Source organism: Saccopteryx bilineata, chromosome 1, assembly GCF_036850765.1.
Source record: "Saccopteryx bilineata isolate mSacBil1 chromosome 1, mSacBil1_pri_phased_curated, whole genome shotgun sequence".
Lineage (NCBI taxonomy): Eukaryota > Metazoa > Chordata > Mammalia > Chiroptera > Emballonuridae > Saccopteryx > Saccopteryx bilineata.
Genome location: NC_089490.1, coordinates 91,413,185 through 91,482,714, shown reverse-complemented (window position 1 = coordinate 91,482,714; position 69,530 = coordinate 91,413,185). Strand labels below are relative to the sequence as shown.

The following is a 69,530-nucleotide window of genomic DNA, read 5'->3' as shown; positions in this document are numbered from 1 at the left end:
CACAGGCCACTCCTCACTCTCCTGTCCTTCTTCAGAAAACTCTTTCTCTCTTTCTTCTTTGGGAGTCCATTTCTTCATTCCTGGAGACCTACTCCACCCAAGCCTTTGGTTCAGCAGAGACTGACGGAGGGTTTGGGATGGTGGTCCCTAAAATTTAACATTGGCCACCTCTGTCCGCAAGCCCAGCAGCTTTCTGTCACCCACACCTGACCACGTTCTCACCCCAGACCCCAGCCTCCCAGCAGGGCTGCATTCTGACTGCCATAGGCCCAAACACCTTTGTTTTGGAAGGCCCTTTCCTCCATGAAAAAAAAAATTTTTTTTTAAATTACATTTGCGGACTGCAGTAGTATAGAGATAAATATACTCCAAACTGGCCTCATTCTTCTATATTTATTATTACTGTCTGCTTTTTTTCTTCTAATTTTTTTTATTTTTAAGTTTTATTATTTTTAATTGATTTTATTGGGGTGACACAGGCTAACAGAAGACAGGTTTCAGGTGCCCAATTCTATGACACATCTCTGTACACTGTATTGTGTGTTGTGTGTTCACCCCCCCGCCCCAAGTCAAGTCTTCGTCCATCATCTTCTGATTTTTTTTTTTTTTTTTTTTTTTACAGAGACAGAGAGTCAGAGAGAGGGATAGACAGGGACAGACAGACAGGAACGGAGAGAGATGAGAAGCATCAATCATTAGTTTTTTGTTGTGACACCTTAGTTGTTCACTGATTGCTTTCTCATATGTGCCTTGACCGTGGGCCTTCAGCAGACCGAGTAACCCCTTGCTGGAGCCAGCGGCCTTGGGTCCAAGCTGGTGAGCTTTTGCTCAAGCCAGATGAGCCCACGCTCAAGCTGGAGACCTCGGAGTCTCGAACCTGGGTCCTCTGCATCCCAGTCCAATGCTCTATCCACTGCACCACCCACTGCCTGGTCAGGCCATCATCTTCTGATTTTAAATGAAATTTAAATGAAACATTTCTGTGGGGCCCTGGGCACAAAGCCTTCTTTGCGTCACACTTAGAAGTGGGCTTCTCTGCTACCCAGAGCCTGCCCCCTCCTCTGCTTCCTCCTGTGCCTCACTTTCCCTTCCAGACCATAGTGGGGAGAGGAAGGCAAGCAACATATTTTCAATACTAAAACAAAGACAAAAAATAAAATAAGAGGACAGTTCTCTGATATGAATCATGCCCCTCCCCTAGTGCGTGAAAGCCACTGAGATGATTCTGTTTGTTTTAAATATGACTTACTAGAAAGCCCGGCGGTCATATGAAATGACCGCTGTTCTAGATATTATAAATTGTAATTAAAATGATTTGTGCAAAGGTGTCTGCTAATTCAAACTAAATTACCCAGGGTAGGCGGCAAGGACGCCCCTTTGCTTACTGCCCCACGGGGTTTCCCCTTTCTACTTGCTTAATTGCTTAAAGCAGAATGCAATGAAGGAAACCACTGGCGGTACATTTCTTAAGAGCCACTGCTAGCTCAATAAATAAAGGTGATATAAATAATAAAATGTTAATTCACATGTCAAAGATCTCTTTGTACACAACATTTCTTGTGTAGATCTTTCCATCGTTTTTTTTGTGTGTGTATTTTTCTGAAGCTGAAAACGGGGAGAAACAGTCAGACAGAATCCCGCATGCGCCCGACCGGGATCCACCTGGCACGCCCACCAGGGGGCGATGCTCCGCCCCTCCCGGGCGTGGCTCTGTTGCGACCAGAGCCACTCTAGCGCCTGGGGCAGAGGCCAAGGAGCCATCCCCAGCACCCGGGCCATCTTTGCTCCAATGGAGCCTCAGCTGCAGGAGGGGAAGAGAGAGACAGAGAGGAAGGAGAAGGGGAGGGGTGGAGAAGCAGATGGGCGCCTCTCCTGTGTGCCCTGGCCGGGAATCAAACCCGGGACTTCTACACGCCAGGCCGACACTCTACCACTGAGCCAACCAGCCAGGGCCTCCATCATTTTTAAGCTCGCCTTGCAGAGGACCATCAATTATTTTTAATTTTATGTCCGTTCTTTCACGAACTCTTGAACAGGCAACATAAAGTTGACTGTGTCCAAATGCAGGCTCAGGTAAAAAAATGCCAACACGCTTAAGTGTTTGGCTCTGAGACTTATTGATGGTCATAGCAAAGGCAAGTTTTACAGGAAATTGTCTACGTCTCAATTGAAACAGCAACCCTGTTTGAGATGAAGCTAAATCAATTCTTGGAATGACATGTATTTCACCTTTAGAGGAGCCAGTCAAAGACTTAGCTATTATGACATTATTTTTCAATTGGAGAACCTCTAGTCTTGTACCATTGCAAAGACCCCTTCTGGTGTTAAGATTTCTTAACAGCATAATAATTGCTCCAATCTTTAACCTCAATTTGTGAGGTGGCATGCCAGAAGGCGGGACTATTTGAATGCCATGGCAACTTCACCCCATTGGCTAGTACAGTTATGCAAGCAACCAATAAGCTATCGGCGACAGACACTTAAGCCGCATATAATAAAGATTTTTCTCTTTCAAGAGGAAAAAAATATAAAAATAGGAAGCAACAGAAAGGTTTTAACAGTAGGGGGTGGGCACTCAGGATACTCTATATTGAATGAATATGTCTTCTGTGTGGATTTTTGTGTGGCCTTTGAAATGGTGCTTACTTGCAAGGGACTGCAAAAATTTGGGAAAACGTTAATGTTAAGCAAAAGGGATTAAAAGGTACAAAATAGACATTATAATGGCAGCCACAGATTTTACATAGAAATAGACTAAAGAATGACCTATTTCTTAAGCGATGTTCTGTACAAATATTCATATTGTATATAGTATACTGTTTTGTGAATATGACAGTTTATCATTTTTTTTAATCCTAAGAAATGGTCTCCAGGTATGGGATTATTACATTTAAATGTTGTTAGGTAGCCACGCAGTATTTCATACCTGGTGGATAAAAATGGATTATTTAAAGCTTTTATTTAGAAGTCATGGATGATAATAGATCAAGAGATGTCATTAAGTGAAGGGAACTCAACTTTTAAAATAGGGAATCTGAGGACCCAGAGAGACACCAAGTGTGTCTTGAATTGGGCAGAAGGACAAGGTCCCATCATTCAATCCTGCCAACACCCTCCCAGGTCACTACAACAGTTCCCATGCTGCTGGTGAGTCGGTGAGTGGCAGTCACTTGCTCTGGGTCATTTGGTGAGGTCCCCATTGAGTGTCTGCCACTCCTGGGCTCACTTAAACCTCCCAACAGCCCTGCACGAAGGGCAGAGGAGTGAAGAGAGGCTGGGGGGGGGGGGATGTTTAGGGCGTAAAAAGAACGCAGTGTGCCCGTCTCAGGGACCGCTTGGGGCGCCCGATCCTGCTGAGTAATCCTTTCCCCAGTGAGCACGGGGCCTCGCCTTTCCTGCTGAATCACAGCCAGGCTTTTCGCTGAGTCACGGTCCCGAGGTTTGTTTTTGCTGAGTCACAGTACCAGCTGCAGGTTGGGACCGGAGTTAATCTCTGGTGGAGGCGGCGATTGCCTGGGGCCAGCATGTCCTGGATGACCGCTGTGTCCTGGCAAAGCCAAGCCTTCCCTCCTCCCACCTCCTGCAGCTTCTTTTTTTTTTCTCCTGCAGCTTCTTAGCCTGTCGTCCTCCCTGTCCCTGTTTTAGAAAACTAGTATTTCTCAGTAGCCTCCCACAGGCCATGGGGCTTCATTAAATGGCAGAGCCCTGTGAGGTGGGCGTTGTGGTCCCAGTTGGAGGTGGGGAGCCACTCAAATGCAAAGACAACGGCCAAAGAGACAAGGTCACGAAACACCGGCTGCAAAGAGCACAGAAGTAGGACCAGGAAACTCATGGCAGCATCTGGGTTGGAACCCAGTGGGCCATAGGTGAAATGTGAATATAGGGTTTATATAATTAATTTGTATGGAATTCCCTGATGATGTTTAGAATTAATTGTACTGCAGTTGCAAAAGACTCCCCTGCTAAAGAATTTGGGAAATGATATCTGCAATTTACCATCAAACGAGCCGGGGGGGGGGGATATATATATTTTATTGGATCTATGTGTATATAATGGAAAGAGAATGAGTGATAAAACAAATAAGACAATGTCAATGTAAGAAATGTCCAACCTTTAAGAATTTTTATGAGTTTATTTGACAATTGCCAGGAAGCAAAATCTCAACCGGACTGAGAAAATGCTACAGAGAATGGCAGTTTTACCACTTATTTACACAACTGAATCAAAGGGAAGATATTGAGTGGGGGTTACATGCAATCCACTGGTGATAGATTAGGGAAGTGGGAGAAAGCAAAGCAGGGAAATGTCTGGGACTTTTGCATTGGTGGGTCCAGGATGGTTAACAATGAACATTTACAGCACATGGAGATGGTATGTGGGAGGAGATAGCAATGAGAGGTAAGCTTGAAGGGCTCTGTGGTCTGATTGTGTCCTGAGAAGTCTGGGAAAAGGAATTGATTACGTTGACATTCCAAAGGCATGTGATCAGGTATGTTATCTGAGATGCAAGAGAGGACAGGCTCAGGTAAGGTAAAGACTGACCTTTGTTAGGGAAATAGACTGGTCTAGGACCTGACTACTCTCCATGAATTGCTTTTATAGAACATTTCCATTTCAGACCATCCTATGTGGAGACTTTAGGTCTGAGATTGTCAGGCTACCATGTGGGCCTCCCCTGAGCTTGTCAGATTTAGTATGTGGCCTCTTTTTCATCTACAACAAAATACTAACTGGTGACGCTAGGTGACATTATTCAGAAATCCTCTGTATTCTCATTCTTGCCACTTCCCTGGACATTTGAAATTATTTCAAAGAAGTTTACTTTTTGAGGGAAGAAAAAAAAGTAAATTAAAGGTGAGGTGTCTGAGATTCAAAACTCCTAAATAAGAACAAGGTGACCTTCACCCTACTCAGAACCATCCAGAAATTTCTAGATAGGAAAAAGCTCTGGCTGAATCATGAGGGGGGAACTGGAGGCCACCCTTGGACCAAACCTGACAGCTAATGCTTCCTGAGGCTCTTCCACCAGGTCCCGATGGAGCTTGTTACAGATAGTAAACTGATTTAATCCTTACCACACCCCATTGAGCTGATTTTGTCAGACGAGAAAATAAAAACTGAGAAGGGCCTGACTAGGCGGTGGTGCAGTGGATAGAGCGTCAGACTGGGATGTGGAAGGACCCAGGTTTGAGACCCCAAGGTCACCAGCTTGAGCTCAGGCTCATCTGGCTTGAGCAAAAAGCTCTCCAGTTTGGACCAAAGGTCGCTGGCTAAAGCAAGGGGTTACTCGGTCTGCTGAAGGCCCATGGTCAAGGCACATATGAGAAAGCAGTCAATGAACAACTAAGGTGTCGCAACGAGAAACTAATGATTGATGCTTCTCATCTCTCTCCGTTCCTGTCTGTATATCCCTCTCTATCTCTCTCTCTGACTCTCTCTCTGTCCCTGTAAAAAAAAAAAAAAAAAAAGCTGAGAAGGGTATAGGTGCACACACGTATGCTTTCTGCTCCTTTCCCCCTTCTCTCTCTTTCTAAAAATGAATATATAAAAATCTAAAAATAAAAAAAAAAAACAGTGAAGGGAAGAACTTCAGAAAAGCTGGGCTGAGTTTGCTTCACAGCTCATTAAGATATAATTGACATACGAAAACTTTACATATTTAAAGTATATAATTTGATGAGTTTTAATAAGGACACCTGTGAAACCATCATCTCCATGATCAAGATAAGGACCTTATTCACCACTCCCCAAAATTTCCTCACAGTCCTTTGTAACCCTCCTCACCCCCACCACCTTCCAGTTAGGTAACCATTGGTCTGATTAGAGCTTCTAGAATTTTATATAATCCTATATACATTTTTATATACAATTTTATATTAATATAATCAGTAAGAAGTTTTTTTGTTTGTTTGTTTAAGTCTGGCTGTTTTTACTGAGCATAATTATTTAGGGATTTATTCATGTGTGGAGCGATGATTTATTCCTTTTTATTGCTGAGTATCCAGTGTATGTTATACCACAACATGCTAATCCAGGGGTCCCCAAACTTTTTACACAGGGGGCCAGTTCACTGTTCCTCAGACCGTTGGAGGGCCGGACTATAAAAAAAACTATGAACAAATCCCTATGCACACTGCACATATCTTATTTTAAAGTAAAAAAAAATGAAACAGGAAAAATACAATATTTAAAATAAAGAACAAGTAAATTTAAATCAACAAACTGACCAGTATTTCAATGGGAACTATGCTCCTCTCATTGACCACCAATGAAAGAGGTGTCCCTTCTGGAAGTGCGGCGGGGGCCGGATAAATGGCCTCAGGGGGCCGCATGTGGCCCACAGGGCCGTAGTTTAGGGACCCCTGTGCTTATCCATTCACCTGAAACAGATATATGGGCTGTTTCCAGTATGGGGACTATGACAAATCAAGCTGTTGTGACCATTCATGGACAGGTCTTTGTGTGGACACGTGCTTTCATTCCTTGTACATAAATAAACACTCAGGAGTGGAACAGCAGGTGTATGTTTTGCTTCTTAAGAAATTACCAAACTATTTTCCAAAGTGGTTGTACTGTAGGGGAGGAAAAAACAACTGTGTCCTCTACCATCCTAGGTTCGCCAGCTGGGGTCCTAGAAATCAAACTGACCAAAGACAAATTAACAAGGGAGAAACAGTTTATGAACACAGGCAGCGCACATACACATGGTGGAGACTACGTAGTCACTAACTAAAAGGCTGGTCAGAACTGGGGCTTATGTAGCACCCTCACAAAGAAAAGGGAGAAGGCTGTGGCAGGGTAAACGTATGGGGGAAATGAAAGGAAAATAAGGATTAGTTTGGGAAGGTTTATTGTGTGGATTCCTCTCTTCTCTGGGCTGATAAGAATCTAGAGTTGTCTCAGGTGATTAAGAACCTAAGCTTGCTTCTAAGCAAATGAGAGGCAAGGCAGAGAGCCATTTTGGTATTTGCAGTTTCTCAATTGTCTGCAGTTCAAAGTAACCCTTATGCCAAAGTGGCGTATTTTGGGGTGGCATCTTCTGACGCCCTATAGCAGCGGTTCTCAACCTGTGGGTTGCGACCCCGGCGGGGGTCGAACGACCAAAACACAGAGGTCGCCTAAAGCCATTGGAAAATTTTCCTATAGTATCATTTTATGTTCTCACCAGCAGTGAGACTCAAGTTGTTCTACATTCTCAACAGTAGGAATAGACAGTCTTTTTGATGTTAGCCATTTGATTAGGTGTGTAATGTTATCTCATTGTGGTTCTAATTTGTATTTCCCTGATGACCTATGAACTTGAACATCTTTCCATGTGCTTAGTTAGCATCCATGTCTTCTCTGGTGAATTGTCTGTTCAAATGTTTTACCTGTTTGTTTGTTTATTTTTAATTCCCTTATCTGCCACCTTATTATTGAATTACTGTATACAAATTCTTTACATATTGTTAATTATTTATTTATTTATTTATTTTTACAGAGGCAGAGATAGACAGGGACAGACAGACAGGAACGGAGAGAGATGAGAAGCATCAATCATCAGTTTCTCGTTGTGCGTTGCGACTTCTTAGTTGTTCATTGATTGCTTTCTCACATGTGCCTTGACCGCGGGCCTTCAGCAGACCGAGTAACCCCCTGCTGGAGCCAGCGACCTTGGGTCCAAGCTGGTGAGCTCTTTGCTCAAGCCATATGAGCCCGCGCTCAAGCTGGCCACCTCGGGGTCTCGAACCTGGGTCCTTCCGCATCCCAGTCCGACGCTCTATCCACTGCGCCACCACCTGGTCAGGCATGTATCTCCAGATACATTTCTTTTTTTTTTTTTTTTTTAAATACTATTTTTAATTATTTATTTATTTATTCATTTTAGAGAGGAGAGGGAGAGACAGAGAGAGAGAGAGAGAGAGAGAGAGAGAGAGAGAGAGAGAGGAGAGGGGAGGAGCTGGAAGCATCAACTCCCATATGTGCCTTGACCAGGCAAGCCCAGGGTTTTGAACCAGCGACCTCAGCATTTCCAGGTCGATGCTTTATCCACTGCGCCACCATAGGTCTACATATTGTTAGAGATAAGTCCTTTGTTGGAAATATGTTTACAAATATTTTCTCCTAGTCTCTGGCTTGCCCCCCTTTTTTTCATAACAGTATCTTTTGAAGAGCAAATGTTTTTATTTTGATAAAGTCCCATTGGTTGATTTTTCCTCCTTAACATTTGTGCTTTCGGTGTCGTACTTGAGAAATCTTTGCCAAATCTAAGGTCACTAAGATTTTCCTTTATGATTTAATCTATAGAATACATTTTATAGGTTTAGCTCTTTCATTGAGGTCTAAAATCCCTTTCTGAGCTGAGTGTTGAAAGATGACTATCCTGGCAAAGGGGAAGAGAGGACATTCTAGGCAAGAGGTACCACCTGAGCAAAGGCCCAGAGGGATGGGCGTCTTAATACATAGTTGGAGTGGGGAGTATTTCTGAGACTGGCACATATGGTTTAAGGGAGGGAGTGGGGTGAGATCCCCTTGCTGGTAAGGTAGCCAGGCCCAGGGCAGCAGGCAAGGTGTGCCAGGCTAACAAGCTTGTACTTTATCCCAAAGGCAATGGGGAGCTACCGAAGGCTGTTGACCAGGGGAGTGGTGCGGCCACCTGTTGCCTTAGCTGCAAAACTGGGAGCAAGAAGAGGAGCAAAGGAGAAAAGAACAGAAAGGGGTTCAGTCATTCAGCTGGCCTTCTCTTTTTTTGGCTCCCTGCCCTCCCAGGAGGCTTATGCTAAGCACCCACTATTTTTTTAAATTAATTTTAATGGGGTGACATTGATAAATCAGGGTACATATGTTCAGAGAAAACATCTCCAGGTTATTTTGACATTTGATTATGCTGCATTCCCATCACCCAAAGTCCAATTGTCTTCCATCACCTTCTAACTGGTTTTCTTTGTGCCCCTCCCCTCCCCCAACCCCCTCCCTCTCCTCCACCTCACCCCGTAACCCCCATACTCTTGTCCATGTCTCTGAGTCTCATTTTTATGTCCCACCTATGTATGGGATCATATAGTTCTCAGTTTTTTCTGATTTACTTATTTCGCTCAGTGTAATGTCATCAAGGTCCATCCATGTTGTTGTAAAGGATCCGATGTCATCATTTCTTATGGCTGAGTGGCATTCCATAGTATATATGTACCAAAGCTTTTTAATACACTCATCCACTGACGGACACTTGGGCTGTTTTCAGATCTTCACTATTGTAAGCACCCACTATTAAATGTTAACCCTTCCCCATAACTGTCTTACTGCTTTCGGGAGCGCTTTTATTAGGAATGTTCATCTCCTGTCCGTCACACGTGCGGCAAACATTTTCTCCCAGTCTGTCATGGGGTCTTAACCTTGTTTACATCCCAGAGAGCTTCAGTGTCCAGTCTGGGGATGCCTTTTCTGACTTGGGTTTGTCTGCCTTACTGAGGAAGGCTGTGCTCCATTCAGGCTGCCCATCACCACTGGGGGCCCTGCCCTGCTGGGTCCAAAGCATGTCCTCTCCGGTAGGTGTGGGGCATGAGTGGAGTCAGGGCACCCTGTGTAATCTTGTTTATCAGGGGTGCCTCTGCTTGAGGATACTCAGGAGGGGTTTCTCTATCCTCTCAAAACCCCGTCCAGCTCCTATTGGGGAGGCAGAGGCTCCCTAATGTGTTCCCAGTCTTAGCTGGCGCCTTGCCTCCGCCTTTCACAATTAGAACCTTGGGAGCCACAGCTTGGCCAAGCCAGCAGCCCAAACCACTTCTGTTTTCCAGGCAGGCGGCAGGCTGGGCGGTGCCTGCGGAATGCTGAGTTGAGATTTCCTCATCCCCCTCGTGCAGCTGCATTTCTGCTGTGTCACAGTTGGGAGGGGGGGTACTCGTGGAGACAAATGGGCAGGAAGATTTTGCTGAGTCACTCTGCAGCTTCCTAGGGCTCCCTCTGGATGGTGGGTGAAAGGACAGCGTTCAAGGCAGGCTAGAGGAAGTGAAACTTCTAGAAAAGGACAAAAGGCTCCTATTTATCACATTGTTTGCAAAGTCCTGTCCCATACATCTCAAAATCGATTTGTCCAAGACTGAGCTGCTGTGCCTCCCCCCCACCCCCAACCCCCGCCCCATCATAGTAAACTGGCAATTCTGTCTTCCCAGTTAGATGAACCAAAACCTTTGGAATCATCCTTGACTGCAATTCTCTCCCACAACCCAACCCACTCTTTATTCTGAAAGTCTTGATGCCTCTGCCTTTAACACATGGCTAACCTGGGCCACTTCTCATCCTGTCCTGTCCAAGCCACAGCCATCTTTCCCCTGGATTACTGCAGTAGGTAGCCTCCTGCCCTTGGCCTTCCTCAGCCCAATCTCACCACTGAGCCCAGCAAAACTGAAGCCATATCCCATCTCTGCTCCGTTCCAAACCCTGCGGTCTCCCCTCCTCACAGAGGGTCCTTGCCACAGCCGGTAGGCTCTGCGGGCTCGGTCCCCCTCTCTCCCTGCTCTCGTCTCCTGTCTGCCTCTCCCTCTCTGGGCTCCAGCCACACTGATCTCCACGTGGCTGCTTGTCCACGCCACGTTTGTCCCACCAGGGGGCCTTGACTTGTCCTGGATTTGGGGGCCCTTGCCCTGCTGCCTAAAACAGTGCTCCCCCTGATTTAACACTGTAATCACCGAGTCTCCCGCATGCTCCCCATCTCCAACTTCTCCTGCCATGTCCCGTCTTCCTCTGCCAGGGAAAGTTCTGTACTTTGAAGGATTTATGGGATTAGCCTGGGCCCATGCAGAAGATCCAGGATCATCTCCCTATTTTAAAGTTTGTAATCTTTTTTTAAAAAGATTTTATTTATTCATTTAGAGAGAGAGAGAGAGTAATGGGGAGAAGCAGGAAGTATCAAGTTCCATATGTGCCTTGACTGGGCAAACCCAGTGTTTTGAACCAGCGACCTTAGTAGTGTTCTCGGTTGATGCTTTATACACTGCGCCACCATAGGTCAGGCTATATTTACCTACACACACACACACATCCATAAAACTCACTTTTTTATAAATAGTATGTTAATCCCAAATCTGAGATTCTCACTCTTTTCTCTTCTTTTGAAATAATAACTTCTAAGCCTGACTGGGCGGTGGCGCAGTGGATGGAGTGTCGGACTGGGATGCGGAAGACCCAGGTTCGAGACCCTGAGGTCACCAGCTTGAGCGCGGGCTCATCTGGTTTGAGCAAAAGCCCACCAGCGTGAACCCAAGGTCGCTGGCTCCAGCAAGGGGTTACTCAGTCTGCTGAAGGCCCATGGTCAAGGCACATATGAGAAAGCAATCAATGAACAACTAAGGTGTTGCAACGCGCAATGAAAACTAATGATTGATGCTTCTCATCTCTCTCCGTTCCTGTCTGTCTGTCCCTGTCTGTCCCTCTCTCTGACTCACTCTCTGTCTCTGTAAAAAAAAAAAAAAAAAAATAACTTCTAAAAATAGATTTTGGTGTATGAAGGTGTATGTGGGCTTACCTTGGTACAATAAGAGTGTCTTTTTCTTTTCTTTTTTTTTTTAATTTTTATTTATTCATTTTTTAGAGAGGAGAGAGAGAGACAGAGAGGGAGAGAGAGGAGAGAGAGACGGGGGGAGGAGCTGGAAGCGTCAACTCCCATATGTGTCTTGACCAGGCAAGCCCAGGATTTCGAACCGGCGACCTCAGCATTTCCAGGTCGACGCTTTATCCACTGCGCCACCACAGGTCAGGCCAAGAGTGTCTTTTTCTTAAAAAAATTTTTTTAATTTAATGATTTCAGAGAGAGAGAGAGAGAGAGAGGAAGGAGGGGGGAGAGAGAGAGAGAGAGAGGCATCAATTTGTTGTTACATGTATCTGTACATTCATTGGCTGACTCTTTTGTACCCTGACCAAGGATTGAACCCAGAATCTTAGTATATTGGGCTAACACTCTAACCAACTGAGCTAACTGTCCAGGGACTAAAAGTATCTTTGAAAAATAAAATAAAACCTGTAACCTTGAATTCATCCACAAACTCTAATTAGTCTTTCCAATGGTAACATCTTCACAGGTTCCAGGTGTTAGTGCATGGACAGCTCTGGGGTCATGACCCTCCCACCGCAGGTGAACTCCCACCCCCTGGTTTGGTGAGGATGAGCCATGCTTGGGAGAAGGCTGGCTCAGAGCGGACCTTGGTGTTCCTTTCCAGTATTCCACCCACATTTGTCTCCTTGCCCCACCATTCCCCGCCAGCCTGCCCCGGTCTCCTTTCTGGGTCATTTTCCTTGTGTCCAGACACCCCCCCCCCCACTAGGATCCTGAGCACACATTCTTTGTCAAGGTGGGCTTCTAGTTTCTTCAATTTTGTGTCTCTAGTGCTCATAAAAAACAAAACAAAAACCCAGCCCATTCTAGTTGTTCAAGCCAAAGACTCTGAAAAGAAAGACCAGAGAAGGGGGTGGTGGGTTCTGGCAGATTAAAGCTTTACCAAGGGAATGCCAGGTGCCACGCTGGGAGAGGGGGAAAGGGAGCCACTGAGGGTAAATCTCCCAGGGTTCCACTATCCATCCCTTTCTCCTACCTTCCAAAGCTGATTCTCCGCGCCAGGTGTGAGGAAAACAGGCCTTGAGGGAGGCTGTATCGTTCCCTATGGCTGTTACGAGATACCATGCTAAAACACAGATTTATTCTCTGGGGGTCAGAAGTCCCAAAATTGGGGTGGCCGGGGTGTATTCTTTCTGCAGTTCTAAGGAGAATCCACTTCCTCATGTTTTCCAGCTTCTGAGGCGGCCTGCTTTCCTTGGCTCGTGGCCGCTAACTCCATTCCAAAGTCAGCAGCAGAGAGAGCATCTTCTAGTCTCTCTCCCTCTCTCTCCTCTGCCCCCCTTGTCGCATCCCTTTCCGTATCTGTAACCCTGCAGCCTCCACCTTGTAAGGACTTTTGTGATTACATTAGGCCCCAGGTGGTTAATCCAGGATAACCTTTCCATCTCAAGGTCTTTAATCTATTTACATCAGCAAAATCCCTTTTGCCCTGTAGGTAACAAATTCACAGGTTCTGGTGATTAGGATGTGGACTCCTTGGGGGCCTTATTGGATCATTGTTGTGGTTGAGATCGAGAAGGGGAAGTCGGGGAGCTGAATCAGCAGGGGAAGGGCTGCAAGATCACCAGTGGGACAGAGGACAGAGTAGGACCAGCCCTGACCTGTCCTCCTGGGCTCCGGGGTTGCCAGTGGGGGAGTGTGTGTGTGTTCTAACCAAGTCCTGGGCTTCCAGTTACAACTGGAAGAAGCAAGGCTGGACTGAGGGCTAGGAACCCCACTGAAGGTTCTCCTGTTGCCCGCCAGCTTCCATCTCTGAGAAGCACTTCCTCCCAGCTCTCTGGAAACCTCAGATTCCTGGGGTGCCCTAGACCCATCACTGGGTGCAGGTTTCTGGAGGGGGCCAAATCACACAGCTGCTTAGATTTCTAGGAGAGCTTTTTTTTCATGTCCTGTAAAAGGCTTTGTTTTCCAAGGCTCATGTGACCGCTTCCCCTCCACCCCCGCGGGCTAGGCTGCGGGCGGGGCGCAGGCCGGGGTGTTGCAATGTCTGGCCGGAAAGTTGGGATCAGCTGTTGGGCGGTGGCCACGTGACCCGAGCCCGGGAGGATAAATGGAAGGCGGGGACCCAGTTGGGCACAGTCACTCGCCTGCCTCATTTCTCCGGTCTCTAGACGTTGGAGCCAGCCCTCAGTCAGCACCGAGCCAGCCTAGCGACGGCCAAATGGAGCGCCCACAGCCCGACAGGCAAGCACTGGGTGGCGGGGTGGGGGACTCCGGGACCGGCCCTCCGGACTGGCCCAGACGGAGCCGGGAAGCAACACTGCTGAGCCGGGAGCAACACTTGGGATTGGGAGTAAGGACGGGCTGGGTTCCAGTCCTGCTTGTACACGTGTGTTAGAGGAATGAAAGCTTAGGTGCCTGGCTACCGGGAAGGGAGGTGGGTGACCTGCCCATGGGAGTGTTGCTATGGTATCCAACTTTGTTTTTGGTATGGGACTTTTGAGTGCATTTGGAAGTGCCATTTGCTTAATCTAGCATCCTTCCGGCTGCCTGAGCCTGGTGTGTGGTTCTCTTACGAGAGCCCACTCTTGGCCAGGTCCCCCCTCACTAGCTGTCAAGACATCGCTGTGAATGTGTCCCCATTTTACAGATGAGGGAGGCAGCAAGCCCAAGGTTGCTCAGCTAGCAGGTGGCAGAACTGGGCTTGGAAGCTTGGTTATCTGTCCACATCTGAGCCTGGCTCCTTCCTATATCCCAAGATTTTGATCTGCGTGTACAGAACAGGGGTTGATGTCTCTTGCAAGGGTTTTGGAAGAGAGAGGAGAAATGACAGTTCTGTGGGACGCGGATACTGAAATACGGCAGAAATTCCGGACTCCCAGAAAGTTTTTCTTTGAGTAAAGCATAGCATTTACTCAGGCATTTTAACCCAAATGATTTTATAATGTGTATATTATAGTGGATCATGAGATTTGTATGTGGAATCTCAGCACAAGAAATGAATTAAATCTTGAGTCTAAAAAACCCATCAAAGAAATTAGGAAGTTGAGTAAGAATGCTCACCCTGCCCACTGCTGCTTCTGCCTGGGTTGTGCTGCCTCCTCCTCCCCCTTCATTAGAATAACTGGTGCCAGGATTTTCCCCTTGGTTTAGGGGACCGTATTATAATTTATTTTAGTGGCTGAAGAGTGTTGATGGGCCTGTATCTTGAGGCATTTGGGAATGTGGCTTGTGTATTAGTTGAGAGGCTGGACTTGTTTCTTTGGAGAAGCCTAATACAGCCAAGATCTATTGAAGGCCCCCTATAGGTGAGAGGCCCCCTCAGAGGCACAGCCTCTGGAAGAACCCTGCTCACAGCTATGCCTTACTCACCCTCCCTTCCTTCCCTCTGCAGCATGCCCCAGGATTTGTCAGAGGCCCTGAAGGAGGCCACCAAGGAAGTGCACATCCAGGCAGAGAACGCCGAGTTCATGAAGAATTTTCAGAAGGGTCAGGTGACTCGAGAAGGCTTTAAGGTATGTTGGACCAGCCCTGGTGGAGGGTATGACAGGTGTGGGTGTGCCCAAGGCTCAGGCCAGAGATTCAGTAGGACTGAGATCAGAGAGGCTGAGGGACTAGGTGGGAATGTCTGAGAGAATCATTTTATAGATGATGACATTGAGGCTCATAGAGCGGTGGTGACTCACCCAAGGTCATACAGCAAATTCATAATCTGCTATATAGTATTGTGGAGGGGCTGGGGCAGTAGTGCCATCAGCTGAGCACCTGTTTCAAGTTGGGCATTTTATACACTTGATATCTAATTTTTGACTTAATCATGAAAAGATGGGGGAGGGAAGGCTCAAAGAGGTTAAGTAATTAACACAAAGTCACACAGCTAGTAAGTAAATGGGAAAGGCCAAAATCAAACCAACGCTAGCCTCATTTCAGAGGCCTGACTTAATTCTAATCTGCCTCTGAAGGCAAGGGGTAGTAAGTACCTCATACTGCTCCTTACTTCTAACGGTGAGACTGTAGACACCTCATCTTACCTCCCTAAGGCAAGGTTTCCTTCATCTGTGAAGTGGGGTTTTAGTTTTTATTATTATTATTTTTTATTGATTGATTGCTTTTAGACAGGAAGGGGGAGAGAGAGAGCGGCATTCACTTGTTGGTCCACTTAGTTGTGCCCTGACTGGGGATGGAACCTGCAACCTTGGTGTTTCTAGATGATGCTCTTACTAACTGAGCTACATGGCCAGGGCTTAAAATGGGATTTTAACTTCAGGGTTTTTAAAGCACTCACTTTTAAGCTAGATAATGACTTTGCTATTTCCCAGCATGGTTGTGAAATTCATGCAAATAGCAGGGAAGCTCTTGACAAAGAACCAGACACATGCCTCCTGCCTCTTATTAAAACATCAGCATGAGGCCTGACCAGGTGGTGGCGCAGTGGATAGAGCGTCGGACTGGGATGCGGAAGGACTCAGGTTCGAGACCCTGAGGTTGCCAGCTTGAGCGGGGCTCATCTGGCTTGAGCAAAAAGCTCACCTGCTTGGACCCAAGGTTGCTGGCTCGAGCAAGGGGGTTACTCGGTCTGCTGAAGGTCCTCAGTCAAGGCACATATGAGAAAGCAATCAATGAACAACTAAGGTGTCGCAACGAAAAACTGATGATTGATGCTTCTCATCTCTCTCCGTTCCTGTCTGTCTGTCCCTATCTATCCCTCTCTCTGACTCTCTCTCTGTCCTTGTAAAAGAAAATAAATAAATAAATAAATAAAACATCAGCATGAGGAAAGGCGTGTTCAGGTTGAACAGAGCAGGTGGGGGAGCTTTATCCCAGCACTCCTGACACCCCGCCCTTTTACAGTCTGGGTCTTCCCCACTTCCAACCTGAGAGGCGTTGCAGCGAGAGGAGATTTCACCAGCAGTTCTAGGGGGTTCAGGCCCTTGGCTCTGTCCTGTGGGTGCTGGGTCTAGCCCTTGCTCCCTCTTCCTCACCCTCCACCTTCCCCCTCTCAAAGATGACTTACACACGGTTGCTGTTTTGTGGCTGGGGCAGTGGGAGCAGGAGGTGGGTGACTATTGGAATGTCCTGTCCCCAGCCACTGTAGATTGGGATTTTACCTCGAGGCCACTAAGTTCAGAGTGGGTGCTGACTTGAGTTCTGGGTGCCAGGCTGCATCAACATGCCAGGCTGTGCCCAGTGCTTACCTGTGTCATACTGCTCGACTGTCACACCAACCCCATTTAGTATGTGGTCGGATTATTCCCTTTGCAGGGGATGGGGTTCAAGGCTGGACTTGCACAGAGTCACTCAGACCTCAGATCACCCAGAGAGGGAGAGTGGTTCACCCATGGTTACCCAGCTGCCAGCTGGCTGAGCCAAGGTTAGGACCAGGTTGCTCACACTTAGAAGCACAGGTTATTCTGTACCAGACTGCCTGGCTGTCTACCCCATTGAGAAATGGGGCGGCTGGGAAGGTTTATGGCTCAGAAATAACCTGAATACCTCAACTGGAATGTCTAAACTTTGTCCTCGTTCAAACTCAAACTAGAGTATTAATGTGTAACAAGAATCCCCCCAGCCTGACCTGTGGTGGCGCAGTGGATAAAGCGTCGACCTAGAAATGCTGAGGTCGCCGGTTTGAAACCCTGGGCTTGCCTGGTCAAGGCACATATGGGAGTTGATGCTTCCAGCTCCTCCCCCCTGTCTCTCTCTCCTCTCTCTCTGTTTCTCTCTCCCCCTCTCTCTCCTCTCTAAAATGAATAAATAAAATAAAATTTAAAAAAAAAAAGAATCCCCCCAGCCAAGCTGACTGGGCCTGTCACCCTAGACCCATATCCAGATGTGGGAGGGTTCAGAGTGGGCCTCTAGGAAGGAGACTGGGCCCTGCAGCTGGTCACCCAGAGGTCAAAGGCCAGAGGCACCTGTGTTTCTTAGAAGCACTTTTATTTAGTCATTCCCTTGCTCCAGAGCCATGATAGCTTCCTAGCAGCCCCTGAGCTTGACTCCAGTTTCATTTCTTACTAACTGCGCAACCTCAACGTCTCATGCCCTCTGAGACATAATTTGTTTTTCTGTAAAATGGGGCTAGCAACTCTGTTGGATTTTATGAGAATTAGGTTAGGCCGTTAACCCAGTGAGGTAAAAGGGCTTTAGGCTCAGAAAGTGAGCGATCAGCTTTTTCTCGTGTGACACTCCCTCTGACTGCTGTGTGGGGAGGTTTGGAGGGAGGGGCAGGAGGTGGGAGCCCAGCCTGGGGACGGGACGAGGGCCGCCGTGAAGGCAGCAGTGAAGGCTGGATGGGGGCTCTTGTATGATGCAGCAGCCTGACCTGCGCACTCTGGTTTCAGCTGGTGATGGCCTCCCTGTTCCACGTGTACAAGGCCCTGGAGGAGGAGATTGAGCGCAACAAGGAGAACCCCGTCTATGCCCCCCTCTACTTCCCGGAAGACCTGCACCGCACAGCTGCCCTAGAGCAGGACTTGGCCTTCTGGTACGGGCCCACCTGGCAGGAGGCCGTCCCCTACACACAGGCCACCAGGCGCTATGTGCAGCGACTCCAAGAGGTGGGGTGCAGGGAGCCCGAGCTGCTGGTGGCTCACGCCTACACCCGCTACCTGGGTGATCTGTCTGGGGGCCAGGTCCTCAAGAAGATTGCTCAGAAGGCCTTGGACCTGCCCAGCTCCGGCGAGGGCCTGGCCTTCTTCACCTTCCCCAACATCGCCAGTGCCACCAAGTTCAAGCAGCTGTACCGCTCCCGCATGAATTCCCTGGAGATGACCCCTGAGGTCAGGCACAGGGTCACCGAAGAGGCCAAGACCGCATTCCTGCTCAACATTCAGGTGAGAGTCTGGCAGCCCAGGATAGCCACCACGTCCCCTAGCTGATCCTCCAAGGGACTCTTATATCAGGGGAGGTGGGTGGGCAGAGGGTCATCGTTAAACGCTCTTATATCAGGGGAGGTGGGTGGGCAGGGCAGAGGGTCATCGTTAAGTGCTCTTATATCAGGGGAGGTGGGTGGGCAGAGGGTCATCGTTAAGTGCAGGGATGCAGGAGCCTGGGTTTCAGTTCTGCCTCTTCCTGGCTTGGTGGTTTTAGAAAAATCCCTTATTCTCTCTGTACTTGTTTCCCTGTCTGTAAAATGGGAATGTAAATATACCTGTCTCTTAGAGTTGTGAGGGTTAAGTGAATTTATACCGATAAAGTCCCCATAGTAGGGCTTGGAGAAAGGGTCAGCCCTCTAATGTTAGCTACTGTTCTTATGGGGCATGAGTGTCACAGTTGTAGCACTCTGTGACAACATTCAAGTTGTGTGTGCATTTGTGTGTAGCCAGGTTGGCACTGCAGAGGTTAGAGGTGGTGCAGATGCGGCCTCTGAGGCCTCTCAGGCCAGCCACGAAGGCAGGATACACATTACTTCAGGAACCTCAAGTCAAGGGGCAAGATGAGCTTTGAGGAAGGCCTGGAGGCAGGAGTTCCTGGGTAGAGCTGGAGGGTGGTAGGTGTTGGGGGGGGGGGGTCCTTCTAACCCAGATGTTGCTCTCCTCCCACCTGGAGGAGCTATGGGGACTGGACCTCCAAGCTCCTGGCTTCCTGTTCTCAGCTCTAGTAATAGAGCAATGCCCCCACCCCTTGCAGTTCCCTAAATAACAACAAACCAAACCTGGTTGGTTGAGTTTCCAAGAGAAGTGTTGTAGAAGGACAGGGATCTGGAGGAAGAGCCCTGCTGGAGGACTGGCCCTTGCCCCTGACCTCTGGGTTAGCCTCGGTCCAGGCACCAAACCCTTAGGAGCTGTTGCTTCCCCATTGAAAATCCCCGCTAATGAGTCCCATGAAACATGCTTTCCAAGGGGGACTATAGACTTGGGCCCATTCATGAAAATGCTCTGCAGAGGGACGTGAAGGTCATGAATGGTGACAGGGAACCCGAAGTCCAGGGTGGGTGTTATTGAGGAGCCCTGGGGAACAGCAGGCAGGCGAGGCAGATGCACTTGTCACATCTTATCCCTTAAGCTGGATGAAAAGTACATGAATGGTCAGTGTTTTTCTTACGGGTGTTGTTATGTCCTAAATAGTTCATAGCGAGACTTCACATCCCATAGCGCCATCCCTCACTTAGGTGGCACGTGTGTCTTCTGTCTTCCAGCTGTTTGAGGAGTTGCAGGAGCTGCTGACCCAGGAAGCTGAGGACCAGAGCCCCTCGCAGGCACCGGGGGTCCGCAGGCGCGCTGGCAGTGGGACGCAAGGTGAGGGCCTCTAGGGGGCAGTGTCTCCTGGGCTCCAGTGGAGGGGCATGTGACCCAGCTCTCTGGCTCCAGTATCTCTTGACTCTTCTGTCTTCTGAATGTTTTAAATGAGAAGTGGGTACAAGCAAAAGGGCATGAGGTCAGCCTTCAGTGTGTGACTCTAGGCAAGCCATGTGACCTCTCCTTACCTAAGTTTCCCCATCTCTAAAACCAGAGGCAGTTGAATTCTAGGTCATTGGTGCAAAAGTGCAGATTTGCACACAGAGAACCCTCAGAAGTCAGGGGCAAAGCCCCCCTCCCTTAATGTGGGTTCCTTTGGGGCCCTTTAACAATTCCTGAGTGGAGACCTGTGATGTGGGACAGGGAGTCTGGGACTATTTCTTGCTGTTGCCCCTCTACGGGATGCTAGGAAGACACCTAACTTCTGGGTCTTCTAGCATGTTAGTCCCTCTTTCCTGCCTCAAAGAGGTATCGAGGCTGTGGCTGTGCTGAGAGGGTATCTGGGAAACTTTTAAAAATACCCAAGTGCTCTACAGAATGGTTCCTTAGCAAGCCTGACCCCTGGGAGCGGGAGTGTGGCTGTGAGAGTCAGAAGAGTGGAGATGTGAAGCTCACTGCCTGCTTGGTGCTACCCTAACCTGCCTCCCTTGAGGCTTTCCCATGTGTCAGGACCATGTGGACCCATGCTGGGATTGTGCCTGGGAGTGTTGGCATATGCTCAGTACTGATGGGATTGGCTACCTGGTGTGGGATGAGGTGACATTGCCTTAATGCACCAGTTCTCAAAGGGTAGTCCCTGGAGTACCTCTGGAGGGCGTGGTCGCATAATGTAGGCTGGCTGAAAAGGGGAAAATAGATAGTTAGGAGAAGTAGTAATTTCCCTGTCTTTGGAGGTGTGCAAGCAGTGGCTAGAGGGCCAGCTGTTTGTATTGTAGCAGAATCCTGGCATTGAGCGGGACTATACTAGAGACTGCTGATGCCTGTGTGCTGTGTTTTTCTGTGAAGTTAGGCACCCTATCTCTGTCCACCTGTTGTTGACATTGACCCCCTTTCTCTTTCAGATTTGACCCCCACCGAGACTCCCAGAGGGAAGCCCCAGCTCAACATCCTCTCCCAGGCACCACTCGTCCGATGGGTTCTCACACTCAGCTTCCTGGTGGCAACGGTTGCCATGGGGCTTTATGCCATGTGATGCACGCCTGTTGGCTCTTGGGGCCATGGACTTTGTCCAGCGGAGGGACCTCTTTCTAGGGAGGGAAAATCTCTTCGCTGGATTCCCTTCCCTTGGGCATGGGAAGCTGTCAGCCCCCCAGCCCCATCCCTCGCTCTCTGACAAGGAAGGAGTCTGCGGCATCTTCCCAACGAGAAGCACATCCAGCCAATGACCTGAACTTCCAGAGTGGGACGTGGGGTTCTTTCCAGCCCTCAGAACCCCCAGCCCCATCCCCTGTTCCTGCACAGCAGAGCCCAGAAGACGTGACCAGAAGTAGCAACCGTCCTCAACCTCCAAAAGCCCTGGGTTTGCAGTGTCTTTGTTGACGTACCATGACCACATTCCTCATGGGCCATGGCAGTTTTCACATAAATGTTCCAAGAGGTTATGTCTTGTGTTTGTCTTGTTTTTTGTTGGAGCCACTCTTTGTTCCTGGCTCAGCCCGACTGTGTATTCTGTTGTGTTCTGTTCTGTTTTTATAGCAGGGGGTTGGGTGGGTTGGGGTGGGGGAAGGTTTGCTAAGGGAGATTTTAATAGCCCTGTGGCCTTGGTCTCTAACTTTTGTGTGAAATAATAAACTATTGCCTGATAGTAACTTGCAGTATTTTTCTTGGGCTCTGTGACCCTTGGGGAACTGACGTTTTCTTCACTTGGATTTTGAATGGTGGGAGAGGAGGTGAAGGTACAGGTCTGGTGCAGAAGCCAGTTGTATTCTGTTCTGAGAATGATTTTGCGGGGTGTGGGGAGCTTTAAGTAGTTGGTGGACAAATCTTCGTGGTTGAACCCTGCCTTATACGACTCACCTTGACTGAAGATGGGGTTGCCCTGTCAGCCTGAAATGAGCAGGTTCTGGGATAAAATTTGAGTCCTGTACTGTGACTCTTAGGGACTGGGGTGAGATCCCTGGGTTGAAGTCCCTGCTACTCTGCTTTGTAGCTCTGCCTTTAAGGTTAGTCATTAACCTCTCTGCAGGCTCAGTGCGGTTACCTTTGACATGAAGACAGTGAGACCTACCTCACCTGCCTGTCTGGAAAAGCAAATGAGATGCTTGTAGAATGCCAACATCGTACATTAGCTCCTCTTAGGAAACAAGCACGATTGGGTTTGTGTTCTTGCTCAGTGCTTCTTATACTTCAGGTCACCTCAGCTATGTCATCTCATTTAATTCTCAAAGCAAATGTGTGAGGAGTGTTACCACTCTGAGGGTTACTAAGGATTTAAACCAGGTCTGTCCAGCCCCATCTTCTGTGACTTAGGGGAAAGACAACCCAGGTCTTTCCCCTAAGTCACAGAAGCCACTGGAATATTAGAAGTCTCCCGATCGGGGAAAGGGAAAGCCATTTGCTGAAGGTGTATTTGGGAGCACAGGGGACAAAGTGTTTTCCTTAGACAACTAGGACCCAAGGATGGAGTCAGGAGGTCCTTTGTCCCTAGTCCTGGCTTTGTCGCCAAGTATGGAACCTTGGACAAGTCACTTCAAGTCTCCTTTTGTTCACTGGCAAAATGAGAACAATACACCTCTCACAGCTGGTGGGAGAGTCCAGTAGTGTCCAAACACTAGTCTGTGGATGGTGGCATCAGAATTCCCCGGGGAATCCTGGGCTCCACCCTGGGAGGTTCTGATTCTGGAAACCTGGGTCTGGAATCCTGTTTATGACAAGTTCACTGGGAGATTCCAAAGTGCAACCTGGTCCAGAAACCAGTTTATTAGATTGTGTATGCAAAGGGTAGGTATCCAAGTAACCCAGTTTCCAGCTTTCTGTGAAAGGGGCATGGGTATTCATTGTTTGTAGTGACAAAGACAGGAAGGGAGGGAAGGGGAGAGAGAAAAATCATCCTCAACTCTAATAGGGAAATGGCTGAATAATTGCATTCTATTCATACTATGGCAAGTTAAGTAGTTCTTAACTAGAATGAGTTAAATCTGTGTGTCCACTCAGAGGGACTTCCATGAAGAATCAGTGACAAAAGCCAGTTTCACATTCACTTGAAATAATTTTTATACACTGTAAAAATTCACATTTTAAAAATTGTTTATCGATTCCCGGCCAGGGCACACAGGAGAGGCGCCCATCTGCTTCTCCACCCCTCCCCCTCTCCTTCCTCTCTGTCTCTCTCTTCCCCTCCTGCAGCCAAGGCTCCATGGGAGCAAAGTTGGCCCGGGCGCTGAGGATGGCTCTATGGCCTCTGCCTCAGGCACTAGAATGGCTCTGGTTGCAACAGAGCGACACCCCAGATGGGCAGAGCATCCCCCCCCCCCCCGTGGGCATGCCAGGTGGATCCCAGTCGGGCGCATGCGGGAGTCTGTCTGACTGCCTCCCTGTTTCCAACTACAGAAAAATAAAAAAAAATTTTTAAAAATTGTTTATTGATTGATTTTATTTATTAAAAAAAAAAACCTTTCCACCTAAGCGGTGGTGGCACAGTAGATAGAGCATCCACCTGGGACTCAGAGGTCTCAGATTTGAAACCCCAAGATTGCTGGCTTGAACGCAGGCTCATCACCTTGAGTGTGGGGTTGCCATCTTGAGCCCCCTAGTCAAGGCATGTATGAGAAGTAATCAATGAACAACTACAGTGTCACAGCTATGAGTTGATGCTTCTCATCTCTCTCCTTTTCTTTCTCCTTCAAAAAAATGTTTTCCCATTTATTTGAAGGAAGAGAGAGAGAGAAGCATCAAATCCTTTCACTTAGTTGTTCCATTTAGTTGTGTACTCATTGATTCCTTCTCTTACCTGCCCTGACCCAGTAGCACCCCCCTCCCTGCCCCCCGCTCCCGGCCAGGGCCTATTTATTGATTTTAGACAGGGAGAGAGAGAGACAGAAACATCCATCTGTTCCTGTGTATGCCCTAAGCAGGGATCAAACCTGCAACCTTTGCATCTTGGGACCATGCTCCAACCAAAGGTGCTAACTGGCCAAGGGTAAAATACACATTTTAAACACTCCACCTAGGCCCTGGCCGGTTGGCTCAGTGGTAGAGCATCGGCCTGGTGTGCAGGAGTCCCAGGTTCGATTCCCGGCCAGGGCACACAGGAGAAGCACCCACCTGCTTCTCCACCCCTCCCCCTCCCCTTCCTCTCTGTCTCTCTCTTCACCTTTCGCAGCCAAGGCTCCATTGAAGCAAAGTTGGCCCAGGAGCTGAGGATGGCTCCATGGCCTCTGCCTCAGGCGCTAGAATGGCTCTGGTCCCAACAGAGCGACACCCCAGATGGGCAGAGCATTGCCCCCTGGTGGGCATGCCGGGTGGATCCTGGTCGGGCGCATGCGGGAGTCTGTCTGACTGCCTCCCCGTTTCCAACTTCAGAAAAAAAAACAAAAACAAAACCAAAAAACAAAAAAAACCACTCCACCTAAATACATGTTAGTGCAAATGTGGCAAAGACAATAAAAGGTTCTTTCCAGTTAGAGTTGGGGAGATGGGAATGAAAAAGGGAATTTTTTTTTTTTTTTGTATTTTTCCAAAGCTAGAAACGGGGAGAGAGACAGCCAGACAGACTCCCGCATGCGCCGCCGGACCGGGATCCACCCGGCACGCCCACCAGGGGGCGACGCTCTGCCCACCAGGGGGCGATGCTCTGCCCCTGGGGGGGGTCGCTCTGCCGCGACCTGAGCCACTCTAGCGCCTGGGGCAGAGGCCAAGGAGCCATCCCCAGTAACCGGGCCATCTTTGCTCCAATGGAGCCTCAGCTGCGGGAGGGGAAGAGAAAGACAGAGAGGAAGGAGAGGGGGAGGGGTGGAGAAGCAGATGGGCACTTCTCGTGTGTGCCCTGGCCGGGAATCGAACCCGGGACTTCTGCATGCCAGGCCGACGCTCTACCACTGAGCCAACCGGCCAGGGCGAAAAAGGGAATTTATGCAGCCCTTGTTGCTGGTTGAGCATACGTCGATTTTTGTCAACTCTCCCCATTTTTCAAGCTAGGTTGGGAATCTGATGGTGAATTTTCGCAAAATTTAAGCATTTGCAATAATTTAAAATCTTCAATTAAAAAAAAACAACAGGCCCTGGCCGGTTGGCTCAGTGGTAGAGCGTCGGCCTGGCGTGCGGAGGTCCTGGGTTCGATTCCCGGCCAGGGCACACAGGAGAGGCGCCCATCTGCTTCTCCACCCTCCCCCTCTCCTTACTCTCTGTCTCTCTCTTCCCCTCCCGCAGCCAAGGCTCCATTGGAGCAAAAGATGGCTCGAGCTCTGGGGATGGCTCCTTGGCCTCTGCCCCAGGCGCTAGAGTGGCTCTGGTCGGGACAGAGCGACAGAGCAACGCCCCGGATGGGCAGAGCATCACACCCTGGTGGGCGTGCCGGGTGGGTCCCGGTCAGGCGTATGCGGGAGTCTGTTTGACTGCCTCCCTGTTTCCAGCTTCAGAAAAACAAAACAAAAAACAACAAACCACCATTTTAGTCTATGAAAAGTTTGGGACGACTTTGGCTCCAGATGCTTTAAGATAAGGTGACCAACTGTTTTATAATGAAAAGGACAAAAATAAATTGAAGAAAACAATATTGTAAATAAAAGAAACATTTTATTAATTGCAATAACACACTATAATATGATAAGTGCATAATAAACATTTGTAGTATTTTATATTATAATTATGCTTACATGCCTATTTTTTTTAATTTTATTTCTTTATTTTTAGGAGTGAGAGAGAAAGAGAGAGAGAGAGAGAGAAGGGGAAGGAGCAGGAAGCACCAACTCCCATATGTGCCTTGACCAGGCTCCAGGCAAGCCCAAGGTTTCAAACCGGTAACCTCCGTGTTCCAGGTTGATGCTTTATCCCACTGCGCCACCACAGGTCAGCCTATTTTTTGTGTGTGTGTGTGTGAGAGAGACAGAGTCAGACAGACAGGAAGGGAGAGAGATGAGAAACATCAATTCTTCCTTGCGGTTCCTTAGTTGTTCATTGATTGATTTCTCAAATGTGCCTTGACCAGGAGGCTACAGCAGACCGAGTAACCCCTTGCTGGAGCCAGCGACCTTGGGCTGAAGCTGTGAGCTTTGCTCAAACCAGATGAGCTTGCGCACAAGCTGGCGACCTCGGGGGTCTTGAACCTGGGTCCTCCGCGTCCCAGTCCGAGGCTCTATCCACTGCACCACCGCCTGGTCAGGCTACATGCCTATTAATTTTTAATAATGATTGTAAAAAAAAGTACTCATTTAGATACGTCACATCACATGCAATGGATTGACTCTGCATCGATCAAATAAGGATATTTACACACTAACCTTCCAATATCAAAAAGAAGGACATGTAGGAGGACACTTTTCCAGGAAGGACGGAACTTACAAAAGGACTGTCCTCCCTAAAGGAGAATGATTGGTCACCTTATTTAAGAAGACCAGAAATGACTTACGTCAGATGAACCTCTAACTTGGGAAGAGTGTGTTAGGCTGAGAAGGAGGAGCAGGTGTGCAGGTGGCCCCCACCCCCACCCCCTAGCGGGCTGTGGGCTCGCACCAGACAAGCGTGCATTTTTCAGGGATCTGTACCTTCCCAACCGTTGGCTCTTTCACCTCGTGGCTCTGAAAAGGGCCATTTTCTCATGAGATTTTTAAAAAGGCTTGAGGAGAGTACACAACAGAACCCTAACTACATCTCCTCCCCCCCCTTCCGCACAAAGCACCCCCAACCCCGCCATATTTGCGCCCAGCCCCGCCCCTCGCCTTCCTGTCACAAATTTCGCGCCAAATTTCCTGACACACAAAATGGAGCCCGGAAAAAGGCCAGGAAACCTACGTCATCATCACTGAAGCCAATCCTCTTCGGATGCCGGTTCGGGAGGCGGAGCTCGAGGGCGCAGAGCGGTCCAATCGCTGGCCGCGGGGCCCAGGCGAACCAATGGGGACGCTGCGGACGCGGCGAACGAACTCGGCGTCTCGTTTTTCCCGCGAAACTCGCCGGTGGAACTTAGGGGTACTTGTATCTCCGGGTCTGAGGAGTGCAGGAAGCGAGAGGTGAGGCGGGTGAAACTGGGGCGAGGGGACCCGGGAGCCGGCACCAGGGCGGGTCGGCAGCGTCTGCCTTTGGGGGCGCAGTAAGGGTGGACAGGAGTTTCTTCTGGGAGGTCTCGGTCCAGATCCGGCTGGGTAGCCAGGGTCCCCCCCCCACACTCTTGAGTGGGAGCTGGGACACCCCGCCCTACAGACGTCGGGGTGAAGGAGAGGCCGCGCGCTGCCCCCAGTCTGTTCTAGCTTTGTCCCTGCGCCAGGTGCAGTCATGTCGGGCTTCGACGACCCCGGCATTTTCTACAGCGACAGCTTCGGGGGCGACACCGCGGCCGATGAGGGCAAGGCTCGCAAGTCGCAGCTGCAGAGGCGCTTCAAGGAGTTCCTGCGGCAGTACCGAGTGGGCACCGACCGCACCGGCTTCACCTTCAAGTACAGGTGCGGGCTGCAGCAGGGCGGGAGGCGAGATGCGCCTCCAGACCCTTCTGCTTGGGGAGCTGGGTCACGTCTCCACGCAGTCTTTTGGTGTCATTGGCAGGCAGGTGAGGGAGCCTGTCCCGTTCTAAGGACTTTGGCTCCAGCGGTGCTTCATCAGACCTGGTGGGGTATAGATTTTTTGTGTGTCTTACACCTGAAGTTAACTTTTGTATTTTTCTGAAGCTGGAAATGGGGAGGCAGTCAGACAGACTCCCGCATGCACCCGACCGGGATCCACTGGCATGCCCACCAGGGGGCGATGCTCTGCCGCAATCAGAGCCACGCTAGCGCCTGAGGCAGAGGCCACAGAGCCATCCCCAGCGCCCGGGCCAACTTTGCTCCAATGGAGCCTCGGCTGTGGGAGGGGAAGAGAGAGACAGAGAGGAAGGAGAGGGGGAGGTGTGGAGAAGCAGATGGGCGCTTCTCCTGTGTGCCCTGGCCGAGAATCAAACCCGGGACTCCTGCACGCCAGGCCGGTGCTTTACCACTGAGCCAACCGGCCAGGGCCTGAAGTTAACTTTTGAGTGAGTCACCTGTTGAGCAGGCCACCAACAGCTCAGCTAGAGCCACTTGGGCCCTTGGGTTCTTTTTCCAGATCTTGTTCCTTTGTCTTCCTGTTCTTCCACGTGATGTCAGATATCTTGGAAACTCTGGTTCTCTATGGGTGCCATGGGTGAAGATGAGAGTTAATGATGTACTTCACTCATTTATTTGCCCCAATCTTGTAGCTTCTATTGATTGAGTGCCTGCTGCATGCCAGGCAGTGTTCAAGTGCTGGGCAAGGTCATTGTACAACCTGTGATATTGTACCAAGTCATCTAGGCCCTTTAAAATGCTGAGAACATGAGTTTGCAGGTCCAGGCTCTGGTGGAATGACTTCCAAGCGACAGTCTCTCTGGCCCTCAGTTTCTTCATCAGTAAAAATGGGCATAGCCATTCTTGCCTCCATTCATGCACCAGCTGACATTGACTCCCTGTGTGCCTGGCACTGTGCTAGACATTGAGATACAAACATTAAGAGAGTCCTATTTACTTGTCCTCAAGAAGTCAGTGGGAGTGAGGCCTAGAGACCAATGAATAATTACTTACAAGGTGGTAATCACCTCAAAGGAGGAATGTGAAAGAGGAGCTAGGGGAGGCTTCCAGAGGAGCTGAAGTTTAAGTTCAAGGTGACCTTTAAGCTGACAGAAGAGTTGTGTGGGAAGCATTCCATGGAGCAGTTGCATAGGGAGAGGTGTGGGGCCTGTTAGAGCAAGGGGCTCTCTGGGCCAGGCTGGCTATTGTATATGGCTCTTGGGTATCAAATAGGTGGAGTGGGATGAGACCTCAGATGAGGCTGGTGAGTAGAGTCTATGTAAATTCGTGGTCCCCAAGTTGTATTTGGGACAGTAGTCCTGTGGGATGCTCTATGAAGAGTCTGGTGGTTGACAAGACAGACGTGATGTCTACTGCCTTCCCTCTCCCAAGTTCTGAGGTGTGTGCCTTGTTAATTTCCCAGGAGAAAGTTAAAGGCTCCAAGGAGTCCCTAAATGAAAGAACAGATTTGCAGTGAGAGTTGCCCAAACTGACTTGTGCACAGCCCTGTCTTTGTTGAAACACCGCTCCACAGAGCTTTCTTTGGAGGATGCCTCTGCCGGCAGTGGGGCGCCCTGCAGGGTTAAGTGACGGAACCACCTGGAAGTTCGATGTGTGTCTGGGAAGAGGAGCAGTGAGGCAGGATTGGCGACAGTGAGGGCACATTCAGGGTGCAGCGCACCTATGCCAGCGTTGGTTTCTTCTTTCCTGCACCCTTCCCTCCTTCCCCCTGCCACCTGCCCACTCCAGGGATGAACTCAAGCGGCATTACAACCTGGGGGAGTACTGGATCGAGGTGGAGATGGAAGACCTGGCCAGCTTTGACGAGGACCTGGCTGACTTCTTATACAAGCAGCCTACAGAGCACTTGCAGTTGGTGAGTAGGACCCTGTCCCTGCACCCCCCAGGGCTGGCCGTGCTCTAGTCACTAACGGTCTGCTCCCTTCCTCCTCTAGCTGGAGGAGGCTGCCAAGGAGGTGGCTGATGAGGTGACCCGGCCCCGGCCCGCTGGGGAGGAGGTGCTCCAGGACATCCAGGTCATGCTCAAGTCGGACGCCAGCCCGTCCAGCATTCGTAGCCTAAAGGTGGGTTTGCTGAGAGGTCGCTGGAGGGTGGCACGGGCTGCTGCATGGGGCAGAGGGGCTTCGGAGGCAGGCCGGCCTGGGTGCCCACTGTGTGATCCTGAGAAGTTAGCTCATTGGTCAGGTATTTACTGAGCTCCTCTTGTGGGCAAAGCGTTGAATTGGGTCCTGGAGAAACAACGGTGAACTAAAGGACAAGCTCCTGTTCCCATGGAGTTTATATGCACCTGGGGAGACTGAGTGAACTAGTAAACATCACCCATGATTATTTTAGATGATTGTAAGCGCAGTAGGAGACATTAAGGAGGTGAAGAGAAAGTGTGGGGCTTCTTAAAAAGATGGAGAGGGCTTCTTTGAGTAGTGACACCTGAGTGGGGATCTGAGGATGCGACCGAGCAGCACGCAAACAGCTGCGGGAAAACGTTGGGATGGGGGCGTGTGCGGCGAGGGCATGGGATATTCAAGGCCACGTTGAAAACCAGCCAGCATGGCTAGAGAGTGATGAGGAAGCAGGAAAGGCGGGCAGAGGCTGTCTCATCCAGTCATTTATCTGTTTTACTCGACAAGTACCTACCAAGCAGCTGCTACACTGTGGGTGCTGGTCTAGACCCTCACTGTAACAGACAGGACCGCTTTCCCATGGAGCTATGGAGAGACAGGAGCATTGAGATGATTTCAGGCATTGGGATATAAGTCATGAAGAAGAGAAATCGGGACCCTGGCCATTTGGCTCAGTCATAGAGCGTCGGCCTGGCGTGCAGAAGTCCCAGGTTCGATTGCCGGCCAGGGCACACAGGAGAAGCGCCCATCTGCTTCTTCACCCCTCCCCCTCTCCTTCCTCTCTGTCTCTCTCTTCCGCTCCCGCAGCCAAGGCTCCACTGGAGCAAAGATGGCCCGGGCGCTGGGGATGGCTCCTCGGCCTCTGCCCCAGGCGCTAGAGTGGCTCTGGTCGCAACAGAGCGACACCCCGGAGGGGCAGAGCATCGCCCCCTGGTGGGCAGAGCGTCGCCCCCTGGTGGGCGTGCCAGGTGGATCCCGGTCGGGCACATGCGGGAGTCTGTCTGACTGTCTCTCCCCATTTCCGGCTTCAGAAAAATACAGGAAAAAAAAAAAAAGAATAGAAATCGGGGATAGTGTGACAATGGTGGGGGAGGCTTTGGTGGCAGGAGCAGGCCTCTGTGAGGAGTGCTGCCTGAGTGAGTGAGTGATGTGACAGCCTGATGGGGGAACATTCTAGGCTCCAGGAGATGCAGGTGCGGAGACCTGACGTGGGGACATTGCGTGTTTCCTGGAACAGGAAACAGCCAGTGTAGCTGACCCCAGAGAGTGAGGTTGGGGGAAAGGAAGGGTGGAAAGGGGTAGGAAGTCAGATGGCAGGCTTTTCCAGTTGTAGAAAGGAGCTTGGACTTTGAGTCACACTAGGGAAAAATGGAGGGTTACATAGAAGAATAGGCTGATTGCATTTTTAAAAGGCCCCTCTGGCCTGACCAGGTGGTGGCACAGTGGATAGAGCGTCAGACTGGGACGCAGAGGACCCAGGTTCGACACCCCAATGTCACCAGCTTGAGAGCAGGCTTGTCTGGTTTGAGCAAGGCTCACCAGCTTGAGCCCAAGGTCACTGGCTTGAACAAGGAGTCACTTGGTCTGTTGTAGTCCCCCTCCCCCCTCAAGGCACATATGAGAAAGCAATCAATGAGAAACTAAGGTGCTGTAACGAAGAATTGATGCTTCTCGCCTGACCTGTGGTGGCGCAGTGGATAAAGCGTCGACCTGGAAATGCTGAGGTTGCCGGTTTGAAACCCTGGGCTTGCCTGGTCAAGGCACATATGGGAGTTGATGCTTCCAGCTCCTCCCCACCTTCTCTCTCTGTCTCATCTCTCTCTCTCCCTTTCTCTCTCCTCTCTAAAATGAATAAATAAAATTAAAAAAAAAAAGAAAAAAGAATTGATGCTTCTCATCTCTCTCTCCATTCCAGTCTGTCTGTGTCCCTCTCTCTCTCTGTCTGTCACACACACAAAATAAATACATTTTTTTTATTTTTTATTTTTATTTTTTAAATTCATTTTAGAAAAGAGAGAGAGAAAGAGAGAGAGAGAGAGAGAAGGGGGGAGGAGCAGGAAGCATCAACTCCCATATGTGCCTTGACCAGGCAAACCCAGGGTTTCGAACTGGCAACCTCAGCATTTCCAGGTCGATGCTTTATCCACTGCGCCACCACAGATCAGGCCCATTTTTTAAAAAATTCACTATAGAGAGGGGAGAGAGAGACAGAGAGAAGGGGGGAGGAGCAGGAAGCATCAACTCCCATATGTGGGCAAGCCCAGGGTTTTGAACTGGCAACATCTGAGTTTCCAGGTTGATGCTTTATCCACTGCGCCACCACAGGTCAGGCATAAATAAATAAATAAAAGGCCCCTCTGGCTGCCTTGTAAAAGGAGAATTTTTTTTTTTTTTGCAGAGACAGAGAGTCAGAGAGAGGGATAGATAAGGACAGATAGGAACTGAGAGAGATGAGAAGCATCAATTGTCAGTTTTTCGTTGTGACACCTTAGTTGTTCACTGATTGCTTTCTCATATGTGCCTTCACCATGGGGCTACAGCAGACCGAGTGACCCCTTGCTCGAGCCAGCGACCTTGGGTCCAAGCTGGCGAGCTTTGCTCAAACCAGATGAGCCCACGCTCAAGCTGGCAACCTCGGGGTCTTGAACCTGGGTCTTCCTCATCCCAGTCCAATGCTTTATTCACTGTGCCACCGCTTGGTCAGGCTGTAAAAGGAGAATTTATTAAGTAGGAAAAAGTGGAAGCCAGGAACAGTGAGGAGGAGATGGAAGTCATGGCGTTAGTTCTGTCATAAGGTGGTTGTGAGAATCAAATGAGATGAAGCATATGCCTATGCTTGGTGAACTCTACAGTGGTGTCCAAATGTCACCCATTCAGTTCATGTTACCTCCTCATTGTGCACTGTACCCATAAGGCTATGCTCTGGTCTTTGCTCCAACCCCTGCAGTGTACACGGGATCCATGTAGCCTGCCTTGGTTAGCGCGGCGCCAGGTCTGCTGCAGAAGCAAGGCTGTGTCTGGAGGTGGCAGAGCTTATTGGTGGCTTCATCTCTGTTCCCAGCAGGAGGGAGAGTCTCCAGGACTGTGTTTGGAACCAAACTGGGTTTCACATGTTTTGCTTGTCTGTGGGAATGGCATTAGAGTTGCTATGTAGGCAGCTGTTTCATCAGAGAAGCCAGCCTCCGCTCCATGCAGAGACTAGCTTCATGTTCTCATACTCATCAGGAAATGATGAATGGCCTGCTTTGGGTGATGGGTGTCCTATAATAAGAAGAGCCTGCTCTATTCTGACCAGGCGATAGTGCAGTGGATAGAGCGTCAGGCTGGGATGCAGAGGACCCAGGTTCGAAACCCCTGAGGTTGCTGATTTGAGCACTAGCTCATCTGGCTTGAGTGTGGAATCATAGACATGACCCTATGCTCTCTGGTTTGAGGCCCAAGGTTGCTGGCTTGAGCAAGGGGTCACTCGCTCTGCTGTAACCCCCCAGTCAAGGCACATATGAGAAAGCAATCATAGACATGACCCTATGGTCTCTAGCTTGAGGCCCAAGGTTGCTGGATTGAGCAAGGGGTCACTCGCTCTGCTGTAGCCCCCCAGTCAAGGCACATATGAGAAAGCAATCAGTGATCAATTAAGGAGCTGCAACGAAGAATTGATGCTTCTCATCTCTCCCCCTTCCTGTCTGTCTGTCTCTATCTGTTGTTGCCCCCCTCCCCCCCCTAGAAGGAGCCTGCTCTAGAATGGTCACTTGTTACATCTGAAATTCTGGAGTACCAGGATACCTGCAGCTTTGTAGATTGTTTTAAAAAAAAGCATGCCCTGTGGCTGGGTCAACAGTTATAGTATCCCCCTGGACCATGGCAGGCACATGTGGCCCTGGCCTCAGTTACCAAAGTGGGGCTGGCCTCCTTTCTGTGTTCCCGCCCTCCCTGTCTCTGGCTTTGGAGGGAAGGACATCAGCTTGAACCTAGCCTGCTTGTCTTTCCTGGGAAAAACTGGGAATGGGGAAAATAGATGATGAATATGATGAACTTTTCTTGTTTTTTGTTGTAAAATATTATGTGTAAAAAGGTAAAGAGCCTGACCAGGCGGTGGCACAGGATAGAGTGTCGGACTGGGATGCCGAGGACCGAGGTTCGAGACCCTGAGGTCGCCAGCTTGAGTGCGGGCTCATTTGGTTTGAGCAAAGTTCACCAGCTTGGACCCAAGGTCGCTAGCTTAAGCAAAAGGGTCACTCGGTCTGCTGAAGGCCCGCGGTCAAGGCACATATGAGAAAGCAATCAATGAACAACTAAGGTGTTGCAATGCACAACGAGAAACTAATGATTGATGCTTCTCATCTCTCTCCGTTCCTGTCTGTCTGTCCCTGTCTATCCCTCTCTCTGACTCTCTCTCTGTCTCTGTAAAAATAAATAAATAAATAAATAAATAAATAAATAAATAAAAAGGTAGAGAATAATGTAATGAATCCCATGTACCTTCACCTAGATTTAATGGTTCACATTTTGCCTTGTGCTCACTCTCTTTTTGCTGAAGTATTTTTAAAGCAAGTTATTTATGTGGCACTTTATCCCTAAATATTTCACTTGCATTAAAAAAAAAGATTTTCATACCTTATCAGGTGTAGCTGGCATCCTTTAACCAACCACCCTTCAATGGCTTTGTTGTAGTCGGACATGATGTCACACCTGGTGAAAATCCCGGGCATCATCATCTCAGCATCGGGGGTCCGCGCCAAGGCCACCCGCATCTCCATTCAGTGCCGCAGCTGCCGCAACACCCTCACCAACATTGCCATGCGCCCCGGCCTGGAGGGCTACGCCCTGCCCAGGAAGTGCAACACGTGAGTGGGCCTTGAGGAGGTGACCTGAGTGGAGATGTGAAGGTTGGAGCAGGGGGCCCAGAGAGAGAGACACAAAGTTGATGTCTGGGGCTTTAGGGCTCTGGACTGTGGTATCCCTCTGCATTGGTGAGTGTTGCCCCACCAGGGTGCCTGGATCCCCTGTGTGGGAACCCAAGATTGGGAGTGAGATTCTGTTCAGAGGAATGAGTCTATCTGTAGTCTTCTGAAGCACACTGTAGTTTGCTGGGCCATCCGGAGGCCTTGGGAGCACAGTCACTCATTCATTTATCCTGTGACCATGTGCACACTGCAGTGGTGGTGTGTGGCCTCTGGGCCCCCCAAACTGAAAATACTTAGTGTCTGGCCTTTTCCAGAAAGTGGTGGCGCAGGCTCTATCTTCTCTCTCTCTGGCTGCTCTTTCTTGGCCTTCTGTGCTGGTTGCCCTCAGCTTCCCAACCTGCGTGACAGTGCCCCAGGTAGGGCTCAGCCACACTTCTTTTTTTAAAATATTTTTTATTTATTCATTTTAGAGAGAGAGAGACAGACAGACAGACAGACAGAAAGGAGGAGCAGGAAGCATCAACTCCCATATGTGCCTTGACCAGGCAAGCCCAGGGTTTCGAACTGGCGACCTCAGTGTTTCCAGGTCGACACTTTATCCACTGCACCACCACAGGTCAGGCCAGCCACACTTCTTTCTGTGCTCACTCCCTAGGTGACCTTGGACTTTAAATATGGTCCATGTGTGGAGGGCACTTTTATGGACATTTCCACCGAACTTCAGACTCGGGTTTAGCTGCCTGCCAGAACAAGCCCCACCCCCCACAATGAGGGAGTCTATATTGCGTCCTAACAATCAGGAAGTCCTGGCTCTGCCTTTAAGTTTCTATGTAGAGAATCACACCATTCCTACCACCTTTGTCACGCGCTCCATGCTGTAGTCATCTTTTACCTGGAACGTTGCAACTGACCCCCCTGTGTCCGCCCTCGTCCCCCAGTCTCTTCTCCAGCCGACAGCCAGGTAACCCTTATACTGCAGGTAATTATCCAAAGTCACGGCCTGGTGTGTTCTGCGTGGCGCTCCATGGTCTGTTTCGGCTCCCTCCGGCCTCCATCCCGCTCCCTCTACGCCCAGCCTTGCTGCCTCCGTCTGCTCCTGGAGTACACTGAGCGTCCTGTCGCAGGGCCTCCAAGCTTGCTGTTTACTCTGCCCAGAACATTCATTCTTTGACCTCCACAGTCCATGGCCTCACTTGTCCTTAATCTGTCTCCTCAGATGTCATCTCACAGAGGTGCTGCCCTGACCTCCCATGTCACACTTGGTGCCCATGTACACGGTCATTCTTTCTTCTGCCTGCCTGCTAGAGCTAATGGGGTGCTGCCTGTCGCTGTTATGTTTCCATCCTCCCCTGACTAGAGCCTGAGCTCCATGATAGCCAGCCAGGATTTTTTGCTCGCTGCTCTGTCCCTGGCACTGAGAATAGTGTGTAGCACATAGAAGGTGTTTTGCTAAAATATTGGTTACAGTACTTAAATGATGGTTTCATTACATAGGGTATATAAAGGCCTAGACCAGGCGTTCCCAAACTACGGCCCACTGGCTGCATGCGGTGCCCTGAGGCCATTTATCCGGCCCCACTGCACTTCCAGAAGGGGCACCTCTTTCATTGGTGGTCAGTGAGAGGAGCACTGTATGTGGTGGCCCTCTAACGGTCTGAGGGACAGTGAACTGGCCCCCTGTGTAAAAAGTTTGGGGACCCCTGGCCTAGACCCTGAGAATGGTCTCCAGGTGCCTGGACCCTCAGGGATCCTGGGATTTGAGTGCCGAATTTAGCACAGTCATTGACAATCTGGCCCCTCTTTACCTACCTGTGGGGACACTGAGACCCTTTAAGGGGACTGGGAGTATGACTTGTCCGCCTCCCAGCAAGTTCATGGGCAAGCTTGGCCTGAAGCAGATCTCCTCACTCCTAGTCCAGTGTGCAGTCCCCCACAGAGCCGCCCTTTAGGGCCTTCCTCCAGCTTATTCTGGAGGCCTGTAATGTGCTGCTGGCCACGCCTTGTTGCTGACTCCGCGGATGGGCTCCCTGGGCTCTGTGCACTCAGGGTGGCTCTGGTGATTCTTTCCCTTGCACAGGGATCAGGCCGGGCGCCCCAGGTGCCCGCTGGACCCGTATTTCATCATGCCTGACAAGTGCAAGTGCGTGGACTTCCAGACCCTGAAGCTGCAGGAGCTGCCTGATGCAGTGCCCCACGGTGAGATGCCCAGACACATGCAGCTCTACTGCGACAGGTGAGCGGGCGGGGCGGGGCGGGCATCCACGAGGTCGGGTGTTCCTGAACTGGATGTGGATCATCTGGCGTGGTGCATGGGGGAAGAAAGGATGGCTAGTTAGGGAACACTTCTGTGCCTGCTGCTTCCCGAAGTTTCCTTGTCTTCCTGTCACCTGCAGGGGCATGTCAACCCTCATTTTGCAGCTTGAGGACATGTAACTGTCTCAGTGCGTGGAGGAGCTTTGAGCCTGTGGTTTTCCTGGGCGAATCTCTCCAGCCCTTTTGTAACTGGGAGTCTCCAGGTGGCACAGCTAGATAGGCAGCTGCCAGGAGGGCCTCATCCCAGCCTGATGCCCTGCCCCACCCGCCTTGCTGTTAAGATGCTTCCTTGGATTTTGTGGAGCAACTGGCATGAGGGAGAGAGTACCAAGGTGGGGCTACATTTCCTCATGGTAACGTGGGCAGAAGGCTTGGAGAGGGTGACACCTGGCCTTGTAATAACTAATATTATTTTATATTAGTTTCAGGTATATAGAATAGTTCTGTGTGTGTGTTTTTCTGGGGGGCAGACCTATAGGTTTCATTAGCTTCTCAGTGGCAGTAGAATGTGTAGAAGTCAGACTCATGAACAAGTTGCATTAACTTTCTGAGCCTCAGTTTCCTTATCAGTGATAGTGAGGATCAGTCATGACAGTCTTTAATCTCTCATGGGGTTGCTGTGAGATTAAACTGGAAGGTGATGTCAAATGTTGAGCAGTTTCTTATACAAGCTCCGTATTCATTTTATATTAGACTTTCTCCAAGCAGTCTATGATCCAGCAAGCTTATGTGGGATGTAGGAAGAGAACAGTCATAGAATTCTCTCGTGGAACGTTAACAACAGTCCTTTAAGGGACGTGACTGTTCCTGGTGTCTAATGCGTTTTTGTGTCTGTTACCTCACTTGATCCCACAGTAGTCATGACAGGTCAGATAAAGTGTTGTCACTCCCTCAGGTTCAGAGAGTTGCGCTGATTTCTTTGAAGTCATGCTGCTTCTGAGTATCAGTGTGCAGGTAGGCACTTGTCCCAGTGCCCCTCCAAGTCACACTGACTCTGGCTGGAGGGACTCAGAGACTTCCTTGTTTCAACATCTTAATTTTCAGAAGAGGAAGTGAAAGTCCAGAGACAGGATGACGTTGCTGAGCCTGGGGAGCCGCAAGGAGGCAGAGTGGAGCGTAGCCCTGGCGGGGAGGCGGGGAGGCTGGAGGGGAGGAGGGGGCTCCCTGAGAGGGCTAGGGGAGCCCTCTACCCGGCTGACAGCAGAGAAATGGAGATGGACCTTTTTACATTTTTATTTCATTTTTACTTTTTAAATTTTATTTTTCAATTACAGTTTGCATGCAGTATTATTTTATATTAGTTTCAGGTATATAGAATAGTGATTAGACAATTACATGCTTGAGAAGGGCTTCTGAGGGCTCGGAGGGGGGTGTTAGCACTGAGCCTCACCCCTGACCCCAAGCAGCATAACAGATGAGCTGGTGAAGGCAGTGGAAGGGGCGGCCCCACTGACCAAAGGTTGTGAGCATCTCCCTTTAAGCGGCTGAGTCGTCCAAGCATAGGTGCGCCGTGACGAGGGGGCAGAGGAACCCATCTCCTGGGCCTGCGAGGATGGAGAGGTCTGGAGCCGGCTCAGGTTGTGAGGCCTCTGGTGGAAATGCTAAGGTGGACAGCGTGATGAGGTGGGTAGTCAAGAATTCCCTATCTCCACCAGGTCTCACCTGCTTTTCCCTTTCCTCCCCATCATGCTCTCAGGTACCTGTGTGACAAGGTTGTCCCTGGGAACAGAGTCACCATCATGGGCATCTACTCCATTAAGAAGTTTGGCCTGACTTCTAGCAAGGGCCGTGACAGGGTGGGTGTGGGCATCCGGAGCTCCTACATCCGTGTCCTGGGCATTCAGGTGGACACAGATGGTTCTGGTGAGTCGGCTTTGGCCCCTAAGTCTGTGCCCTGGGCTGAGCCCATGTTGTCTCGTCCCCACAACTGGTTCCGTCCAGCAGTCAGGGAAAGTGGTGCTGTCGTAACTGAGGAACATGTCATTCCCAGCTGAGAAGCACTCCACCCCTCTCCGCGAGGTCTTCCGTGATCTGACTGACTCCCCACTCTTCCCCTCACTCGCTGGACCCTGGAACACTCCTGAGGGGGAGATCTGGGGCTCTGTGTTTGTGCTGATGCTTGTGTTGTCCCACCTCTGAGGACCCTGCCCTCTGAGACGTCCTGAGTGGAGAGCAGGCCAGGGCGGTGGGCGGGAGCTGGTTCTCCCCCACATCGCTCTCACTACTCTCCTCCCCCACCCCCCCAGGCCGCAGCTTTGTTGGGGCTGTGACCCCGCAGGAGGAGGAGGAGTTCCGGCGCCTGGCTGCCCTCCCCGACATCTACGAGGTCATCTCCAAGAGCATCGCCCCCTCCATCTTCGGGGGCACAGACATGAAAAAGGCCATCGCCTGTCTGCTTTTTGGGGGTTCCAGAAAAAGGTAGGGGTCCAGGTCCCCTGGGTCTAGGGAGGGGATGGTGACTTGGCACACAGGAGGACAGCTGTCAGATGGCCAGGCCATGAATGCTCTTTTCATTTTCCCAAGATTCTCCACCTTGCCTGCCAATCACAGGCACGTTCCCTAGTTCCCAGGCTCGTTGTCGACTGGCTGGGGGCTAGTCCATGATCTCTCCAGAGAGACTCTCTCCCTAACCCTGGCTAGTGGGTAGATTGTGGGGAACCTGGTGGGTACAGTGGGGAGACCTCTGGAGACCTCTGGGTTTGTAGTCTGGAGACCAGAGATAACAATCTTGACTGTGCTGCTTATTTACTGTGTGACCTTGGGTGGGAGACACTACCTCTCTGAACCCACGTCTTCACATGGATGTAACAGGTGAAAAACCTAATACTGAAAGGGCATTACATGTCCACTGGAACTAAAATAAGAGATCTAGAAAATAATATTTCTATTGACAGCTACATTTACTGAATTCTTACAATGCACCAGGCCTTTTTCTAAGTCCTTTTATGTGTCTGAAACCCACTCAGTCCTCGCTGTAACCCTGGGAGAAAGCTACGATCACACTCGTTCCATAGATGAGGGAATTGGAGCGTAGAGCCCTAAAGGAACTTGCTCACAGGCACATGTAGGGCTAGGAGCTGCCTGCATGGTGCAGGTGGCACTGGCAGCTCCCTGTTTTCCTCCTTCCCAGTGACGAGGGATGTCTGTCAGATGCTCAGTGTGTGTGCCTCAGTGTAGCCCCAAGTACCAGTTTCCTTTGACCTTCCCCTCCCTGAGGCAGGTTACCATGGTGAGCCTAGGGACCAAGGGGCTGTGAAGGTGGTCTCAGCCTAGAACCCCGCCTCCCCGCTTGCTCTGGGGCTCATGATAGGTTGGGGGGCCGACTGCCATCCTTCCACTGTTACCAACTTGAGTCCTAGCCTCTGGTGGATTCTTGCCTTGCCTATCTGCCTGTCCTCCCCTAGGCTCCCTGATGGACTCACTCGCCGAGGAGACATCAACCTGCTGATGCTGGGGGACCCTGGGACGGCCAAGTCCCAGCTGCTGAAGTTTGTGGAGAAGTGTTCTCCCATTGGGGTGAGTGCTGGGATGAGCTGCTCTCTGTGGCTTCCCCAGCCAGGAAGGAAGGCTGCAGGACCAGGCCCCTGGGTCCCCTGGATCCTCTTGGTGGGCAGGATCACCCAGAATCTCTTCCTCGTTCCCCTTGGTTTTGGTCAGATGGCACAGGAGGATAGGAGGAAGGGATCCACAGGTGGGTGTAGTTTTGGGGTGGTGGGCAGATCACCGTATGAGAGGCAGGGCGGGGTTGGGTTTCAGCCTGGCCAGTCATTGGCTGTGGACCTTGAGCAAGTCATCTATGCTCCCTGAGCCTCAGTTTATCCATCTACTAAGTCATCAGACTGATAATAGTTATGGCTAAAGTCAGAGCCAGCATTGCTTGAAGTGCATTGCATGTACTCATGTAATGCACACCTCAACCGTGCAGCAGGTCCTGGGACCATCTTGTGGATGAGGAAACTGGCACAGAACAGCTAAATGCTAGCAGGGGGGTTTAAGTGCAGACCCCTGGAATCTCAGCAGTCCTCTGCAGTGATGAATGTGTCGGGATCAGAGTGGGGCCGGGTACCTGCCGTGTTCAGTCGGGCGGGCTATCCAGGTGAGAGCTGGTCTCTGTTATAGGTGCAAGGTGCCCAGTGCTCCGTGCCAGGGCTGTTCAATAGAGATGTGCGGGAATTGCACATGTGAGCCTGGGGCCATTTTAGATGTTCCTGTAGCCACATTAGTGTGAATTAATCCTAATAGTATTGTTTAGTCCAATAAGTTTAAAATATATCAACATTACCTTAATATAAAGGAATACTAAGGGTTGCTTTTTTAGTACGAAGTTTGAAATCTGTATTATACCCTTAAGCACATCTCCTTTTGGACTTGTCACAGTTAAGGGGCTCAGTAGCAGCATGTGAGCTGCAGGTCTACACAAAAATGATGTGGGACTCGGGTGAGGGAAGCTCTTTCCTGGGAGTTGGAAGTCTGTCTCAGCTTCAGGCCGCCTGGCAGAGTGCCGCTCCGGTCCTCTGAGTCCACTTTGCTCTCTGTGAACGGGGCCCGAAGGACTGCTTCCTGGGACTGTGGCGGGGCTCAGGGATATGATGGATGTGAGCATCCCCTGGGGGAGAACCTCCAGGCCAGATGGGCCGGGAGACCTCCTCACTCAGGGAGGCTCCCTGAGTTCTTGTCTGCGCTCTAGCCAGCTGTGACTTGTGGCCTTGGGTGAGCCACAGCTCTGTGGTCCCCTTGACTTGGTGGGTTCAAGCATGGAGCTGTGCTGGGCCCTGATACCTCCTCCTGTGGCCCTCCCCCAGGTGTACACCTCTGGAAAAGGCAGCAGCGCAGCCGGCCTGACAGCCTCAGTGATGAGGGACCCCTCCTCCCGGAACTTCATCATGGAAGGCGGAGCCATGGTCCTGGCTGATGGCGGAGTTGTCTGTATCGATGAGTTTGACAAGGTGAGGCTGACAGGGTTAGGTGGTGGCACCTAGTGGACTCAGGGCAGGGGATATGGCCTTCTGTGCTTGGACAATGGAACCCACCTCTGAGTTGGAGACTTGAATGCAGTCTCCTGCCTGTCACGGTAGAATAACTGGGAAGTAATTTGACCTCTCCTAGCCTCAGTTTCCACATCTGGAGAGGGGGTAGAGAAGAGCCAAGCCCACACACTTGTCATCAGGATGAGAGGTGACCCAGTTTCTGTCATTGGCCTGGCACCCAGGAGTGGTCATGCTGTAGCTGTCCTGCTGGTACTGCTCCCCCACCCCTTGCCTGGTCTGATGAACGCTTCTGTCCCCCACGCAGATGCGAGAAGACGACCGCGTGGCAATCCATGAGGCCATGGAGCAGCAGACCATCTCTATCGCCAAGGTGAGTGGTTCTCCGTGGCAAGCCCATTCCACCGAGGTCAGGCTTGGCCATGCCCAAGATGCTCTGAGCACTGGGCCGAGTCCTGCCTGCCCAGATCTCTGCCAGCAACAGGCCTAGAATTCTGTGTGCCTTCGCTCAAGCCGGAGAGTTGTGTCCTGGGGTCCTCATCTCTGATCTGTCATCTGCTCCCTTTCATTCTCTCCTTACAGGCTGGGATCACCACCACCCTCAACTCCCGCTGCTCCGTCCTGGCTGCTGCCAACTCTGTGTTTGGCCGCTGGGATGAGACGAAGGGGGAGGACAACATTGACTTCATGCCCACCATCTTGTCCCGCTTCGACATGATCTTCATTGTCAAGGATGAGCACAATGAGGAGAGGGACGTGGTGAGTGGGGGCCACAGAGCGTATGGTTCTGAGGAAAGCCGCAAAAGCGGCTTGGCTGATGTCCTGACTATCAGATAAGGCTCGTAGGTAGCCAGTGTAGCAGCAATTGGGGACTGCAGAAAGCACTGAACCAGGGGTGCAATCTTCTGCCTCTCCTGTGAGTGATACGATGTGTGATTGGGGGTGAATCACTCCCTGTGGGCCTCAGTCCCTTGCATATGAAATGGGTACTTGACATTTGGGTGCAAGTGATAGAACCCCACCCAGTTCTGGTTGGTAAGTTTCTGAAAGGAACTTAGCAGTGTATGTAATGGACAAGCAGAGGTTTGAGGCCCCGCTGGATATAGGTCTTGTCATCAGGGCTGCTTCTGTCTCTGCTGCTTTCCTCACCATGAGGGAGGCTTGTTCTCTGGAGCTGCTCCCTGGGGTGGCAGAGGAGGCCCTGGCAGCTCCAGAATTTTGTTTTAGCTGCTGAGAGTCCCAGGGAGAGAGGGGGCCTCTTCTTTCCTATTGGTTGTAGCCCTACAAGCTCCCTTCCTGCCTTCTTGACATTTGTTGGGACCTCTGTTGCGAGGGCCTGTCAGCTGACCCGAGGTGCCTTCTGCCTGCTAGATGCTGGCCAAACATGTGATCACCCTGCACGTGAGTGCGCTGACACAGACCCAGGCTGTGGAGGGTGAGATAGACCTGACCAAGCTGAAGAAGTTCATCGCCTACTGCCGAGCGTGAGTCCCGGATGTGGGCCCTATGGGCCAGGTCTGCAGGGATCCCCTGGCGTGGGAGAGAACCCTGTTCCCTGAACCGCTCCTTAGGAAGGGTGCCTGAGATAATGCTGTTCATTAGCTTGTTGCTCTGCTGAATCTGCTCTGCTCCTTTTGACCTGAAACAGGCCACTGGCTGTCAGCTTCAGCTTCCCTGTCTCCAGAATGAGGCAATAGGGTTTAGATGGTTTCAAAGGTCTGTCAGCCCCCCCCCCCCCCACAGCCCCGTGACAGATTCAGGGAGGCAAGGCATTGTGATTATTGTGGACGTGGCCTCTGAGTACTGTGCCTCCACTGTGTGAGCTTGGGCAAGTCATTTGACCTCTGAGCCTCGCTTTCACTGTGTTAGTGTTTCCTGGGGTTTTTGTAAGGATTACACAAGATGAGGAGTAAGTGCTTGGCACAGCCCTGTACCAAGTAAACACTCAGTAAGTGGCTTTTGTACCTTTAATTATTGTTATTCTCACAGATTGTTATTAGTAATAATCATGCATAGGGTAATTGTTCTGTATCAGGCATTATTCTGAGTATTTTATGAATGACTGAACTTTAGCCCTTCCTCAAAACCTATGAGACTAGTGTATTATTATTTTACCGTAAAGATAGGGAAGCTAAGACAGAAAAAGGATAAGTAATTTGTCTGAGTTCACAGCTAGTTGAGCCAGGATTTGAACCCAGGTACTGGCTTCAGAGTCTATGCTTTTAGCCACTGTGCCAATGTCAATGTTGATAACATATACCTTGGTTGTCTCTTGTTGGAGCTAAACCCGAGGGTGGAGGAATCTTTGAATGCCCCTTTGATGGTAGGTGAAATGCTGTAGTCAGGCGGGTCTCTTAACTCACCACCTCCTCTGGGGTGATGGATGGTAGAGTACCCAGGGATTCCATGGCCTTGGGGAGCTTACTTCCTTCTTCTGGCATTGGTCTCCTTGTCCTCAGGATAAGGGTTGTCTTAGGTGACCTGAGTCTTCCCCTAGATCAGTGACTGCCAGTCGGCCTGTGGGGGAAGGGATAGGACATGGGTAGATCCTGACCAGACATCCCTGCTGTCTATCCTCCCTCCTGGGAGAGTCTGATGTGGTCCCTGTCCCTGGACAGTAGTCGCTGCCAATCCTCTTGTGCGCATCATTGAGCATCATGTCCTCAAATGCATTGGGTAGTGGACATGTTTGGGGTCGAGGACTGCTGGAGCCTACCATCTAGTGAGCTTTGTGCTGCGTGATGGGTGCATTGTTCTGTACTGTGAATGAGGTGGCCCCCACTTCATGACGAGCCACATGTCATCCAGTAGTAAGCAGGGGGCGGTCTTCACCTTCCACACATGGGCCTGGCTTTCCTCTACCTATTTTCTGATCTCTGGCACCTGTTCATAGCCTAGATTTTACTTAAATCTCTTCTAAATGATGCACTGAGCCTGGGGGAGAACGTGCATGACTGTAAGCCTGATGGGGGCAGGGTGGATGTCCCAAGTTTCCTTCCTGGCCTCATGGCAGTGACTCCCCACCCTTCTGCAGGAGGTGTGGCCCTCGACTGTCAGCGGAGGCTGCAGAGAAGCTAAAGAACCGGTATATCCTTATGCGGAGTGGGGCCCGTCAGCACGAGAGGGACAGCGAGCGCCGCTCTAGCATCCCCATCACTGTGCGGTAAGCCGGCGGGCCGGGCTGGGGCCACAGGCCTCACTTCCCAGGCAGGGCCTGGCATTGCTAACCTCACAGCACAGGCCCTGGGTAAGGCCTGCTGGCAGAGGGGTCCCTTTGGAGTGTAAACAGTGGTCTCCCTGCTTATCTGTATTTCTTGGTTATTTAAGGTGAGGAAAACCTAGAACCTTCTTTCTGCATTCCATCTGGCTTCCTCCAATGCAGGAATGCCCGAGGGTGAGGGAAGGGGGAAGGCCCAGGCTTAGGAGTCAAGAGACCTGGGTCCTCGTCTCTAGCCCATTGTGAGGCTACAGGAAAATCACTTTCCTTCCCTGGATCTCAGTTTTCTTAGCTCCTAACTTTCCTCATTCTTGTGAGTTTGTATATAGTAGAGTGGAGTGATTAAGAGTTGGACCCGCCTGACCAGGTGGTGGCGCAGTGGATAGAACGTCAAACTGGGACACGGAGGACCCAGGTTTGAGACCCCGAGGTTGCTGGTTTGAGCAAGGGGTCACTCGGTCTGCTGTAGCCCCCCGGTCAAGGCACATACGAGAAAGCAATCAATGAACAACTAAGGTGTTGCAACAAAGAATTAATGCTTCTCATCTCTCTCCCTTCCTGTCTGTCTGACTCTGTCTCTGTCACCAAAAAAAAAAAAAAAAGGACCCACCTGGTTTGAATTCTGGCTTGGGCACTGATTAGTTAGAAGTGGATTTGGCTGTACATAATGGAAAACCCAAGTGAAATAGCTTAAGTAAATTAGAAGTTTATTATTATTTTTCTCTTAGGTAAAAATATCTGAGTGGATAGGTGGTCCAGGATTGTGATGGTTCCTCAGAGTCATCAGCAACCTGGGTTCCTTCAAGCTTTTCTTTATCCTCAGAGTCCAAAATGGCTGCTGGAACTTCAGCCATCACCTCTGCATTCCAGGCAGCAGTAGAGAAAGGAAAAGAAGGGCTGACCTTTTAAGGACACTCTAAAATTCCCACAGAATATTGGACTTGTATAACTAATTGGCCATACCCTGCTCCCCTGCTCACACAGACCCACCTAGATGCAAGAGAGGCTGGGAAATGTCTTTTAGTTGGGTGTCATGATCAGGAATAAAATGTTGGGGTTCCATTGCCAGGGAGGAAAGAAAGACAGGTCATGGGACAGCCAGCAGTCTCCCCTGTAGTCTTCCAGCAGGTACCACCCTGATGTCAGGATGGGCGGGGCAGGGAAGATGGGCTCAGGCCACCCTGGTCTCCCGTTGCCCCCACACAGGCAGCTGGAGGCCATTGTGCGCATCGCTGAGGCCCTGAGCAAGATGAAGCTGCAGCCCTTTGCCACGGAGGCGGACGTGGAGGAGGCCCTGAGGCTCTTTCAGGTGTCCACGCTGGACGCCGCCTTGTCGGGCACCCTGTCAGGTGAGCAGATGCGGGGGTGCGGGCTCGGGGCTCTGCATGGGCAGTGTGCTCAAAGCCCTGAGTGGGTGTTGTCTCTGCACTTGATTCCTTTCTGTTTTCTCCCCCTGGATGTTCTCCCAGGATGGGTAGAAGCAGCTTCTCTCCAGACCTGTGAAAACAACCCTTTTGAGCCAGTCCATTATGAGCGGTTGCAGTTTAGTCATTGGTCCAGGAGTCAGCTCTTTCCCTCATTTTACATACAGCTGGCCCCTGAAAGCCAGGCTGCCACTTTGTCCTTCCTGTCTTCAGAGATGAGAAAACTGACACTCAGAGAGGTCTCAGGGTGCCCAAGGTCCCTGCTTGGCTAGAAAGCAGGTCTCTCTGCTACCGTCCTGCCTGCTTAAGCCGTCCTGCCACAGATCCTCCTGCCCGCTCGGGCCCAGCCTTTTGCAGGCCTCTTCGGAGCACTGATGGTGTGCCCGGCTCACTGGGTCCTTCATTTCCTCACCAGCAGATGCTCCATAGTGCATAGTGTTTGCCAGGCACTGGGCTGGGTGCTGGGGATCTGAGAGCTAGCAGATCTCCCTGCCTCCTTTGTGGGGCTCTCAGCCGGTGGGAGAGACCGAGAGTCAAGTGGCAGACAGATCAAGCTCAGGAAATGAAAGTACGGAGGGGAGAGGGCCAGCAAGCTGGGTGTGTGGGAGAAGGATGGGAGGCCTCTGAGGAGGTGACATTGAGCAAGGTCTGGCGTGCAGTGAGGAAATGGGGCTCCCTAGGAGAAGAGGCTCTAGGTAGAGGAAAGACCGAGTGCCCAGACTTGGCCTGTTCCAGGGCCAGTGTGACTGGAGCCCAGGGAGACGGCAAGGCTGGTCCTGCCCGTCCCTCTTGCTGAGGACTAAGGCTGTTCCCTGACAGGCTTCCCGTCACACCAGGCCATTGCTGATGGAGGGTTCTTTGATGTCGAGGGCACAGAGGTCAGGTGTGATCTGGGGCAGTGACATTGGAGTTGGGCATTGTGGTTTATGTAGTTTGCCTTGCCGACTCCTCATTTCAATTTGGAGCCAGGAAGTCCCTCTCAGTGGCCTCCCTGGCCATGGCCCCTCCCTCAGTGGTACAAGGCCTCTGGAGGCCTTGATTGGCAGGGCAGACCCACCCTTCAGCAGTAGATGGAAATCACGAGCTTCCTGGGCACCGCACAGCTATCTGCTGGGCAGCCTGCCCCTTTCCTGGGCCACTGCTGGGTCCCTCCAGCTCTCCATTTGAGGTCTGCTTCTCTAGACAACGAGTCCACGTGTTACCAGCTTTCTCATAAAAGTCAGCTGTCATCAGTCCTCAGAGCCCTCCAATGGCTGCTCCTCCCACCAGAATCGGAACAAAACCTGGCCACAGCCCATAGGGGCCCATAGGACCTGCCCCTTGTTACCCTCTGGCCCCTGGCTCCTACCTCCTGCCTTTGTACCTGCCGTGGGCTCTGCCTGGAGCACCCTCCCCCACACGTAGCCTTGTCCCTGACTTCAGTCAGACCCTCATCCCCTGGCTTGCTCTTCCTCTCATTTTCTCCTCTGGGGCTAGCTCCTGCTGCTCTTCGTGGGACAGAGGCCTCTACCTCTCCACGCCTCTCTGTGGGCTGACAGGTCCCAGCCCCTGTCCCCACCTTGCCCTGTCTTATCTTGTGCCCACAGGGGTGGAGGGCTTTACCAGCCAGGAGGACCAGGAGATGCTGAGCCGCATCGAGAAGCAGCTCAAGCGCCGCTTTGCCATTGGCTCCCAGGTGTCAGAGCACAGCATTATCCAGGACTTCACCAAGCAGGTGGGCTCCCTGGGCCAGCTGGCGGGGTGGGGCGGGGAATCTGCGGGCTGCCCACGGCCCGCTACCCACCACCAACATTGGTTTTCCGGTGCCCAGCAGACAGCCTGTGGGGCAGCTGTCCTCGTCCCAGACCTGCTCCCATCATGCCTCCCTTTGGAACTGCTTCAGTCTGGAGCAGGGCTATTTTTTCCCATTAGGGGGCGAGGATAAGTAGCTGGGGTTCTGGTGGAACCACACCCACGCTTCTCCCAGCCCTCCCTCTCCCCCTCTCCCCATTGCCTGGCTCTTGTGGGGTAGGATGGGAAGAGTCAGGACGGCAAGCCTCCCAGCTCACTGGGAGCAGTGCTGTTGAACCTGTAGGGAAGAGCTGGCCCTCCAAATGCTTTGGAGAACTTGTCACATCTTTAAATCTCAGAATAGTCCTAGTTTCTGATCTGAATCCCCCTTTCATATACATCACTTCATTCTGTTTTTAGAGCAGTTCTATGCAGAAGGTTGGGCCACGGCATTTTATAGGTGAGCACCCCGAGGCTTAGAGAGGTTTGGAGATGGCGAGAGCTTGGGTTCTAAAGTTAGACGGGCCTGACCGGTGGTGGTGCAGTGGATAGAGCATCAACCTGCATTGCTGAGGACCCAGATTTGAAACCCTGAGGTCACTGGCTTGAGTGCAGGTTCATCTAGCTTGAGCACAGGCTCACCAGATTGAAATAGGATCATCAACATGATCCCAAGGTTACTGGTTTCAGTAAAGGGTCCCTGGCTCAGCTTGAGCCCCCCATTTAAGGCACATAATGAGAAGCAATCAAAATGCTACAACTATGAGTTGATGCTTCTCATCTCTATTCTTTCCTGTGTCTGTCCTGTCTTTCTAAAAAAAAAGTCAGATGGAGTTTTGTTTTTTTTTTAGATTTTATTTTTTCTGAAGCTGGAAACGGGGAGAGACAGACAGACTCCCGCATGCGCCCGACCGGGATCCACGCGGCACGCCCACCAGGGGCGACGCTCCGCCCACCAGGGGGTGATGCTCTGCCCCTCTGGGGCGTCGCTCTGCCGCGACCAGAGCCACTCTAGCGCCTGGGGCAGAGGCCAAGGAGCCATCCCCAGTGCCCAGGCCATCTCTGCTCCAATGGAGCTTTGGCTGCGGGAGGGGAAGAGAGAGACAGAGAGGAAGGAGGGGGTGGGGGTGAAGAAGCAAATGGGCGCTTCTTCTATGTGCCCTGGCCAGGAATCGAACCCGGGTCCCCCGCATGCCGACGCTCTACCGCTGAGCCAACCGGCCAGGGCCAGATGGAGTTTTTTTTTGTTTGTTTTTTCTTTTTAACAGAGATAGAGTCAGAGAGAGGGATAGACAGGGACAGACAGACAGGAATGGAGAGATGAAAAGCATCAATCATTAGTTTTTGTTTTTTTTTAAAAGAGAGAGAAGGGAGAGGGAAGGCAAGCATCCATCTGTTGTTCCACTCAGTGGTGTGTTCACTGGTTGCTTCCCATGTGTGCCCTGACTGGGAATCGAACCTGCAACCTTGTAGTTTCAGGATGACACTCTTAACTGACTGAGCTAACCAGCCAGGGCCCAATCATTAGTTTTTTGTTGCGTGTTGCGACACCTTAGTTGTTCATTGATTGCTTTCTCATATGTGCCCTGACCGCGGGCCTTCAGCAGACCGAGTAACCCCCTGCTCGAGCCAGCAACCTTGGGTCCAAGCTGGTGAGCTTTTTGCTCAAATCAGATGAGCCCATGCTCAAGCTGGCGACCTCGGGGTCTTGAACCTGGGTCCTCTGCATCCCAGTCTGACGCTCTATCCACTGTGTCACCACCTGGTCAGGCAGATGGAGTTGATTTAAATCCCGGCTCTACGCTTGTTGTGTGACTGAGCAAGTGACTGAACTTCCCTGTGCCTCAGTTTCCTCACTCTGTAAAGTGGGAGTGATTGTAGTGCCCGCTGCTCAGGGTTGCTGTGGTGACACAATGAGTTGTGTTTGGGAAGACTTTGAACAGGGCCGAGCGCATGGCAGGTGCCCAGGAATTGGGAGTCCTTAGATCACAGGACAGGGGTGTGATGGAAAATTCCTTTGAACAGGGAGATGCGTGGGCTCCTGTGGGGGCTTCGTAGGCTGTTGGGCAGGTCGGTGTGTGTCCCGGGGTCCTCTTGGGAACAGGCCCCTGCATCTGGCCTTGTGTCCACAGAAATATCCGGAGCACGCCATCCACAAGGTGCTGCAGCTCATGCTGCGGCGGGGCGAGATCCAGCACCGCATGCAGCGCAAGGTCCTCTACCGCCTCAAGTGAGCCACGCCCTCCTGTGCAGCTGCAGCTGGAGTGTCGCTGCCACCTCTGCCTCCCACTGCCATTGTCTCCGGCTTCCCTCGAGCTCTCTCTGCCCCTGGACCAAGAGACCGGCCTGGCCCGGAGGAAGGAGCCACCCTGTCCCACTCACTGCCTCTGGGCGTTGGCCCACAGGTCTGGGAAGAGTGCTTTTGGAGTTCACTGAAATAATAGTCTCGTGTTTGGGTACCTGTCGGCTTCTGTTGGTTTCTGACCTGCATCTGCCACTTGGGCTCCATGACAAGGCTGTCACTCTTGTCTTCAGGGTCCTCAGCTGCTCCTTGGGGATGATAAGGCTGATTTCTCGCTGGCCCTAGTGACAGGTCAGCAAGACCCAGTGCTTCGTCTGGTGGGTGAGCTTGACCAGCCTTAGCGGTTCCTCAACAGCTTACAGGGTGGGCAGGAGATAGGGTTTGCAGTCAGACTGGCTGGACTCACCCAGTCTTTCCTGTGCCTCGGTTTCCTAGTCTGTAATGGGGATGACACTGGTTGTGTTAGGATAACCGAGCTACTGTTGGTGAAGTGCCTAGGAAGGTTGACCTGGCCATGCAGTGAGACTGGTGGCCTTCAGTGTTGAGGGACATGGACACCCACCAGGCCTTAGAGCAGAATAGGTAAAAATGGAGGTGTTGGAATTCTGTGGACAGGTTCTCCCAGGGCCCGCCACACGCTGTGTGTCTTTGAGTAAAGCACTTGACTTCTCTGTGTCTGAGTTTATGATCACTAAACTGGAGGTCATAGGATTCATCACCCTGAGTAGTGAGGTTTGAATGGTAGAAAGCACTAGTAATAGCAATATTGGAGAAAGTGAATAGTGCCATTATTTTTTGCTCATTATTTTGCCTAATATTGGAATACCAGTATGAGTATAATTTTGTTTTTGAAAAGCTAGAATTGATGAAATTATAAATCAGTGAAGTAAAAAAAATTTTTTTTTGACAGAGAGAGGGACGGACAGGAAGGGAGATGAGAAGCATCAATTTTTTTTTATTACAACACTTGTAGTTGTTTACTGATTGCCTTCTCATGTGTGCCTTGACCGGGGCACTATAGCAGAGTAACCTGTAGTGGACCTTGGGCCCACGCTGGTGAGCCTTGCTCAAACCAGATGAGCCCACGCTCAAGCTGGCAACCTCGGGGTCTTGAACCTGGGTCCTCTGCATCCCAGTCTGACGCTCTATCCATTGCGCCACCACCTGGTCAGGCAAGTAAAATATATATAAAATACATTTAGTAATATAGATCCTCAAGCCAAACAGGAATTTAGAAATATATTTTAAGGCTTTTTATTCTAATAAAGTATTAGCAGATAAGCTGTTTAAAAATTACTAAGTGAAATCAAACAAAGGAAGGACTAAAAAGTCAGGTTTTTGATCTAAACACGAACAGAAAGAAGTTGGCACCTCTGTGTGGTCATGTTGAGCAGTGATTTCCAGCTGCTGAAAGCTCCAGCTACGCCTTTCAGGGAAATAGAAGAGAGGAGCCCAATCCACTTTCCTCTGATTCACTTGTGTTCACCCATTTCTTGTTTGAGAACCTTTATTTTTTTTTATAATTAAATTTTTTAAGACTTTATTTACTCATCTTAGAAAGGAGAGAAAGGAGGGAGGAGGAGCAGGAAGCATCAATTCCCACATGTACCTTGACCAGGCAAGCCCAGGGTTTTGAACTGGTGACCTCAGAGTTCCAGGTTGACACTTGTTCTACTGCCACCGCAGGTCAGGCCACTTGAGAACTTTTCTAAACAACGTTTCGTCCTCTTGTTTGGATCTTCCTGAGAGCACGTGAACATTTCCTCGTCCTTCACTTGTCATGCTCAGGTTGACACCTGAGCGGGGGCTGTATCTGCAGACGTGGTCCTCTGTTCCTTGTTTGGGGAGTGAGCTCTAACCCTGCAGCTGTGGGTGGCATTTCTTGGAGATGGAGACGGATCTCTCTTCAGGGAGTGGACTCATCGGAGTCTCACCCAGAGATGGTTGTTGCTACGTTTGTAAAGTGGGATGCACTTACTCCCCCAGTGGTTGTGGGTGCTGGCACCGTGGTCACCTCCATTTTACGGGTGGAGAAACTGAAGCTCCGAGAGGCATGTCTTAGTGAGTGATGACGGTCAGGATTCAGGGTAGATGGTCCTGATCTGGAGGTGCGGCTCAGGGGGAAGACTGCCCTGGCATAGTCCCTGTCCCCCAGGGTGTGTCCCTGCTGGCAGGCACGTTGTGAAGGCACCAAAGGAAGAGCCACGAGCTTGGCTGTGGCTGGTGGGGGTGGGGCCTAGGGCTCCTAGGAGGAGCGGGTATGCTTAGAACCTATATAGCAACATTCCATGGGGGGCACTGAGAGACGTCCCTCCATCCCTGCAGGGGGAGGAACAGGCAGAAAGGCCTGGGGCCTGGGAAATTCTTGGGCATTTGGGGAAGCCTACTGAGCTTCCAGAAAGACTGAAGAATAGGAAGGGAGGTGCACAGTGTTGCCTCTCACCAGCCCAGCTTTTTTTTGGGTATCTGCCAGTACGAGGCTTTGCAGGTACCTCTCAGGTGTTTGCAGGGCAGCCTGTCCCTCTCCTGGATCGCTGGTGGAGCCCCTGCAACTCTCCATCTGAGGCTTACTTCTTTAGGCAGTTGTCCCTACTGCCTTTCCAGCTACATGTGTACATATGTTATCAGCTTTCTCAAGAAAGTCAGCTCATGTCCGGAGAGGGGAGCACTCTAGCTAGGAGTCACGGTGGGGCTGGGCCCAGGGCCTGGGTGAAATCAAGGAAAAGGCTCATAACCTGGGTGGAGCTTTGGTTTCCAAGCTGCGCTCAGATCTTTCCCTCCCCTTGCCTGCCACATGCTATTCTGTGGACACACATGTTCCTCTGCTGGGCAAGTTGTTTACTCTCTCTTCTTCTTTCTCATCTGTAAAAAGCGGATGACAGTAGTCCTTTCCTGGGCTGGCTGTTGGATTAGGTGAGGTGATAGGAAGTCAAGCTGCAGCCAGGTCCGGCACAACGATGTTCATTGGAAGGACGGGTGCCTGTTCTCTCTACCTCAATTCTTGCCTGTCCTGCCTGTGTGACTCAGGGCGTCTCCTGGTGCCCCTGGCCCCACCCAACCCCAGGCTTCTGTGGGTCTAACATCTGTTCCTATTAAGAGCTACCCTGCACCTCCCCAGCCCCCAATCCAGGAGAAAACTCTAGCGTGGAGAGCATGGATGAGCTTGCTCACAATTTAGCCCCTCCACCCATTGGCTTGGAAACTTACATGGTTTAAATTGTCCTTAGTTACATATTTTTAAATATATATCAATAGTGGGACACTGGCAATGCTGTAAAGAAAAGCGTAGTGAAGATTGTATCAGTTAGGTGTTCATTCATTGGAAATAAAGATAGTCCCCATTTGAAATGCAGAGAAGTGCTTGCAAGGCGGCAAAAGCCTGTTCTCTTTCCTTAAGAAACAACCACAAAAATACTGAATTTAAGAAATGCCAAAGACCAACATTCTAAATATCAGCTCATGAAAGAAGACATTTGTGTACTTTTGGATGCTGTAATTTTTTCACATACATATTTAAACATGAATAAGTCAGTTTTTTGTTTATTTGACAATCAGTGATGTTACGGAAGCTTCAAGTTAGATGAGCAAAAGCAGATGTTTGTTTTAAAACATGGCCTGGCCAAAGAGTACATGACAATGATTTCTAACACAAGTTTTGGTAACACATAGATCAAAAATAAGCATTTTACCCTTAAAATATGAGGCCATGAAGCATAGTGGTTAAGAGCATGGACTGAGAACCAGTTAGCCTGGATTCAAATCCCAGCTCTGCCACTTTCTAGTTTTGTTACCTTGGGCCTTTACTGTACCTATCTGAGCCTTAATTTCCTCATCTGTAAAATGGGGACCATGCCATGGAGGGATGTGAGGATGACATGGGTTTATGTTTCTAAAGCTCACAGGACTGCCTGGCACAACAATAATTGTTCCAAGTGTGCTAATATTAAAGTTATAAAAAAACAAACATTTCAGAATGGGCTCAAAATTCAGGGCATGTGTTACTGTCTGGATCAAAAAAGCAGGGCTGGTTGGGTGCCTTTCATGCATGTCATTCACGTGTGACCATAGCTCTTTAATATGGATTTCCATTCTCCTTATTTTGATGCTGTCTAACTCTTGGTCTACCTGGGATTGTGGTTACTGGGATGCAGGAGTTCCACTATTAATGTAGCGAAAGCCCTACCCATTTTACAGATAAGGAAACTGAGGTTCAGAAAGAACGATATGTCACAGCTATTAAGATGGAGCCTGGGGCTTTGTCTGGTTGGCTCAGTGGTAGAGTGTTGGCCAGCGTTTGGAAGTCCTGAATTCAATTCCCAGGCCAGGGCACACAGTAGAAGCACCCACCTGCTTCTCCACCCCTCCCCCTCTCCTTCCTCTCTGTCTCTCTCTTCCCCTCCCACAGCCAAGGTTCCTTTGGAGCAAAGTTGGCCCGGGCGCTGAGGATGGCTCTATGGCCTCTGCCTCAGGCACTAGAATGGCTCCGGTTGCAACAGAGCAAAGCTCCAAATGGGCAGAGCATTGTCCCTGGTGGGCTTGCTGGGTGGATCCCTGTTGGGCACATGTAGGAGTCTATCTTTCTGCCTCCCCGCTTCTCACTTCAGAAGAATACAAAAAAAAAAAAAAAAAAAAGATGAAGCCTGGGGTCTGACTTGAATGAGGCCAGGCCAGCCCTGGATAAATGGAAAATACAATTACTGATCCTTATAGACTGAGGGGTAAGGTCTGATGGCTGAATCCTAATGCTACCACTTCCTGGCTGTGTGCCCTGAGATTTTTGTGTGTGTTTTTTTCTTTTTAAATCTGCCTGGGCCTCTGTTGACCTAGATTTTAAGTGGATAATAATAATGCAGACTGAGCGAGGTGTGGGAAGGTGAAGAGAAGTAACGCAGGTAGTGTCCTTCAGAGTGTGGGCACTGTGTCCCTGCTCAGCAATTGGTGCCTGTGGTTAATAAGGTGTTGTCAAGAGCTGCTGACATTAAATGCTATATATTAGGGGCCCAAAGCAACCAGTTGGCCTCTTACCTTGCCCTGAGCCATGGCACTTTTTTTTTCAACCTCAAACAATTAGATGATTTTTTTTTTTTTTGATAAAAGTAGGTCCTCCTGTTCTCCCAAGGGTGTGAGGAAGGCAGTGTCCATGAGGGGGCACCAGAGCACCAGGCACGGCCGCAGCTCCCAACTCCAGGGTCCCGCCTGGTCATGTTCAGGCTCTCTCCAGTGGCTTCCCAAGGACTCCCTGGTCCCTGCCCTGGGATCCTAGAAACTCCCTGGCTCAGAGCCAGCAGCCCAGACTCCGCCTGAAGAATCCTCCTGGCTCTCTGTGCACTCACAACTCACTTTGTTTAGACCAGGGGTCCCCAAACTTTTTACACAAGGGGCCAGTTCACTGTCCTTCAGACCGTTGGAGGGCTGGACTATAAAAAAACTATGAACAAATCCCTATGCACACTGCACGTATCTTATTTTAAAGTAAAAAAACAAAATGGGAACAAATACAATATTTAAAATAAAGAACAAGTAAATTTAAATCAACAAACTGACCAGTATTTCAATGGGAACTATGGGCCGGCTTTTGGCTAATGAGATGGTCAATGTCCGGTTCCATATTTGTCACTGCTAGCCGTAACAAGTGATATGACGGCTTCCGGAGCCCTGACATGTGCATCCCGCGTCACCGGAAGTAGTACTGTATGTGAATTACGCCGCGCTTTGTGGCGCCGCCACATACAGTACTCCAGGAGCACAGGATGCATCCTGTGACCTCTCACTGACCACCAATGAAAGAGGTGCCCCTTCTGGAAGTGCGGTGGGGGCCGGATAAATGGCCTCAGGGGGCCACATGCGGCCCGCGGGTCATAGTTTGGGGACCCCTGGTTTAGACAGAACTTTGCCAGGTACCAGACCCTGGGGGCCGCCTCCTGTACTTTATCCCATTTAACCTTCTAACATTCCAGGGGAGGCCGGTGTCCTCACTTCTGATTACAGATGAGACTGAGGCTGCTTGAGGTTAAGTCACAGCAATGGGTGAAACTGGCATCCCAGCCCATGGGCTGCTGGGTTAATCTTGCCAACAGCCTCTGAGAACCACAAAATCTGTCTTAGAAGGATCTTGCAATCTTAGAGACTTAAAAGGTGAGACTCACAGAAATTTTTATTAAAGTCAAATATATACTTAATTTTAAAAAATGTTTGCTTAAGTTAAAAAAGCAAAGTAAGAACCTTCTTGCCCAAAGTAAGTCCCCCTTGCCCAAAGCTGTCTCCCCAAAACCCACTTGCCCTCCTTGGAGGTGACCACAGTTACTTTCTTGGGTCTCTTACTAAATGTAGACACATCAAATACTAGACAGGATTTCTGGGTGGCCTGGTTTCCCAGGACCCGCCCAGCTGCTTCTAGCCCCTGGTCGTCAGTCTCCTGCTATTGTCACTGTCACAGCCAGGGTGAGTTGAAGGGTCTCTTTTGGCTCCTAGAATCCCCCAGCTTCCACCCACCCATCCCTTTAGAAGGGGTTGGTGGCACTCATGAGGTGTTCCTTCTAGCACAGGGAGGCTGGGCCTGTGTTCCCTCCGCCCCTCCTCCAGGGGTCCTCCTCCTCCAGGGATCCTCCTCCTCCAGGGGTCCTCCTCCTCCAGGGGCCCTCCTCCTCCTCCTCCAGGGATCCTCCTCCTCCAGGGGTCCTCCTCCTTCAGGGGTCCTCCTCCTCCAGGGATCCTCCTCCTCCAGGGGTCCTCCTCCTCCAGGGATCCTCCTCCTCCAGGGATCCTCCTCCTCCTCCAGGGATCCTCCTCCTCCAGGGGCCCTCCTCCTCCAGGGGCCCTCCTCCTCCAGGGATCCTCCTCCTCCAGGGGTCCTCCTCCTCCTCCAGGGGTCCTCCTCCTCCAGGGGTCCTCCTCCTCCTCCAGGGATCCTCCTCGTCCAGGGATCCTCCTCCTCCAGGGGTCCTCCTCCTCCTCCAGGGGTCTTCCTCGTCCAGGGATCCTCCTCCTCCAGGGATCCTCCTCCTCCAGGGATCCTCCTCCAGGGGCCCTCCTCCTCCTCCAGGGATCCTCCTCCTCCAGGGGCCCTCCTCCTCCAGGGATCCTCCTCCTCCAGGGATCCTCCTCCAGGGGCCCTCCTCCTCCAGGGGCCCTCCTCCTCCAGGGATCCTCCTCCTCCAGGGATCCTCCTCCTCCAGGGGTCCTCCTCCTCCTCCAGGGATCCTCCTCCTCCTCCAGGGGTCCTCCTCCTCCTCCTCCAGGGGCCCTCCTCCTCCAGGGATCCTCCTCCTCCAGGGGTCCTCCTCCTCCTCCTCCAGGGGCCCTCCTCCTCCAGGGGTCCTCCTCCTCCAGGGGTCCTCCTCCTCCTCCAGGGATCCTCCTCCTCCTCCAGGGGTCCTCCTCCTCCAGGGATCCTCCTCCTCCTCCAGGGATCCTCCTCCTCCTCCAGGGGTCCTCCTCCTCCTCCTCCAGGGGCCCTCCTCCTCCAGGGATCCTCCTCCTCCAGGGGTCCTCCTCCTCCTCCAGGGGTCCTCCTCCTCCAGGGATCCTCCTCCTCCTCCAGGGGCCCTCCTCCTCCAGGGGTCCTCCTCCTCCAGGGATCCTCCTCCTCCTCCAGGGGCCCTCCTCCTCCAGGGGCCCTCCTCCTCCAGGGATCCTCCTCCTCCTTCAGGGGTCCTCCTCCTCCAGGGATTCTCATCCCAGAAAGGCCTGACCTGCTTCTGGTGGGAACCCACACTGTTTGCCCCTGTGGAGAGAAAATAGGAAGTACCTGGAGTCATGGGGTAGGCAGAGGCTAGACTCCCTTTTGCCCTGCAAGATGGGGCTCAGGACAATGCGTCCCCCAACAGAACAATGCCAGATCTCCCTCTCTCCACCTGGAAGGGCAGAGGCCTATACCCAGCCTTACCCAGTGTGGCCGTCTCCTTTTTCAGAAGCCGCCCTGCTCTCTGCGGCCAGGCCGGGCCCCTGTGAGTGCCCCTCCTCTGTCAGAACTCTAGCCTCGCTGCATTATAGTTTCCTGTTTCCTTGTCTGAGGGTGCACTCTGGGAGGACAGGCTCTGCGGAATTCTGAATTTCTTCCCATAGCTCAGCACAGCGCAGATGCTCCATCAGTGATCAGTTAATCCAGTACTTCCCACCCAAATCCACAGTTCCCACTTCTGGGCCCACTGAAAATTACACATCCCTGCCCCTTGAGCTAGCCACAGTCCTGGCTCTGGCCAATGAGATAGGAGCTGAAGTAACATGTCACTTCGTGGAAACCTTTTGGGACAGTACATGATTCTTCCAGCTCTCTTCCACTCGAGGAAGGACCAGGGACATTTGGGTGGAGTCCTTGTTGAGAACAGCAGTAAGCACAGCCCTGTTCCCCCCTTCTAATGGACATGTTGCATGAGTGAGAAGCCTTTGCTGTTTTCAGCCACTGAGATTTGGGGCTTGTTTGTTACACACTTTGAGATTGCCTATCCTGACTGATACAGATCAGGAAAACGGGGATGTTGCCGGCATTTCTGCCTAAAGAGTTGTGATGATCTAAAGAGACGTATGGAATAGGGAATAGATTATGACCTTATCACTCACCCTCCCATGCTGTCTGCCTGGTAATGGCACTCATTTCTCGTAGGTCAGTGCCTTCTCTCCAGATGAATGGCATTCACTCATTCATCTACTCCCTCAGGGAGGTAGTTATAATACCTGCATTGTAACGGAGATGAAATGCATTAATGTATGTAGCATCCTTAGAAGAGCTTGGCACATGGTACATAACATACAAATGTTTCTATTATTATTATTGATTTTTTTAGTTCATTCAACTGCCTTTACTGAGCCTCGCTGTGTTTCCTAGACAGTGGAGTACAGAGCAGAGCTCATTTCTTCCTGCCTCGGAGGAGGTAGGCCCAGGAAAGAACAGCAGGACCAGCGCGTGGGCCCAGGAGAGAGCACAGTGCTCTGGGATCCTGACAGAGCAGGGACCTCACGTCGGCCTGGTGCATGGGTTCTGGGGTGGCCTTGTGCTCTGAGATGGAGCCCAGGGGGCTGGCTGGGCTGGCAGCAGCAGGCATAAGTCCATAAGCCCCCAGCCCGGGAGCCAGAACGTGCTTTGACAGTTCTTTGCACAGCACCCACCTGGAACTCGCTCCTCAGCAGTGGAGCTGGATGGGGGCGGGGGCGGAATGTCAGAGCAGCTGCTTCAAGCCTGGAAGCATCTTCCTCCACCTTCGTTGGGGAGGAAGACAAGACTCCAGCCTTCAGCACCAACCCCTGGCCTCAGGTGAACAGTCTGAGCCGCTGTCTGGTCTGTGGCCCCCACCATCTGCTCAGCCCTGTCCTCATGCCCGGTCCAGCCTCAGCCGGCTGAGGAAGGGGGCTGAAGGCGAGTGGAGGGGGTGGAGGTTGGGGCGGGCTGGGCCGTGAGAGGACAGAGATGGCGGTCAGGAAGGCCGACCAGGGAACCAGGCACTAAGGAGACAGGCAGAGGGAGTGAAGGTGGAGGGGAGGAAGGGGCTTCTGGGGACAGGCGCCTCGGGGACAGGTGGTGGAGGCCCAGGCCAAGCCGTGAGTTTGCCTCCATCTGATCACAGTCCCCTTTGCGTGGAGAACTTTGACCACCAGAGCCCAAGAGGACCTGGGCAGTGTCAGATCACCAGAGCTGTTATAGCTGGAGAGACTGAGGCCCAGAGAGGGCATGTGACCCCCAGACACACAGCCAGTGAGGGGCTTCCCGGCATCTTGGGATTGGGGCCTTCTGTTTTACTGGGAAAGCCTGACCTAAGGGATGGCCATGTTTCTGTTGCTGGTGTGTGTGGCCCTGCACTCTGTTCTTGTCCTCCCCTTCCCACGGGGCTGACCCTGCAGGGGAAGGGTTGGACATCGTGACTACCATCTACCATCGCCTGACAGTGCAGATGGTGAGGTCAGACTTTGCCTGTGGCACATGCCACACTGGCCACACCCTCCTGTGGCGTGCTTCCTGAGCAGCAGAAGTGGGGAACTCACCTCCGTCTCCCCAACTCTCCTGCGGGTGTCAGCCACCCAGCCGTGACATCAGGCCTGCGCCAGAAAGCACGATGTGGACTAGAAGTTGGAACTGAGTTTCGTGGGGACAGAGACAGGGCGCAGAGCACCCGTTTTGCTGGGTGGATCATAGAGGGGAGAATGGTTCTGGGGCTGGTGACTGACTGTGACTGACACTCAGCTTTGGGATGGAAGCAGGAGCCAAAGCCCCCACAGTGGTCCAGTTGTGTAGTATGTTTTGGGAAGTTGTTCCTGTAATTTTTTTTTTGACAGAGACAGAGAGAGATAGATAGGGACAGACAGACAGGAAGGGAGAGAGATAAGAAACATCAATTCTTTGTTGCAACTCCTCAGTTGTTCATTGATTGCTTTCTCATATGTGCCTTGACCTGGGGGCTACAGCAGAGCAAGTGACTGCTCAAGCCAGCGACCTTGGGCTTAAGTCAGCGAACTTGGGCTTCAAGCCAGTGACCTTTGAGCTCAAGCCAGTGACCATGGAGTCATGTCTATGATCCCACGCTCAAGCCAGCAACCCCGCACTCAAGTTGGATGAGCATGTGCTCATGCCGGCGACATTGGGGTTTAGAATCTGGGTCCTCTGTGTCCCAGTTCGATGCTCTATCCACTGTGCCACTGCCTGGTCAGGCTATTCCTGTAATTTTTTTAAAATAATTTTTTGCTTAGATTAACTAGAATAGATTGTGTTGTCTGTAACTGACGTCTGATCAATATTTACACTTTCTCTGAAGTATACAGGACAGTCTCTGAAGTCCTGACTCAGCAACCCTTTCACCCCCCCCTCCCCCCCCCCCCACACACAAGAAAGCAGGCATTTTTTCTCATAGTATCCATCTATCATTCCCAGGGGAGCTTTATGATTTGCCCTACTGGGTCAGTCCTTCTGTCCTAGACCAATCACATTTGCTAGAGATATGAGAGAATAGTGATTGATTGGTCAGACCTGGATCATTTTCCTCGCATTATGGTCTGGGTCAGGCTCTATTCCTAGGAGAGGGGATGAGACAGCTTGGAGCAGATATGAAACACTAGCTGCCAAGTCTGTCTGGTGCTGCCCGTCACAGGGTGGCACTATTCACCAATCCCACAGGGGGCATGGCTGTAATTAAGCCCTGAGGGCGGAAGATTACTATAAGAGCCCCAGAGTGCCTGCCTGCTCATGAGCGATCATGCTTGTTCTCCATCCCTCCCACCATGGAGGGACACAGAACCGTCCCCATATGTAGCCTGGGAGACAGGCAGGGAGACGGGGTCTTGGCCCAGGCCTCCTAATTCCCATCTACTGCTGTCCCTAGAGTCAAGCATACCTAGGCTGTGTGTAACTCTGACCAGGGTCTCCGTTCCAGCCCCAGGGCTCTCCTCCTCAGAGTCACGAAGACAGAGGTGTGTATCAGTAAGATGATGTGTATCAAAGTGCCTGTCCTGTGGCCTGGCCACAGCAGGCTCCTGGTGATAGTGACGGTGACAGCAGCACTTAATTCCGTTCCTGCAGAGCAACTTGCACATTGCCGGGGTGACTAGACTCCCTGTGGGTTGGGTTCAATTTAGAACTTGGTCCACATAGCAGCAGCTTTGTCCCAGGCCCACCTGCTGCAGCCTGGTTCTGTGGGCCTGTCTGCTGATGCCCAGGCCTGAGGGGCAAGCAGAAGGACAGCAGCCGGCTCCACTGGGCCACCACCTCATCCTCCACTGGGCCTCCACCTCATCCTCCACTGGGCCTCCACCTCAGTCCTCCACTGGGCCTCCACCTCAGTCCTCCCCACTAAATCTGGCCAGACTGGAGGCCGAGGCCTGGGCTCTAATCCTGCCTCCACCATAGGCCTGCTGCAATCTCTCAAGCCTCTGTCTCCTTAAGAATGAAAAGGGGTTGAGGTTTTTTGCTGGGTTTCCCAAAATGGAAGGACAATGTTAGCACTTCCAGTCCTAGTTCTCATGCACGCAGCATTTTTATACAGTTGTGATCATGTTAGTAGATGCAGTCTGGGGTCCTGGCACTTCCTCTTACAGCATATCACAGTCTTTAGATATTCCAAGAGTCTCTAATGAGGCTCTGTGATAAAGGATGTTAGCGAGAAAACCATGAGAAACAGGGACTTGGCTTGGAGGCAGAACCTGAGTCAGATAAACAGGCCCCCTGGGGCTGGAGAAGCACGCAGAGGGCCCCTGGGGGAATCACGCTGGAGAGAGCTGGAACTGGCAGCGTGACATCTCCAGCCCTCAGCTCCCCCATCTGTGAAATGGGAACGTTGAACTAGCTGATACTTGAAGCCCCTCGAGGCTTGGGGGTTCCAGAGGTCTGTGACCTACAAACTGACCAGAATATTCTTGGCACGCCAGGTGCTACAGGGAATAAGGTGGGAGGAGGCGTGAACCTGCCCGCAGTGATCCACAAAGCCAGGCCACAAAACCTAATTCAAGAACTATAATTCAAGGATTATAAAGAAGAAAAGTACAGAATCCCAAGTACAGCAATGCAGACAACTGCACTTGAACCTGACCTTAGCCCAGGCGGCTGGAGCGGGGCCCATGCTTCCAGAGGCTCCAAGGAAGACAAGGCTGCTCTGGAGGAAGGCCTGGGAACTTTGTCAGTGTCCCCACAGCCCCGCACAGAGTCAGGGCCCAGTGAGCGTGTGGTGAAGGGACCTTGTATACTCAAGGTGAATGCGACCTAGGAATATGTTGGGGAAAGGGGCTTGAGCAGAAAGGCCTGGAAGAGCAGGAGAAGACTGGGCTGCTTTGCCAGGAGGCAGGAGAGCTCAGGATGTGACCACTGCCTTCAAATATTTACGGTACGCCATGTGGAATATGGATTAGATGTGTGCTGGTGGTCCAAGGGGCGGGGCCGGGCCAGTGGGAGCAGTGAGCTCAGGCCAGGCCCAGCTCAGGAAGGACGGGCCCACACTGCTGAGCTCCCAGTGGTGCAGGTGTGGCAGGGGGGCAGAGGCAGTGAGAGAGGAGAAGGCATCAGGTCAGCCAGGGTCCACCTGGTTTGAGTGAGAGCTTCTCTGTCACAAGGTGTCACCTGCCAGCAGCTGCTCTCAAACTAGCTCTCCCTGTTGGGGCTGTGGCTGGTGGAGGGGCATGGCTGGGAGCCCCATCTGGACACACCCTAGGTCCCTGGGCTCGTGTGGTTCTGAGCCTGGCAAGGAGCCCCTGTGACCTGTGTCCTGAGTGGCTGCGGTGGGAGTTCAGGGAGTCCCTCCTATGGGGTGTGTGTGTGGGGAGGCTGGGGTAGGGGGAAGTATCTTCCTGGCATGGGGGTGAGGGTGTTCTGGGAACAGCCAGGAAATGGTCACAGTGATAGTGACAATAATGATAGGAGTCATAGTCATCATCATCATCAAAAGTGAGAGAGACAAAGCCAAGTTTCCCACCATGTCCATCCTCCATCTTCCCTCTTCCTTCCGAAACAACTGAGTATGTTTGTCGCGGCCCAGTGAGCACACCACCGTCCAGGCTCCTTTGCAGCGAGGGCGATCACTTCTGGCCAAGGACATGCAAGTAGAAGTCAGAGGCCCTGATTTCTGACTTCCGGGAGGGCCCTGAGAAAGCTATGGTTTTCCTGTTTGGTCCCCGACTCTTGGCTTTGTGTGTCTCTGTGCTTGCTCCTTCCTGCATCCTGCTGAGGAAGACAGGGCAGGAGAGAGCCCAGGGTGTTTGGGAAGCAGGATCTGGGCTGTTACAGAAGGAGTGACAGTGTGCCTGGTTTACCCCGACATCTTCATTGCCTCGACCGCGCAGGGCTTATAGAAGGCATAACCTAGATGTTACTGAAGGAATGAACTTATCTCTGTCTATTCAGCAAACACCTCTGCAGACAGTGGCTTCTTTATGCTGAGCTCTGTACTGGGCACACTAGGAGTCTGATGGGCAAGGCAGTGTGTCCTCCTCTGTAGCAGATCTGAGCTTAACAGGGAGCCATGTCTGCTGCAAAAGGAACAAAGCCCTGAGCGGAAACGCCAGGATCTGGTGGGGAGAGGGGCTGGGCCGTTGTCACAAGTTTTGGGCTGCACTCCCCACCGAGTAAACCGGGTATCCAGGTATAGGGCCTATGAAATACCTCCCCCTTGACCCTCTCACAGCACCAGTGCGCAGGCCTGCCCCGTTACGCCGCCTGTATCCCCAGCACCCAGAACAGCCTGGCACCCTGTGAGTGAAGGAATGATCAGATGGCAGCTCGGAGTCTAGCAGGGAGGCCAACAAAGAACCCCCCAGGGAAGTCCGCTGATGAGTGGTGTGATGCGAGGGACGTTCAGGGCACCTGTGGAGGGAGCAGCCGCCCCCTGAGGGAGGTTCCCTGCGCGGGGCCCAGCCTCGCCCTGCTACCTCAGCCTGCCCTGCACCTCCAGCTCCTGGAAACGATCTCCGCTTCCCTCGCGGAGCAGACAGACACAGGCGGGGCAGTCAAACCAGGACCGCAACCCCAGCTCTGGCCCTTCACGGTGTTGTGTGCTCGGGAGAGTTGCAGGCCTCAGACTTCTCATCTGTAGGTGGGAAGACGACATCCATCCTCCTGTGAGGTTGTCCGTGGGGATTAAATGCAGAGCTGTGTGGGCAAGTGCTTGTCAATCGCAAAGAGCGGAACAGGTGGGAGTGTTGCTCTCCACGCCTCCCCTGCATTGGTTTGAGGGTTCCTGACCCAGATGAGTCTTTGCTGCCCACACAGAGACGTCCCCCTCCCAGGTTTGCCTCACTGGTGCCTCACCGATGCCCGAGATGATGATGATGGTTCTTCTTCATTTTTAAAAAAAGTTGTATTGACTTTACAGAGAGAAAAAGGGGGAAGGGAAAGAGGGGGGAGAGAAAGAGAGAAACATTGATTTGTTGTTCTCCTTACTTATGCATTCATTGGTTGATTCTTGTGTGTGCCCTGACCGGGGATCGAACACGCAACCTTGGAATATTGGGGACAACGTTCTAACCAACTGAGCTACCAGACAGGGGCCAGTGCCTGGGACTCCGTCACTAAGGGTTTCTCTCTGCTTTGTTTCTGGTCCTGGGAGGAGACAATGAATGGTCTTCACGTTGTGGGTCATTAACTCTTTGGAGTTGATGAACTGTCCACACACTCTTCAAGGGTGGGGTGGGCAAGGAAAGAACATAGGGAGGGAGAGGGCAGCAGGGTGGCCTGGGGAAGCCCAGCCTCTTCGGTTTCCCCCAAGGGGCAGGGGCCTCTGGGGCCAGCATTTGTGCCCAGTGAACCATCCAGGGGCATGACTCAGCAGGTTGAATTAAACCACAAAAGGCAATTATGCTCCCTGGTTTCCTGCCAGTGGTGAGCCACCCCTTCCTCCCGCACATGCTGGAGGTGTTTCTCGGCCCCCCTCAATGCCACGAATGTCTCTGGGTCCCCCTGATGTGGGCTCTGAAGTGCGAGACTGGAGCACAAGGGTGTGATGAAGGGGTCAGTGTGAGGCCTCCAGGGCTGGACTGCTGGGTAGGAAAGTGCCTTGGCCTCCAGGCACCTTCACACACTGTCTCAGCCGCATTGAACTAGGACAGCCCCACGCCGGGCCTCTGGCTGCGCTCTGTCTTGTGCCCGGAACACACTTCTTCCTCCGCAGGCTCCATACTGAGATTAAACTTAGATATCGCTTCCTTTAGGAAGCCCACCCGATGCCCCAGAAAGGGTGAGGTGCCCCTTCTGAGGGTTCCCACAGCCCCTGTCACGTCTCCAGCACGTTCAGAGACTCAGCTGGGCACATCTGGTGTCAGCATTGGACCTGTCGAGAAGTGGTGTGCTTAAACATTTGCTGGATGAGTAAATGAAGGGTAAGTGTCCTCTCAGCGCCACACCTGGGGTTAAAACAGGCCCGGCCCAGAGCTGTGGATCCCTGCTCAGCTGTTCTGACCATACCCACCTCCTGTGGTGCATTTGATTCTGTCGTTGACTTGGCAAACATTTACTGAGCAGCAGCTGTGTGCCCAGCCGGCGGCAGACCCCTGGGGATGGATGGGAGGGAATAAGACGAAGCCCTTAGCCTCCCAGGGAAGGCCGCTCACCAACCATCAGGTAGACACAGGCTGCGATGTCAGGTGGTCACGTACTCGGAAGGAAAATAAACCAGGGAAATGGGACAGGAATGGTGACAGGAATGTCGATTTCTATTATTTATTATTTTAAAAGCTTTTATGATGAAAATATCGACCACAGGGAAGGGTAGAAAGAATGGAGCTAAGAACCCCCGGCACCCACGCCCAGCACGGCGGTCTCGTTTCCTGTGTCCAGCACCCCATCCCCTGCCTCGAAAACTGATTCTTCTAAGCCAAGGGGGTGCCTGTTTCAGGTAGGATGAGCAGGGGAGCCTTTCTGAGGAGGGGGTGTTTCAGCAAAGCCCTAGGTGGGGTGTGAACAGCTATGGGGGAAGAATGTTGTGGAGGGGAGGGGGACCAAGGGCCACATTCCTGGGGGGGCTGAGGTCTGGCAGGTTTGAGGAAGAGGAGGAGCTGGCTTTGGCGGGACACACAGTGGGGGATCCGCGCGGCCAGGGGCTGCCCACTGAGCGAGGAAGTCGAAAACAGGGTCTCAGAAACAGAAAGCCCCTACAGCCAGAGGGGCTCTAGCTACTGGTTTGCAGACGTGGTCTGAGCCTCAGACCGGCACGTCCCTTGGTCATTGTGAGCCTCGAATGTGTTACTTCATGTTTCTGATTTGTGGTTTCTCCTCTGCAAGGAAGGACACAGCTGCCCACCTCCCAGGATCACCTTCTTACTTCTCCTTTTCTGCCACCTATAGTCCTCACGGTTGTAAGGGGCTTCTGGTCTGTTCTGTGCGGCTCAGACTAAAGCATGGTATTGACAATTCCAGGGAAGGAGCAGGAAACAGGGCCATCCTGTCCCAGCTGCCTGCCTGGCCTCTCAGCCCGGTGCCTACCCTCCGCGTGGTCCCATGAGCTCGGAGGCCCCTGCCTCCGCCTCCCCCCCCCCCCCCCCCGACCAGTGACCAGGCCTGGGTCCCCTGGAAGCCAGGCTGTTGGAAGCTGAGAGCAGAGCAGAAACGACAGGTTTATTTCGGTTCCCCTCCTGTCCCTCTTCCCATGGTGACTTCTGGACTGGGAAGGGCAGGCTCTGGTCCTGGGTCTGGGGATTTGGGCTGAGGGGGGCTGGGAAGGAGCATGGACTCCTCACCACGTGATCTCAGAAGAGCTGCTGAACCTCGCTCAGCTCGTTTCTTGCATCAGTGGAACGGGGATAATGGAATACACCTCCCAGGACTGTTGTGAGAATTAAACGAGGGCTTTTGGAAGGAAAACAACCCACGGTTGAATTCTGGATCAACTTGCTTACATTCTGGGTGACCTGATTCCACCTTTCTGAGCCTCAGTTTCTAAATCTGCAAAACAGAGGGAAAGAGCACTGGCTCCTGAGTGTTAGGATGAAATGAGTCAGTGCCTAGAAAGCCCAGGCAGGAAGCCCTCCCTCAACAACACACACTGCTCCTTCCCCGCCCCCATCCCTTCCTCTGGGACCTCACGGACCTCAGGGGAGGAAGGGCTCTCTGTTTCTCTCTCCAAGTGGGTGAGGACTTCCCCGGCCCTGCCCTCCGTCTTGGCCTGGTCCCGGGTTCCACACTGCCCCCCCCCCCCCACTCATCCCCTCCCCTGCCTCTGGAGAACCAACCTGGAGCCGTGGCCGGGCCCTCCTGCTCCTCAAGCGGGGAAGACCTGGATCAGTGCATCGTGATGGGGACTTGGGCTGACTGCTGCTCCCACTACTCCAGAAGCAGGTTCCGTTCCATGATCCATTTATCAATGAGAGAGTCAGGAATTTACATGAAGACCCAGGTCTGTCTGACTCCGAAGTTCGCACCCTCTGTTCCCGCTTTTCCACGTGGGCTGTACACATGTGGGGGGCTCTGCCTGCTTACCCTCATGAAACCAAAGAGCCAGAAAACAGAGCAGGTGCTTGAGTGGCCGAGGGTACAGGTGAATGAATGAATGAACGACAAGCCAGTGAGGGAGGGAATAAATGAGTGACAGTGTGGAGGTCCTTCATCTCCCCTTCCCCCACATTCTACCCCAAACATCTTCCCCTCACCCACCATTGCCCTGGACCCCTCCTCTGCCACGATAGACAGATCCCCACCCTCACCTGCAGCCCACCTGCATCCTCAGAGTGCTGTAAGAGGGTTGCCTTGGCAACCATAAGTTTCCAATTGAAGCAAAAAGTTCCTACTGCGGTTTGCAATAGAGAATGACAGGGGTAGAAGCAGTGGAGAAGGTTGCCACAGCAACTAGAATATTTAAGTCAAACTTCGTGGTCTCAATGTGGGGAGATTAGCTTAGCAAGCCAGATAGACTCGGCCCCCTTGCCAGGTACAGCTGCCGCCTCCCTGAACTGCATTCTGTGGGGAGGGAGCCGGCCTGGCCTGGGCACAGGCGCCAGAAGGTGATCGGCCTGGCTTTGCACAGGACAGCTTCCAGGGAATGGAGCCTCTGAGGATGGCTTGTGTCCTTGTTTATCTCCATGTTGCATTGTACTCTTTGTCATACACCCCACCCCCCTTGTTAACTAGTCTGTCCTTTGTCCCCTGCAGAAGCAGGCCAGGACTCTCAGCACTGACGAGAGTGCTCCCTGGGTCTGGCTTGGTCAGCAGCGTTAAAAGAAAATGAGCTCCTCTTTCTAGGGAGGAGAGAGAAACTGAGGCCAGCGGTATAAGGGGAGGGACTGAGATTGAGGCATAGACAAGGCCACTGAGAGGGAATCAGGCCCTTTGGCCCCCTGGGGGGCTGTCTGAGCACTCACAGGACCCCCTTTCAGCTCCTGATCTGGCAGAGCTGGCTCAGAGGGGAGCTGGCTGCACCCGCTGAGTCCCACCTGCCCTGGACAGTGTCAGCCCCTGGCTTCTGCCCTCTGTCCTCTCCACCTGCTCCGATCCTGTCCCCTAACCCTGTGTAAAAACCATGTAGACTCAGATCATGGTTGAACTCAGCACAGCCTTACTAATGGGGTGAGCTGCACATTTCACCCGGCCCCTGTCCCAGCACGGTCC

General features: G+C 51.6%; 2 protein-coding genes across 2 annotated transcripts; both read left to right on the top strand.

Annotated features, from left to right (window-relative positions):
* Positions 1-13,625: 13,625 nt before the first annotated feature.
* HMOX1 (heme oxygenase 1) lies at positions 13,626-21,462 on the top strand. The gene is made up of 5 exons (XM_066259756.1): positions 13,626-13,772; positions 14,923-15,043; positions 17,867-18,358; positions 19,663-19,762; positions 20,824-21,462. Exons 1-5 carry the CDS (start codon positions 13,639-13,641, stop codon positions 20,952-20,954), a joined length of 978 nt encoding a protein of 325 aa, XP_066115853.1. The 5' UTR covers positions 13,626-13,638; the 3' UTR covers positions 20,955-21,462.
* Positions 21,463-26,802: 5,340 nt separating this feature from the next.
* Positions 26,803-51,428, top strand: MCM5 (minichromosome maintenance complex component 5). Its single transcript, XM_066259745.1, has 17 exons — positions 26,803-26,928; positions 27,183-27,357; positions 29,221-29,347; positions 29,427-29,555; positions 34,284-34,456; positions 36,594-36,749; positions 38,526-38,692; positions 39,076-39,247; positions 40,234-40,345; positions 41,632-41,775; positions 42,122-42,187; positions 42,397-42,573; positions 43,186-43,298; positions 44,849-44,977; positions 46,238-46,380; positions 48,042-48,169; positions 50,358-51,428. Exons 2-17 carry the CDS (start codon positions 27,191-27,193, stop codon positions 50,457-50,459), a joined length of 2,205 nt encoding a protein of 734 aa, XP_066115842.1. The 5' UTR covers positions 26,803-26,928; positions 27,183-27,190; the 3' UTR covers positions 50,460-51,428.
* Positions 51,429-69,530: the final 18,102 nt, after the last annotated feature.

Bases quoted from the DNA above. Each gene is read 5' to 3' on its own strand.
- HMOX1 (XM_066259756.1), top strand. From the start codon at position 13,639: ATGGAAGGCGGGGACCCAGTTGGGCACAGTCACTCGCCTGCCTCATTT. The intron at 13,773-14,922 runs GCAAGCACTGGG...TTCCCTCTGCAG, and splicing joins GAGCGCCCACAGCCCGACAG to CATGCCCCAGGATTTGTCAG. The intron at 19,763-20,823 runs GTGAGGGCCTCT...TTTCTCTTTCAG, and splicing joins CGCTGGCAGTGGGACGCAAG to ATTTGACCCCCACCGAGACT.
- MCM5 (XM_066259745.1), top strand. From the start codon at position 27,191: ATGTCGGGCTTCGACGACCCCGGCATTTTCTACAGCGACAGCTTCGGG. The intron at 43,299-44,848 runs GTGAGTCCCGGA...ACCCTTCTGCAG, and splicing joins TTCATCGCCTACTGCCGAGC to GAGGTGTGGCCCTCGACTGT. The intron at 48,170-50,357 runs GTGGGCTCCCTG...TTGTGTCCACAG, and splicing joins TCCAGGACTTCACCAAGCAG to AAATATCCGGAGCACGCCAT.